This window comes from Schistocerca cancellata, chromosome 5 (assembly GCF_023864275.1).
Source record: "Schistocerca cancellata isolate TAMUIC-IGC-003103 chromosome 5, iqSchCanc2.1, whole genome shotgun sequence".
Taxonomy (NCBI): domain Eukaryota; kingdom Metazoa; phylum Arthropoda; class Insecta; order Orthoptera; family Acrididae; genus Schistocerca; species Schistocerca cancellata.
Window position 1 is genome coordinate 786654958 of NC_064630.1, and position 72089 is coordinate 786727046.

Sequence of the window (72089 nt, forward strand, 5' to 3'; positions counted from 1 at the left end):
TTGATAAACTTCCTGGGTGCCTGACTGAACGAGTCCGGCCCAAGAAGACGGCCCAGAGTGGTGGCTCGTGCCAGAGGTACACAGTTCAAACACGCTTCGAGCTGACCACGGGCCTCGAGCTCAGTTACGCCACACCATGGCTCACGTTGTCGGAGAAACAAGCTGTGTCCGTCCAAGTGAAATGCACACTTCTAGTGCGACAATTTTCTGCACTTCTTTGCTGTGTAATTTTTGTGGTCTTCCTTGTTTAAAACTGACCGTATTAAACAAAACCCACGAGTTGAAGCAGCAAAAACGAATACAAAATGAACTATACTGAAACGGTATCGGTGCCAAGCACGTGGATCCGTGATAGAAACAAAAGTACCGCGTAGCTCCGTGACGGAAGAACAAATACACAAAATACAGAACCAGTTACAAGCAATGTTGTTAATTAACCCCAGAACGAGCACTTCAGTACTGTCAAAGGCTGATCTATTGTACTAGGGACCCAGCAGCGACCACATGGACTGCCCATACAGCCTCATCACAGTCACAATAAAAGAAGATCATCATCATCATCATCATCATCATCATTTAAGACTGATTATGCCTTTCAGCGTTCAGTCTGGAGCATAGCCCCCTTATACAGTTCCTCCATGATCCCCTATTCAGTGCTAACATTGGTGCCTCTTCTGATGTTAAACCTATTACTTCAAAATCATTCTTAACCGAATCCAGGTACCTTCTCCTCGGTCTGCCCCGACTCCTCCTACCCTCCACTGCTGAATCCATGAGTCTCTTGGGTAACCTTGCTTCTCCCCTGCGTGTAACATGATCCCACCATCTAAGCCTGTTTGCCCTGACTGCTACATCTATAGAGTTCATTCCCAGTTTTTCTTTGATTTCCTCATTGTGGTCACCCTCCTGCCATTGTTCCCATCTACTAGTACCTGCAATCATCCATTCATCCATGTGGCCAAGTAAGTGGTCCCGACAGTCGGGATACCAGTTACTTTGGAATAAGACTGTGCATCTCGGACATATTTTGAGTCGTGGTCACCTTTGTGCTCATACGGCAAAGACTACCAAATCCACCGGCTAGTCCGTCAGCCGTTAGGGGTAAAACCCAATGGGACTCGGGGCAAGTAAGGCTAGCCGCCTGCTTCCCTGGTACTTTAAATATGATGCTGGCAACAAGCAGGGCAATAAAAGAAGATAAAACAATCAAAAAATACTAGTACAAAATTGTACACAACACAATTAGAAAGATTTCCCCACTAAACTAAAGCACAGAATGTGCATTTCATAGTGAACTTCTTAAGTTGCCGACCCAACAATGTTTTGACGCGAATTCTTCCTAAGTCCGTAACACAAAGAAAATTAAGTTAATTTTGACACGAATTTCGCCACTCATACCTCAAAATGAAGAACTCGAAAAATTATACCAAATGAAAGCTAACGCTTAAATGGTACACTCAAAGTGGCGGTGCCACCCTGATGTAGCATGCCCCCTTTGTTACCCACGCACCATTACCTGTAAGTCGAATTACTCAGAAATAATACAAAATCAAAACTCTTCCATCGTTTCCCCCGCAAAAATCACGTTCTGAACTGAATTTAAGAGCAAAAGGTATACCATTTTACCATTTTCTCACCATGCTGCAGCACCTTCGTTGGCGTGTGCTCTGTCTAGGCCCCTCCCTCTAAATTGCCCACAGCGTCCGTCTGTTCAAATGCGAGAGGGACGAGGCCTCCCATTGGCTAGCTCCGAACTCAGTCTCCATGACAATACACAATCGTGAAATCGACAACCAACCTCTCTGTACTCTACCTGACCAATGATCTGCGAACCTCTGCCGTCGTCTTAAACTAAATCCTTTGTTAGAAAAGAATAATAAAATTTTCCGAAACAGTATCATTATCCTCGTTCACCCACGATGAAAGGTGAACAGGAAAAGGAAGTGAGACATACACACACACACACACACACACACACACACACACACAAAAAAAAAAAGAACGCAATACTCATTTCCACGCTCAGAAGATCGAAGGTATTAATCGAGGCAGCTGCTCGTAATCGCTCTCAGTAAAGTATTATTAATTAAAATTTATCGAGAAATTAGCCCCAAAGGGCTTCAATGGAGCGAGTGGCAGTATTTCTCTCAGGATGGCTGAATGTTGGAATGACTTCACTGTAGTGTTCAACAACTCGGCAGGGAACTTTTTACCTTCAGCTGCACTAAGCGCGCAGAGTCTAAGTATGTTATAACCCTATGAAGCATGTTGACAAAATGAGCAATATAGGGCTTAAATGGAGCGAATGGCAGTACCGTTCCAACATTAACAAGCTAATATGCTGCTTATCCCCCTTAGAGCAGGAATTACAAGGAAAACAATGCTTGGCGATAACCTATTTGCTAGCAATGGTAGCTGCAAGTAACGGGCACAATAAAAGTTGTCCGATGGGTCCGTCGTTCAGTATCGTCACGTATTAGATTTGTCAGGAGCACTTCATGGCGACTTCCCTGTTTTTTTTCGCTTCCGCTAACACCAGCAACCTAGTACACTCCTGGAAATTGAAAGGGTAGTTGACTTACACCTTCTAGAGCACGTTGGGTGGCACGGGATACATGCGGACGTGCATTGTCCTGTTGGAACAGCAAGTTCCCTTGCCGGTCTAGGAATGATAGAACGATGGGTTCGATGACGGTTTGGATGTACCGTGCACTATTCAGTGTCCCCTCGACGATCACCAGTGCTGTACGGCCAGTGTAGGAGATCGCTCCCCACACCATGATGCCGGGTGTTGGCCCTGCGTGCCTCGGTCGTATGCAGTCCTGATTGTGGCGCTCACCTGCACGGCGCCAAACACGCATACGACCATCATTGGCACCAAGGCAGAAGCGACTCTCATCGCTGAAGACGACACGTCTCCATTCGTCCCTCCATTCACGCCTGTCGCGACACCACTGGAGGCGGGCTGCACGATGTTGGGGCGTGAGCGGAAGACGGCCTAACGGTGTGCGGGACCGTAGCCCAGCTTCATGGAGACGGTTGCGAATGGTCCTCGCCGATACCCCAGGAGCAACAGTGTCCCTAATTTTCTGGGAAGTGGCGGTGCGGTCCCCTACGGCACTGCGTAGGATCCTACGGTCTTGGCGTGCATCCGTGCGTCGCTGCGGCCCGGTCCCAGGTCGACGGGCACGTGCACCTTCCGCCGACCACTGGCGACAACATCGATGTACTGTGGAGACCTCACGCCCCACGTGTTGAGCAATTCGGCGGTACGTCCACCCGGCCTCCCGCATGCCCACTATACGCCCTCGCTCAAAGTCCGTCAACTGCACATACGGTTCACGTCCACGCTGTCGCGGCATGCTACCAGTGTTAAAGACTGCGATGGAGCTCCGTATGCCACGGCAAACTGGCTGACACTGACGGCGGCGGTGCACAAATGCTGCGCAGCTAGCGCCATTCGACGGCCAACACCGCGGTTCCTGGTGTGTCCGCTGTGCCGTGCGTGTGATCATTGCTTGTACAGCCCTCTCGCAGTGTCCGGAGCAAGTATGGTGGGTCTGACACACCGGTGTCAATTTGTTCTTTTTTCCATTTCCAGGAGTGTAATAGGTTTGTTTATAAATAAATAATCTGCTACCAGTCACGATTTTTTCTTTATTTTATTATTCGCACGACGCGTTTCGAGAAATAATTCTCATTTTCAAGTGCGTTTTTTTATGTGTGTTAAGCCATTTCTTTTGATGTTGTCAGTGTGTGTGAGTCTGCTTCATTTTGTTGACTTTTACTGTAATACATAAGAAACGCGTTTCTTATGTATTACAGTAAAAGTCAACAAAATGAAGCAGACTCACACACACTGACAACATCAAAAGAAATGGCTTAACACACATAAAAAAACGCACTTGAAAATGAGAATTATTTCTCGAAACGCGTCGTGCGAATAATAAAATAAAGAAAAAATCGTGACTGGTAGCAGATTATTTATTTATAAACAAACCTATTATATCTACAGTCGCAGGCTTTCAAAAACCATTTATAATGGATCTAATCCAGGAGTGTAGTTGTAGTGTCAAAATTGCGTGGTGACGTTTTAAACGATGCAGTTTCGTTGGTAGCGCCGAGCGCCGATTACGTCAGCATTTCCACTTACACGTCTCCGCCAACCGCAAGGACCAATCTCTGTTATTCCATTCACACTTACCCCCCTCCCCCCCCCCCTCCTTCCAATGCTATCGGACTTCTTCTTTGTTACACCTATACTTGCTTCACACAGGCAAGAAGAATGACTTGACGTGATGAAAGCTTAAAAAGTAGTAAGTAGTGAAATACAGTGTTGTTTTACTACAGTTTCAAATAATTTACAGTAATAACCGAAACTTGCGCAAGAGCATAATGTAAAATAAAAATTACGGCACTCGGTATTGCCACTTCGATATCGTTATATAGGGTGAAAAATATCCCCGATGTATACCAATATTATTTGGAAAAATATCAATAGATGTATATTTTAGCCCTAGCCTGGAACTGCCAACAGTTTTCACACTCTCACTATGTGTTGGCCGTTTTCGGCAGGGCACCCGCACAGGGACAAATTTGACACACTACGAGCGCCTAACTGCAGATAAACGGATGTTTCTTTTCCAATAGCGAAGCCTGTCTCGTAGTACAGAGTAACAATTGACGATGCCTGGCGCCGGCCGGAGTGGCCGAGCGGTTCTAGGCTCTACAGTCTGGAACCTCTCGACCGCTACGATCGCAGGTTCGAATCCTGCCTTGGGCATGGATGTCTGTGCTGTCCTTAGGTTAGTTAGGTTTAAGTAGTTTTAAGTTCTAGGGGACTGATGACCTCAGAAGTTAAGTCCCATAGTGCTCAGAGCCATTTGAACCATTTGAACGGTGCCTGGCCGGGCAGTGATAATGGCTTGCTCCCCTGGGACTTGTCCTGACGCACATGAAGGGCCTACTCCTGCCAAGCATCCCTAGCTTACCGGTAGCGGACCCACAGTACCCACGAAGCTCATGGCTCACTTCCAAATTGAGAAGGAAAAGTTACCAGCGCCAGATTATTTGGACTGATAACCGAAAACTGAAAATTGGTTCGATCAACCACTATAACGCTAATAAATCTTTAGTTAATCTCGTATGTATCCCCATGTAACCTACAACTTTATGATTTCATTATGCAACTGAATAATTACGAAGGCTTAATAATTACGAAAAGAGACATGCCAAATGGCTTGCCTCTTCTCAAGTCTAGGTTTGGTAAAATAATGCCACTAAGATGACGTCATTCTGGTAGGACCCAAATCTGCAGCCTCTGTACAGACATCACCAAAGTAGAATGCGAGGCATCTATAGTTTCTTGAAGACTGGACTTTTCAAGTTATCGATTGTGTGTGATTTGTTCAAGTGTACTCTAGATATCAGGTATCTCCAGAAAAAGAGGTCGCGAATCGAAAGAATGGGAGAATGTGTGGGCCAACAAACATTGCAGAATCGCGGAATAACGTTTCAGGAAACTATTGTCGAACTTATTCCCTGCATGATCTCACCATGTGTGGTGTGGCTCCATCATGTGGTTTACAGTTATGGACGTGGAAGCTGTTCAGTATTTCGATGTAACGAGCTGATTTCCCTCCTCAGAAAGTGATTACCAGCAATCCCTGTTTCGGAGACACCTCACCACACTGTTACCTTCAAGCCGTGGGGAGGCTTTTGGTGCTGTTAATGTAGGTTCTCCAATCTCCAGAATATCTACATAGATACTCCGCAGGCCACCGGACGGTGCGTGGCGGAGGTTACCCTGTAGCACTACTTGTCATTTTCTTTCCTGTTCCACTCGAAAACCGACCGAGGCTAAAACGACTGTCTAAATGCCTCCGTATGAGCCCTAGTTTCTCGAACCTTATCTTCCTTACGCGCAGTGTACGTTGGTGGCAGTAGAATCGTTCGGCAGTCAGTTTCAAATGCCGGTTCTTTAAATTTTCTGAACAGTGTTTTTCGAAAAGAACGTCGCCTTCCCTCTAGACATTCCCATTCAGTTCTCAAATCATCTACGCAACACATACATGTTGTTAGAACCTACTTGTAACAAATCTAGCAGCCCACCTCTGAAATGTTTCGATATCTTCCTTCAGTTCGCCCTGGTACGTATCCCAACACTCGAGCAGTACTCAAGAATAGGTCGCACCAACGTCCCATATGCGGTCTCCTTTACAGGTGAGCCATTATTTCCTAAAATTCTCCGAATAAACCGAAGTCATCCATTCGTTTTCCGTACCACAGTTCTCACGTGCTCGTTCCATTTCATATCTTTTTGCAACGTTACGCTACGATATTTAAGCGACTTGACTAACAAGGGGAGGCCGCCAATTGTGAAATTCAGATTCGATTCATACTGTGCATCATATAAGCTCATGGCCAGAGGTGTAATGTGGCAAAGCACCAAGATGCACTTCTCAGCCGTTGTCGAGAAAATCGACAGTTAAAGGAAACCGTTGCGGTGAAATACTCTCTACGCCTAATAATTTTCTACAGCGTCGTGGCGCAGCGGTAAGCGCTCGGGTTCGTAATCCGAAGGTCGCCGGATCGAATCTTGCGCTATGCAACTTTTTCTTATTATTTGTTTTTTTGTAATTCAAATGTATACACACACACACACACACACACACACACACACACACACACACACACACACACACAAACACAATCCATCGTCCACCACCAATTGTCTTCTCCGATTTTTGCCGATATGATACTACACGCGTGGTATACATGAAACCTGACTAACGATAGAACAATTTTTCAGAATGTCGATCAGGTGTGTTTCCCAACAGATAATTTAAAATACAATTGTTCTTGTAAAAACGCATCGTTTATCAGATGTGCTCGATGTCGTGCTGTTTCTGCTTTCCATGTTTCTATGATCACTATCACTCTGGTTCTTGCTATACTCTAGCTACTTCTGGTGACAATTGTTAATTATGTGCGAGTGTACACCTAACTCATCAATAAATTGTATCCACTTGAATATTATTTGTGATATTGTGTTTTATTTCAAATTTTATTTTTCCACGACAAACGACTTTCATCAACTTGTTATATGCATAATTATTGCAACTGTCGATTTTCTTGACAACGGCTGAGAAGTGCATCTTGGTGCTTTGCCACATTACACCTCTGGCCATTAACTTTTATTATGCGCAGTATGAATCGAATCAGAATTTCACAATTGGTGGCCTCCCCTTGTAAGTCAAGACGGGCACTATTAATACTCTAACCGAACATCACAAGTTGTTTCCGCGTTCTCATCAGCATTAAATTACATGTTTCCACATTTAGAGCTAGCCGCCATTCATCACACAAACTAGAAACACAGACTAAGTCGACTTCTATCTTCCTACAGTAACTCAACTTCGACACCTTACCGTACACCACAGCATCATCAGTAAGCAACCGTAGGTCGCTGCCCACCCTACTCGTCAAATCGTTTATGTTTATAGAGAACAACAGCGGTCCTATCACTCTTTGTTGTGTCACTCCTGACGATACCCTTGTGTCTGATGAACATTCACCGTTGAGGATAACTTACTGGGTTCTATTATTTAAGAAGTCTTCGAGCCACTCGCATCTCTGGCAACTTATTCCTAATGCTCGTACCTTCCTGCATGCAATGGAGCAATGTAAGGAGATCATTATCGCAAGCAATCGACACTATTGGGCAAAGCAGTGAAAGACAAACGGCCACAGTATAGCGACAAACTTGAGAAGGTGATTTTGCAGCATGACAGTGCTCTATCCCACGTCACAAAACGAGTTAAAACAGACTTGGAAACGTATTCTCGAGAGAGTGCTCCCTCTGACGACCACCTGTTTCTATGAATGGCACATGGCCTAGCTGATCAGTGCTTCCGGTCATATGAACAAGTTCAAAATTGGACCGATTAATGGATCTGCTCAAGAAACGCCCAGTTACTCCACCGCAAGAATCGTTTGCTGCCCGAAAGTAGTGGCCAACGACGTTCAGTACTCTGAATCGTAATTCTTTGAATGTTCTTTAAAATAAAGCTTCGACTTTCAAGATAAAATGGCGGAAGAATAGTTGTAGACCTAATAAGTTATTCCTACTCTTTTTACTGAATTTTGCCCAAACCATCTCACATGCAGTTTCAGTGGATTTGAGACTCTTACTGCGACAAACACACCACCTCCATTTCCCATTGACCCATCCTTCCATATATACTTAAATATTCCCCAAAAATATCCCTGCCATCAATTTCATGCTGGAGCAGCTCTCTGTACCAAGTATTATAGAGCTGCTTCTTAGGAGCTCTTCAAAATCTTGTGCGTTGTTACGGGAGTTTTTGTAGTTAGTCATTACGACTTTAATGCCTCCTCTCTGGATACTGCAGTGACATTTCCAGGCCTTATATAGCTGTTGGTAAGCAGAATGGACGGAAAGTCTCTCATACAAAAAGACTCCCATGCACAGCCAACACTCAGACAGCTACCTAGGTATCAATTACTGGTGTGCAGTACATACTGGCCTATTTATCGCGGTTCTAGTGTTACGAACTCCTGCCCTGTACCCACCTCTTCATCTGAGAGTACTAATTGCAACCTACGTCCTCAATTATGTCCTGGATATAATAATAATAATATTTCAGTCTCTACCTCCTTCTACAGTTTCTTCGCTCTACGGCTCTCTCTACGAGGACTTTGTTACCTGATACCTTACGATTCTGTGCCTTCTTCTTGTTAGTGTATTCCATAAATTTCTCTCCTTTCCATCTAATTTTCACTTTCTTCTGTAGCAGTCCATCTCAGATGCCTCTTCTCCTTTTGTAGTTTTCCCGCAGTCCACGTTTCACTCCCACAGAGTGCTGTGCAGCAAACGTACATTCTCAGAAACTTCTTCCTCGAATTAAGTCCTGTGTTTAATGCTAGTACACTTCTCTTGGCTAGGAATGCCCTTTTTGCTAGTGCTAGTATGCTTCTTACGTCGTCCTTGCTCCATGCGTCATGGGGTAATTTGCTGCTTACGTAGCAGAATTCCTTAACTTCATCTACTTGGCGGTTACCAGTCCTGATGTTAAGTTTGTTTCTGTTCTCATTTCTGCTGCTTCTTATTACTTTCGTCTTGCTTCGATTTACTCTCATTCCATGTACTGTATTCGCGAGATTGCTTATTCCTTTCAGCAGATACTGTTATTCTTCACATTCACTGAGAATGGCTATTGCATCAGCGAACTTTTTCACTGGTATCTTTTTCCGTTGAATTATAATCCCACTCTTGAATCATTCTTTTATTTCAGTTATTGCTTCCGATGTATAGCTTGAACAGTAGGAACGAAGCTTCATCCCTGCCTCACATCCTTTTCAATCCGACCACTTCCTTCTTGATCTTCCAGTATTACTGTTCCCTCTTCATTCTTACACACATGGTATATTAACCATCTTCACCTACGACTTACTCCTGTTTTTCTCAAAATTTCGAACATCTTGCATCATTTGACACTGCTGAATATTTTTTTCAGATCGACAAATCCAAATAATGTGTCTGGATTTTTTTAGCCTTGCTTTCATTATCAAACGCAATCTCAGAACTGCCTCTTACGTGCGTTTACCTTTCCTAAAGGCAAACTGATCGTCACCTAACAGATCCTCATTCTTTTACGTTGTTCAGTATATTATTCTTCTGAACAACATCGATGCATAAGCTTATTGTACGATAATTATCACATTTGTCGTATGTTTTAGTCATCGAAATTGTGTGTATGATGTTTCTCCGAAAGTCAGATAATATTTCGCCAGACTGACTCTTTCTACACACGAAAGTAAATAGTAGTTTTTTTGCCACTTCACCCAATGATTTTAGAAATTCTGATGGAATGCTATCTATATCTTCAGCCTCTTTCTACACACGAAAGTAAATAGTAGTTTTGTTGCCACTTCACCCAATGATTTTAGAAATTATGATGGAATGCTATCTATATCTTCAGCCGTATTCTATCTTTTATGTTCGGATTAATTTCATAATGTTTGTAAGTACTGACTTTTGCCTCAACTCAGAGCTTTCTTAATTTATACAGTGGTAACCTACCGTCCAAGTACTGAAATTCCGACATCATGACACTGCAATCTTCTATAATAGAGGGTAGACGAAGAATAATAAATAGTGGAAACAGGAAGACCAAACTTCTGTATCGGAAAGGTAAGTACCGTATGGGCCAAATGAAACTGGCGCAGAAAACATTTCGTGCTCCTGAAGATAGGCAACCCAGCATACGTCATCTGGCCTGGGTGTGCATGATGTGAGTTGCCTGTCTTTGTCCTATACGATATGGAACAGAATTTTATATAGCTACATGACTGTTTTATGACATCCTGAGAAGTGCACTAATCCAGTGCATGCTGGCAGTTGCTTTGTAACCTAAACAATACTTCAGATGCAAAACACTATGCTGTGATGTAAAGATGAACTGTGAAGGCACAGACAGAAGTTTCCAAAAATGTGAGAGAAACCAGCTGAATATCGGTGGACCTTTAGGTCCATTTGACACGAATGTGTTTAAGAGATTTTTTATTGTTGTTACAAAAGACTTCTATGCATATATGAGGTGCATTCAAGTTCTAAGGCATCCGATTTTTTTTCTCCGGACTGGAAAGAGATAGAAACATGCGCATTGTTTTAAAATGAGGCCTCGTTCATTGTCAATACGTCCCAGAGATGGCAGCACCGTACGGCAGATGGAATTTTACCGCCAGCGGCGAGAATGAGAACTGTTTTAAATACTTAAAATGGCGACGTTTTCCTTACTTGAACAGCGTGCAATCATTCGTTTTCTGAATTTTCGTGGTGTGAAACCAATTGAAATTCATCGACAGTTGAAGGAGACATGTGGTTATGGATGTGTCGAAAGTGCGTTCGTGGGTGCGACAGTTTAATGAAGGCAGAACATCGTGTGACAACAAACCGAAACAACCTTGGGCTCGCACAAGCCAGTCTGACGACATGATCGTGAAAGTGGAGAGAATTGTTTTGGGGGATCGGCGAATGACTGTTGAACAGATAGCCTCCAGAGTTGGCATTTCTGTGGGTTCTGTGCACACAATCCTGCATGACGACCTGAAAATGCGAAAAGTGTCATTCAGGTGGGTGCCACGAATGCTGACGGACGACCACATGGCTGCCCGTGTGGCATCTTGTCAAGCAATGTTGACGCGCAACGACAGCATGAATGGGACTTTCTTTTCGTCGGTTGTGACAATGGATGAGACGTGGATGCCATTTTTCAATCCAGAAACAAAGCGGCAGTCAGCTCAATGGAAGCACACAGATTCACCGCCACAAAAAAAAATTTCGGGTAACCGCCAGTGCCGAAAAAATGATGGTGTCCATGTTCTGGGACAGCGAGTGCGTAATCCTTTACCCATTGCGTTCCAAAGGGCACTACGGTAACAGGTGAATCCTACGAAAATGTTTTGAAGAACAAATTCCTTCCTGCACTGCAACAAAAACGTCCGGGAAGGGCTGCGCGTGTGCTGTTTCACCAAGACAACGCACCCGCACATCGAGCTAACGTTACGCAACAGTTTCTTCGTGATAACAACTTTGAAGTGATTCCTCATGCCCCCTACTCACCTGACCTTGCTCCTAGTGACTTTTGGCTTTTTTCAACAATGAAAGACACTCTCCGTGGCCGCACATTCACCAGCCGTGCTGCTATTGCCTCAGAGATTTTCCAGTGGTCAAAACAGACTCCTAAAGAAGCCTTCGCCGCTGCCATGGAATCATGGCGTCAGCGTTGTGAAAAATTTGCACGTCTGCAGGGCGATTACGTCGATAAGTAACGCCAGTTTCATCGATTTCGGGTGAGTAGTTAATTAGAAAAGAAATCGGATGCCTTAGAACTTGAATGTACCTCGTATTTTATTAAAATACATTATAAATTAATTTTTCCACTATGCAGAAGCTATAGCTGAACCCTAAAGTACTGAAGTGCTAAATACATTAACAAGCTCGCCTCTAACGAAGAAAATAACTACATAGAACTAAGTTTCTGCAACTGCTTGATCCATTGGGCTTAGAATAACCAACTTTCTCAAGTTGAGATCTACAACAATATCTGTTGCTCTAATGAGCAATGGCGGGACTGCTGCCAGGGCTACCTTTGGTTAGGCACTATCGATTCCCTCTGGTGGAAGTTTGTCTTTGGAGCCTGGGCCGGCTCAGGATATAGTGGGCAGTACGGAGTGGAAAAGGACAGCAACATTGGGCACGTCACGTGGAAGTGCGCGTATTAGCGAGACGTTGGGGAGACGACAGCGAGCGCGGATTGCCTGAGTACGGGCGGCAGTTAGCGGCTGATCTTACTGGGGTGAGTAACAGCGGGCCGGCGCTGTGGCTTCTTGGCAACCTCGTGAAGCTATGCATGTGCTCGCTTCCGTGAAGGAACACGGTGTTACTATCAGACTAAGCAACGTCTGGCGTATTCGCCACATCGATCCAGCAGCTCGCATCAAGTTAAGTAAATCAAGTCCTACCAACGATTAGTGAAATATAATAATGATTGCTCTTGCGGCAGCAAAGTGTTGCAAGGTCTGTGATGTGATATTTCATGCCTCTTGTTCAGTGTGTGCTTCGCTCCTTAATAGTATTGTTCGTACCTCAGCTGGCAAGTGTCTAAAACATTGATACATTTGCGCAGCCTTGCCGAACGATCTACACTCCTGGAAATTGAAATAAGAACACCGTGAATTCATTGTCCCAGGAAGGGGAAACTTTATTGACACATTCCTGGGGTCAGATACATCACATGATCACACTGACAGAACCACAGGCACATAGACACAGGCAACAGAGCATGCACAATGTCGGCACTAGTACAGTGTATATCCACCTTTCGCAGCAATTCAGGCTGCTATTCTCCCATGGAGACGATCGTAGAGATGCTGGATGTAGTCCTGTGGAACGGCTTGCCATGCCATTTCCACCTGGCGCCTCAGTTGGACCAGCGTTCGTGCTGGACGTGCAGACCGCGTGAGACGACGCTTCATCCAGTCCCAAACATGCTCAATGGGGGACAGATCCGGAGATCTTGCTGGCCAGGGTAGTTGACTTACACCTTCTAGAGCACGTTGGGTGGCACGGGATACATGCGGACGTGCATTGTCCTGTTGGAACAGCAAGTTCCCTTGCCGGTCTAGGAATGGTAGAACGATGGGTTCGATGACAGTTTGGATGTACCGTGCACTATTCAGTGTCCCCTCGACGATCACCAGTGGTGTACGGCCAGTGTAGGAGATCGCTCCCCACACCATGATGCCGGGTGTTGGCCCTGTGTGCCTCGGTCGTATGCAGTCCTGATTGTGGCGCTCACCTGCACGGCGCCAAACACGCATACGACCATCATTGGCACCAAGGCAGAAGCGACTCTCATCGCTGAAGACGACACGTCTCCATTCGTCCCTCCATTCACGCCTGTCGCGACACCACTGGAGGCGGGCTGCACGATGTTGGGGCGTGAGCGGAAGACTGCCTAACGGTGTGCGGGACCGTAGCCCAGCTTCATGGAGACGGTTGCGAATGGTCCTCGCCGATACCCCAGGAGCAACAGTGTCCCTAATTTGCTGGGAAGTGGCGGTGCGGTCCCCTACGGCACTGCGTAGGATCCTACGGTCTTGGCGTGCATCCGTGCGTCGCTGCGGTCCGGTCCCAGGTCGACGGGCAAGTGCACCTTCCGCCGACCACTGGCGACAACATCGATGTACTGTGGAGACCTCACGCCCCACGTGTTGAGCAATTGGGCGGTACGTCTACCCGGCCTCCCGCATGCCCACTATACGCCCTCGCTCAAAGTCCGTCAACTGCACATACGGTTTACGTCCACGCTGTCGCGGCATGCTACCAGTGTTAAAGACTGCGATGGAGCTCCGTATGGCACGGCAAACTGGCTGACACTGACGGCGGCGGTGCACAAATGCTGCGCAGCTAGCGCCATTCGACGGCCAACACCGCGGTTCCTGGTGTGTCCGCTGTGCCGTGCGTGTGATCATTGCTTGTACAGCCCTCTCGCAGTGTCCGGAGCAAGTATGGTGGGTCTGACACACCGGTGTCAATGTGTTCTTTTTTCCATTTCCAGGAGTGTATATTCCGTGTCTAAAGATTTTGTGTGATACCTTACAGACCCACATAACGTGCACAATGTGATGTTTGGGCTTTACTGAGCTAGTTCCGTTTGCATCATTCGTGTACGTCGTTCTTCTTAAAGGAATGAAATCAATTTTATTATTGTCAATTTTATCGAAGTAGTTTTCTGTATAAGTTTGAGTATTAAGGTGAAGGAAGGGTTGTTTGGTTCCCTGTTGTCGCTTCTGATTAATGTTTCAGAGATCGGAAGCAGTGGGCCACCGAAGTGCAGAGCCTCCCCTTTTAAATTACTAGCGGGCGTACGGGCGGTGGATTGCGCCTGAGCTCGCGTGTGCTGTTTAGTTCCGGTTTCGGTGTTCTTAACAGAGGGGAACTACAAACGGAGTCCGCATCTTAATTCGAAGATAAATACTCAGTCGCCTCCACCGTCCGTGGCCAAGTCGCGGCCTCACAATCTCGGGCCTCAGTTCTCGTACAAGCTGCAGTTTTCTAAAACTTGTGGTGGCTCAGGAAGGTTGCCCGGGTTTAATGTTTTAAATACTTGTCTTAAGAATTTTGAGGGATTTCTAGAAGCATGTGTCTTAATTGAAACCGTTTTCTAAAATTGCGGTGCAATTTAGGCTTAGTGGGGTATGTCAATTTTGATGGGGAAATAACTGGGTTACTAATGACCAAACTGTTGATAACCTTGTAAAATTGTTTGGTAATATCTCGCCCGGGAGGGGCGGTTTTCAATCTACGTGAAAATAATAATTGATTTCCTGGTTATTTGATGTAAACTTTATTTTAAATGATTTACTTGGCGCGAGTGGCGGTTTTTTAAATGTTTGCAAGGAGATTAATTCGCTTGTGGTTTCATATAACAAGTAGTTAGTAAAATTTGCCTGAGCGGCGGGTTTTTAAATGTTTTCAAAGAGATAAATTCATTTGTGGTTTTATATAACAAACAGTTTGTAAAGTTTGCCTGAATGGCGTTTCTTAAGGGAATTATTATATGATTTATGATTGTAATTCTCTTAATGATTTATCTATGATACAAATAAATATGTTAAAATGAAATGGTCACTGTTTGGGTCAAGTCCTTCCACTCCCTTTATAGTAAAGGTTAAGGTAATTTTAGAAAGAACGTACCACTAAACACTTTATGACCTCCAAAGAGCAGTGGCTTTGTAGCACATTTAGAATACAGGAGATAGTGCTGTACATTAAGCTTTCTATCTACACTGAGGTGACGAAAGTCATGGGCTGCCAATTAATATCGTGTCGGACTTCCTTTTGCCAGCGTAGTGCTGTAACTAGAAGTGACTCGGACTCAAGTCCCTGTAAGTCTTCTACAGAAATATTAAGCCATGCTGCCTGTATAGTCGTCCATAGTTGCGAAATTATTGCCGGTGCAGCATTTTGTGCACGAAATGACCTCTCGATAATGTCCCATGAGAGTTCGGTGGGATTAATGTTGGGTGATGTGGGCGGCCAGACCATTCAGTCGAATTACCAGAATGTTGTTCAAATCAATCGCGAACTGTTATACCCCTGAGTCATCCATAAACATTACGTCGTTGTCTAATTGCAGATGGTCCCCCAGTAGCCAGACATATCCACCTCCAGCTAATGATCGGTTCAGTTGGGGCCCACTCCATTCCCTGTAAACGCAGCCCACCACCATATTATACAGTGCCTTGTTGACGATATGGTTCCATGGCTTCGTAGGTTTGCGCCACACTCGAATCGTATCATCAGGTCTTAACAACAGAAATCGGAACTCATCTGACCAATTCACGGTTTTCCAGTCGTCTTGGGTCCAACTAATAAGGTCACGAACCCAGGAGAGGCGCTGGAGCCTATGTGGTGCTAACAGCACCGGCGCTCCAGCCGGTCGTCGTCTGCCATAGCCCACGGACGCCAAAGTTCACCGCACTGTCCCAGTAGATAGGGTCATCAAAAGCAGCACAATAATTTCTGCGGTTATTTCGCTCAGTGTTACCTGTCTGTTAGCACTGGCAACTCAACGCAAACGCCGCTGCTCTCAGTCCGGAAGGCGTTCGATACAGTTCCGCACTGTCGCCTGATAAACAAAGTAAGAGCCTACGGAATATCAGACCAGCTGTGTGACTGGATTGAAGAGTATTTAGCAAACAGAACACAGCATGTTGTTATCAATGGAGAGACGTCTACAGACGTTAAAGTAACCTCTGGCGTGCCACAGGGGAGTGTTATGGGACCATTGCTTTTCACAATATATATAAATGACCTAGTAGATAATGTCGGAAGTTCCATGAGGCTTTTCGCGGATGATGCTGTAGTATACAGAGAAGTTGCAGCATTAGAAAATTGTAGCGAAATGCAGGAAGATCTGCAGCGGATAGGCACTTGGTGCAGGGAGTGGCAACTGACCCTTAACATAGACAAATGTAATGTATTGCGAATGCATAGAAAGGAGGATCCTTTATTGTATGATTATATGATAGCGGAACAAACACTGGTAGCAGTTACTTCTGTAAAATATCTGGGAGTATGCGTGCGGAACGATTTGAAGTGGAATGATCATATAAAGTAAATTGTTGGTAAGGCGGATACCAGGTTGAGATTCATTGGGAGAATCCTTAGAAAATGTAGTCCATCAACAAAGGAGGTGGCTTACAAAACACTCGTTCGACCTATACTTGAGTATTGCTCATCAATGTGGGATCCGTACCAGAGCGGGTTGACGGAGGAGATAGAGAAGATCCAAAGAAGAGCGGCTCGTTTCGTCACAGGGTTATTTGGTAACCGTGATAGCGTTACGGAGATGTTTAACAAACTCAAGTGGCAGACTCTGCAAGAGAGGCGCTCTGCATCGCGGTGTAGCTTGCTCGCCAGTTTGCGAGAGGGTGCGTTTCTGGATGAGGTATCGAATATATTGCTTCCTCCTACTTATACCTCCCGAGGAGATCACGAATGTAAAATTAGAGAGATTAGAGCGCGCACGGAGGCTGTCAGACAGTCGTTCTTCCCGCGAACCATACGCGACTGGAACAGGAAAGGGAGGTAATGACAGTGGCACGTAAAGTGCCCTCCGCCACACACCGTTGGGTGGCTTGCGGAGTATAAATGTAGATGAAGATGTAGATGTCGATGTAGATGAGTCGGTAAGTGAAGTCCGCCGACCACTGCGTTGTCCATTGTGAGAGGTAATGCCCGAAGTCGGCCGGGGTGGCCGAGCGGTTCTAGGCGCTACAGTGTGGAACCGCGAGACCGCTACGGTCGCAGAATCTTGCCTCAGGAATGGATGTGTGTGATGTCCTTAGGTCAGTTAGGTTTAAGTAGTTCTAAGTCCTATGGGACTGATGACCTCAGAAATTAAGTCCCATAGTGCTCAGAGCCATTTGAACAATTTTTTTTAATGCCCGAAATTTGGTATTCTCCGTACACGCTTGACACTGTGCATTTCGGAATATTGAATTCCCTGACGATTTCCGAAATGGAATGTCCCATGCGTTTAGTTGCAACCGCAATTCCTCGTTCAAAGTCTGTCCGTAGTGCGGCAATGATTACGAGGACCATCTGAGTGCAAATGACAGCTCCACCAACACTACTGTTTGGTACCTTGTGTACGGGATGGTACCGCCATCTGTGTATGTGAATATCGCCATCCGATGACCTTTCACACATCACTGTAATAGGCCGAATAAAACACAATAAGACAAATGCTGACAAGCCCGACGTGCAGCTGACATAACGTGAAGCGATCATTCGGAATGGTGCTATGAGAATCTCTCTACATTATTCACTAGAATAAATCATGTAGGTCACCCACACTGATTTCCACAGCATGGCTTTCTATTCGTAAATATAGAGTAGTAGCAGTACCTAATAAAGCATATGTGTACAGACTACATTTCCAGATAATCCGCGAATGCCTAATATGGAACGACGCAACTATAATCAAATTTATGGTATGTTACAAAGCAAGGAGCAAAGTAGTAAAATCAGCGCAATCACTTTAACCAGGACCGGGGTGAATGTCCACCTGTTAAGCCAAATTTATCTTTTCCATGGTTTCCGTGAACTACTGAAGGACGTTTGGACGATTCTTTGTATAAAGCACGTTCGCTTTTCCTACCCCATCCTTCTCCAGATTGAGTGTATGCTCTTTCATTGACCTGATGTTTAAGTCCTCTTACCTTTCCTTCAGCTCTTTAATGTAGATGCTTCAAACATCGTTGGTTACTAAAAATATTCGCTCACAACATACGAGATTGTTTCATAGCTAGAAACAACGTATCAAAACGATCGTTATTGTAAAATATTTTTATACTTTTAGGCTGTCACAGAGAATTTTGTTGTATTGACAGTATTATAGCAGACAACTCCAATGTTTTCGTGTGATACGCCCGTGAATAGAATCTCATAATAAGAACCAGCATCAGAATAATGTGTACAGCTTCCGAAAAGTGTAGTGTTTATCTTGAACAGTGGGCACTGCTTCGTCAGCTTCATCCGTCCTTTTGATTAGATCCCACGTTTAGCTTATTTTACAACAATCAAGTGGCCAGTTTTGCACACAACAGTTAATGAACAGGACAAATTTGTGTGAATTCTCAATGGATCAAACTACTGAGGTCATCGGTCCCTAGACTTACACACTACTTAAACTAGCTTAAACTAACTTATGTTAGCAGCAAGACAAACACCCACGCCCGAGGGAGGAAAGCAGTACCAGCTGTGTCATAGATAAGCGAAAACCGAATCACATACGAACCCATTCCACAGTGACACTATTTGGTTGTGAGATGATGACTGAAGTCTTTTGAGACCTCCCGAAAAAATTTGGCTGAATCGACATGGCTGAGGAAAGACTAAAAATTGTGACTACCAATTGAAAAGACAATTTTTAGTCCCTCCTCCACTGACAAGACAACAACAGAAGTCGACGCCGCTTTACCGAAACTGCTAGACATTCTCTTTATTAGTAATAATCCAATTCAGTTCTGTTTAGTCCTTATTTGTAATCATTACAAGAATCATGGCCCTAAAAGTCACATCTTCAAGCGAACATGTGCATAACAGTAAAGAAGGAAGTAATATCAATCGTGAGACTTACAATGATAAGACAATATTTTATATTATTTTAAGATTTTTAAACTTTTTAAAATCTATTTACTTTTACATGAGAATAGTGAAATGTTTGCCGCGCGGGATTAGCCGAGCGGTCTGAGGCGCAGCAGTCATGGACTGTTCGGCTGGTCCCGGCGGAGGTTCGAGGCCTCCCTCGGGCGTGGGTGTATGTGTGTTTGTCCTTAGGTTAATTTAGGTTAAGTAGTGTGTAAGCTTAGGGACTGATGACCTTAGCAGTTAAGTCCCATAAGATTTCACACACATAAGAACATAAGCGAAATGTTTATAGTCACATAACTAAAGCATTAGAGCTAAAATGCTCGAGAAATTATATCCAATATACGTTGTGCGGTATTGCAAAACATAGCTAAAGGTGGTATGTCATTGAATAAAATAGACGGATTTCAATCCAGCACACGACTGTAGTGAGTTTTGATACTTCTTAAGTACAAATAATACCTGAGAGAAATTTAAAAAACAGACTTGAATATGTGCAAAACCTAAGATAATAAGGTGTGTAGGAGGTTGGGAGGTCAGGTGGGGAGGGCGTAGGACGAAAATGAAAGGGCTAGGAGGGACAAAGGGGAAATAGGTAAAGTAAGAACAGAGTATTACTTCAAATAACTTAGGCAGTCGATATTCGCCAAACTGCTGTGGTGCCTCGACTCCGCTTGTCCATTTAGGGTTAGGAGTGGGAAACGGCCAGTGGATCTCACAAATTCGACTTCGTCCAAAATGCTTCAAGTGTGGTACTTGATTTCTCGAGGTAAAATTCTTAAGTTACTAGGGAGATGGGTGACAGAATGCTTTTGCTCACGAAAGTAGGTACTGAAGGCAGATTTTGAGCTAGAAACCCTAAGATGTCCTTTAAACCTGGTACTAAAGCTCCTGCCCGTTTGTCCTACCAGATGGAGCTACCATTAAAAGTTGAAAAATTGACTATAGTTTTGGATACTTTTAACGGTAAAAACAACAATTTTTAAAACATTTTTATAAAAGATTAATTTTATGAAATTTGAAGTTCATAAAGTTGTTTACAGTTTTAAGATTTGTTAAGTGGACACTGTCGTTAGATCAGTTTCCTTGCCGTAATATATGCATGTAATGTCACTCTTTTAATTAATTATACGTGTCAGAGTCCCTTTAGGTTAGCATAAAATAAATGTCAACTTTCATCATTGTATTCTGCGGATTGTTTTTTAAAAAAGGTTTTGTGCTTGTTATCCCAATATTTACTGATCTCATTCACCATCTATGTGTCCCCCAGAAGACTATCGATCGTTCGCTAGACCCAGCGCATCATCAGCGTATGCCCGAGTCGTCCATAGGCAAGCTGTTTACTTTATTGTCGTCAGTAAGACACAGAACGCCAACGCGACTCCTGTTCGCGATAGCGTACAGACCGGAGAAACGGCAGGTGCGGTATTCAGGTTCTAATTTTCCGTCAATAGCTACTTACTTTTGGTCCAGGTAGAACATCCCTCCATTGTGTTGCCACCACTTCTCGCTTTCTCATGCTAGCCGCAAGTTAGATCTTCATAATTTTTTATTCACTCCCGCCCTTATGAATGGAGCATTATGGTATAATTTGTTTAGGACCCATCCGCCTGTTGGACTGGAAACCAGCTGTTTTATTCAATGACATACTGCCTTCAAGCGGTGTTTTGTTCTGACGGGCAACGAATATTGGCGAAAATGTACCGAGCTTTTTAGCTCTAAAGTTTTAGCGTGTGCGAGTAAAAACATCTGAATGTTTTCATGTAAAATTTTTAAAATTCCATATAAAATTTTAAAAATATTAAAATAATCTTGGAAAATTTTCATTTTAGTATATGTCTCAGGGCTTTTATACGTTCTTGATTTATTGTTATGCAGGTGTTCATCTGAAGATGTAGTTTTTAGTGCCATGAGACTGGTAGTGACATAAAATAGAGGACTAAATACAGTTGGAGTTACTGATACTCAAGATGATAAATCAGAGCTGTGTTTGCCCCACTTGCAAGGTTGTCTGTTACTCATTATTTCCAAAATATATTCATTATTCCACATACAAGGCGGTTACTTACTGGTGCACAGCAAAATTCCACAGTATGTTTCCACAGCTGATTTGGAGCACTTTTATATAAGATAACATTTCATAAGATAACGCTATGTTGAATAAATCCATTATTATATTCTGAAGTTAAGAGTTATTCAGTTTTTATTCTGAAGAGTTAATAACAAAATGCAATAAGTTAATTTGAAAATTATCATTAAAGAACAAGAAATAAGAGAGTATAAGCTTTATTAAACCCCAAAAGTACCATCTTTCTCCTAGCATATTTTTATATAGTCGACTAGCTGGCTAACCATCCTTTTTACGTTGTAAAAGGGAAAATGTGAAGTACGCGGTGTTTAACGTCTCACCCTAGCCATCGCAAATATTGTTCTTTATACTGTTTGCTGCATCGAGACGTCGCAGTCCTCATTTCCATATAAATCAAGTAACATCTCCAAGTTAGCTATTTTTTCTAACTACTCGTAAACTTTTAAAGAGACTTCTGAGTCGAAATGGTCCTCATTGTAACAAACTATGCTTACAACACGAAAAAAGCTCCGAAATTTCAAATGTGTGGCTGTTAAAACAATTTTCTCCAAAAATTCAGAAACCACTGCCTTTTTCACTTCGATGGTAAATCACAGAATATACAGAAAACGTGTATATGACCTTTTTCTAACAGCGCACCTTAAGAATCGACAATAAGTTAACAACAATGGGCAATTATTCAGGTAATAAGTTGAATCTTCTTTGTACGAGGGCCTATCAACCAAAAATTCCCTAATTTTTACGGTCGCAAATACACATGGGAAAACTTCATTTTAGGTGCTTCAAATGAAATGATTCTTCTGCACGTGTGCGAAATTTCAAAAAATTCCGACCGATAGCAGAGTCGGCATCTACGGAAGACTCTCGCCACAAGCAACGCGCTTTAATTAAAATATACTCTAATTAAATTCTTCGTTGCCGAAAAAGAAAACGTGATGAACATCCACACACGTGTGTGTGCAACGTATGGTAATACTCCCGACACGGTGAATCGCGCGAATGTCCTTATTCGTACAGACCGGCGTATTACAGCTCGACAATTTGCTCTACAGTTATCGGTGATCATCGGATGTGTGTGTCCAATGACTCGGACTAAACATTGGCTAAATATTGGTTCCGCAAATGCTCGCAACAGAACACAAATTTCAAAGAACAGACACTTCATCCGAATAGTTGGCTTCCTTTGAGGCCAATGGACAGGCCTCGGTGTCAGAGATCGTCTCAAGTGACGAAATCTGTGTGCGTCACACTGAGCCTGAAACGAAAAGACAATCACTAGAGTAGTTCCGTCCGAAATCACAAAAAAAAAGAAATTCAAGCCACTATCCCTGTTGGCAAAAATCATGATGATAGTCCTTTCGCGTGGTGTTATTCTTGTAGATGTGTTGCCAAGTGGATAAACCTTTAATTCAGAGTCATATGCATAGTTCTATACGCAACAAATTCAAGAACCGTTTCTGACATGCTCGGTCTGACACAAATGCGAAACAAAAGTTGCTCTAACATGGTAACGAGCGCCTATATACAAGATTTAGAACCCCGGAACACATAGCGAACTTGTGTTGGACATCATTAACTGACCCAGCCCACAACCCAGACCCGATGCCCTGAGATTCCGTCCATTAGGGCAACTTAAAGATACTCTACGAGGGACATGCTGTCACGGTAATAAGAGCGCAATTCGTGCAGTGAAAACATGGCTACAAGCACGGAACAAGTTTTTTTTGCTAAAAGGCAGTACATGGTCCAACACAACCCTGGCGTAGGGGAACAGAACGCGATCGAGTTTGTGTGGAAAAGGAGTTCATATAAAAGAAAAACTGACTGACTTAACTCTTAAGAATAAATATGTTCTGAGAGACGATTGTACCGTATCGTTTATTGAACGACCCTCGCAGTTCAGTGCAGCGTTGAAAATGGGCCAACCTTCCTACATCACATGGGATCCGTATCCAAGAATCTCAACACGAGAATTAAAATAAGAAGAAGGGCAGCACAAGTATCCACTGGTTCGGTTGACTCACGAGAGATCGTCACGGAACTACTGAAAAACCTGGACACGCAGGCACTGAAGGTGTCAGCTAACCTGCAAAGTCAGATTTCAAGGAAGTACTAGATGACTAATTGTAGCAATATATTACAGTACGGCTCAAACTCCTAAAATTCCTCATATGATCAGTACTCTTTCGACGCGTTTCGAGAGCAGGCTCTTATCTTCAAGTCGAATACACAATAATCTGAATAAAAAGAGGTTAAATCTCATAAAAAAAGCGGTAAAACCATCGGACTTAACAGGCTGTCTTACTTTAGATGCATTTCTCTTCATATTCTGATTACACTATTTAGTCCACATGCTTGTTTCTTCACAAAGTTTTCGTCGACCAACTGGCCCTACTACAAATTACCGTGTGTTCTATCGGGTGTTTACTAGGAAACGTTGATACGCGTTCTGGTGTAGCTGTTAAGTGAGTCACTAGTGCACTGAGCTATTTGTACTTTTTTGATGCTCATTTTGCACGATGTTCCCTTATCGATTTTGTCAGCAGGTGGCGAGTCAACTTTCAGTTCGAATTATAGTCAACACCTCTGTGATCGTAGAAGCCGCTACTGCATATTCAGTCCCTCTGAGAAGAGGACGGTGGGGGGGGGGGGGGGGGAGGAAGAATATTTGGAAGCTTCTAGGAAGAATGACTGAGCCATTTAAAATAGTTCCGCGCTTACTATCATGTTGCAACTTTTCATCTCTTGAAATAAGTCCAATTTCTTCCCTTTCTCAAGTAGTATGTGTAACACTTCAAGATTCTCTTCTAGTTCCGTTAGTGGGCGACCAGTTAAACGTATACGACACTGACCCATCGAAGTTGTTCAATCTGAAAGCATCTTTGCGCTTATAATATCTTATTTTAAAATTTCTCATCTTCCCTCCTATTTAATAGTGTCACATGTTCCTGATGTTACTTTATACCAGTCGTACTCGTTAGAAACATGTTTCCGATCGTGATGCTCATTGCTTCTCAAGAGCATCTTCGTTTTAAAGACAACTCTGATATTAGTAACTTTAAAAATGTCAGGCACTCCGTGTCATTAAAAGTAGCCGGACACCTGGTTGTAAATGACTCACAAGTTCGTGGCGCCCTCCATCGGTAATGCTGGAATTCAATGTGGTGTTGGCCCACACCATAGCCTTGATGACAGCTTCCACTCTCACAGGAATACGTTCAATCAGATGCTGGAAGGTTTCTAGGTTAATAGCAGCTCATTCCTCACGGAGGTACCGATGTCGGCCGCTGAGGCCTCACACGAAGTCGGCGTTCCAAAACATCCGAAAGGTGTTCTATAGCATTCAGGTCAGGATTCTGTGCAGGCTAGTCCATTACAGGGACGTTACTGTCATGTAACCACTCCTCCACAGCCCATGCACTATGAACGGATGCTCGATCGTGTTGAAAGATGCAGTCGCCATCCCCGAATTGAACAGTGGGAGGCAAGAACGGTTCAAATGGCTCTAAACACTATGGGACTAAACGTCTGAGGTCATCAGTCCTCTATACTTAGAACTACTTATACCTAACTAACCTAAGGACATCCATGCCCGAGGTAGGATTCAAGCCTGCGACGGTAACAGCAGCGCGGTTCCAGACTGAAGCGCCTAGAACCGCTCCGCTACAGCGGCCGGTGAAGCGGGAACGTGCTTAAAACATCAATATAGGACTGTGCTTTGATAGTGCCACGCAAAATAAAAACGGGTGCAAGCGCCTCCATGAAAAACAAGACCACACCATAACAGCACCGCCTCCGAATTTTTCTGTTGACACTACACACGCTGGCAGATGACGTTCACCGGGCATTCGCCATACCCACACCCTGCCATCGGATCGCCACATTGCGTACCGTAATTCGTCACTCCACACAACGTTTTTCCACTGTTCAATGGTCCAATGTTTACGCTCGTTACGCCAAGCGAGGCATCGTTTGCCATTCATCAGCTTAATGTGTGGCTTATGAGCAGCAGTTCGACCGTGAAATCCAAGTTTTCTCACCTCCAGTCTGAGTCATAGTACTTGCAGTGGACCCTGATGCAGTTTGGAATTCCTGTGTGATGGTCTGCCTATTACACGTCATGACCCTCTTCAACTGCCGGCGGTCCCTCTCAATCGACAACGTCGGCCTACACGCTTTTGTGCTGTACGTGTCCCTTCACGTTTACACTTCACTATCGCATCCGAAAATGTGGACCTAGGTATGTTTAGGAGAGTAGAAATCTCACGTACAGACGTGTGATGCAAGTGAGACCCAGTCACCTGTCCCACGTTGGAAGTTCATGAGTTCCGCGTAGCGCCCCATTCTGCTCTCTCAAGAATACAGAGGTCGCTGATATGCATTCATGGTGCATTCATAGTACCTGGCAGTACGTGGACGCACAATGCACCTATATGAAAAAGGTATGTTTTTTTGGAGTGTCCGTATACTTTTGATCATATACCTTATAATGTACAAGAATCTTAAATAATGAAAACCGGTAGGCAGAACAAACGTTTACTAGATTAACGCGATAGATAGGCTGATGCGAAAAGACAGCAACGGCCCTTGCATTCGGAGTGAGACATAAATCCCGTTAAGTTATCGTAGTAAGACAGCTTTTCTTGAAAAGTAACTAGCGCACTGATGCCGTTTAACATTAGTAGTTGCCATAAGTTTCACAGTGGTTTGCGTAGTATTGATGTAACTGAAGATGTAGGTGTACCGTTACACTAAACATATAAGTGTTTGCTATCTCGAAATTGTACAGATTATCTAAATGGCGGAAGGCATATTCAGAGATGTACTAAAACGTTATTAACATCTGCCTGGTAACATATTAGAGCAGCGATTCTGAGTGGCGTCGATTCTACCAGTCCTAAGTAGATTTCTGTACATATGTGGGCCCAGATGTCTTTTTACAGGGCCCGTAATTCCTGTTGGTGGCGAGTCGAAGGAGATATGAGTTTCATTGGGTCTAGATCCGGTGAATTTGGTGGCAAAGAGTTTATCATGAGGTCAGATTTTTGCTCAACAGGCTAATGTAGCACGGTTGTAGTTTTGTGGTGCAGGCAGTTATCTATCTGAAATATTACATAATCACCAAAGAAGACGTCTCGCATCAAGAGATCAGATCATCCACAATAGTGTTTGATACGCCCGCTTATCCCGCTGGGCAGAACAGGTATTAGGATTGTGGAAAGGAGCCAAAGGTTGAGGTCAGTTTCTTCTTCTAATTGTAATTTATTGTAATTAAATAACCTTTACAACCAAAGCGGCACATAGCCAGACCTTTACCGAATGCAACTGTTTCATGTCTGAAGGCCTCCAAACAAGAAATCTTAACAAATCAACAAGATAAAAATCCAGTGAATATAGCAATACAAATGGCTGAGGGCCACAATTAAATCTCAGAATTTCATAATATATTAAAATAGATTTAGAAAAACGGTCGGTGAATTCCCTGCACATAAATGGACCAATCAAAATGGAAAGAGGCTGGTAGAATTTTGCAGAAATTTCAATCTCAAAATTATGTCAAGTCATTTTAAGAAAAAACCTTCAAAACAAAAGACATGGCGATCACCTAACAAGGACATAGGTGAATTCCAAATTGACCATATTGCAATCTCGTATCCATGTCACAAAGAAATTTTAAATGTTCAAGTTCGTAAAGGCGCCAATATTGACTCAGACCATTACTTAACCCGTGTGAAACTAAAGCTAAAACCCCAAAATTTCAACAAAAGGACACCATTAATCCCCAAATTTGACACCAGTAAAATCCAACCATCATTATTAGCAGACGAATTTGACAAAACAAGTGCACAAAATTGGGAACAACTCAAACAAGATTATCAAAACAGCTCAAGATCAAATTCCTTTACGAAAACACAAGAAACATGCTTGGTGGAATGAAAACTGTGATCATGCAATCAAAGCCAGACAAGAGACATTTAAAGCATGGAATAGCAACAAGACAGAAGACACATACGATACATTCCTGACAACTAGAAAAGACACTTCAAAACTAATTAGACAAACAAAAAGACAATATGAGAATAGTCAACTCTTAGAAATTGAAGAAGATTTTCAGAAATACAATACCAGAAATTTTTATAAAACTTTTAAAACCAAAATAAAGGGGTACCAACCCCAGAATCTTTGCTTCAAGAAGGAAAATGGACAGTTGGCTCTTGACAACCAAGAAAATTACAAAGAACTTTCTAAATATTTTAAGGATCTTCTAAATTGCCCCGAGCCCACAGAAAGATTTCCACCAAAAATTCCCCAACAATGCAATCCAGTTTCACTTGCACCAAATGAAGAGGAAATCATTAAAGAAATTCATAGGTTGAAAAACAACAAAGCATCTGGTGAAGATGGAATTGTTGCAGAACTTTTAAAGGCAGCTGGTCCAAAAACCGTTAAAGAAATTACTTCAATCATGCAAAACATTTGGCAAACTGAAAAAATTCCTGATGAATGGAAAACCGCCTTGATTCACCCACTTCATAAGAAGGGAGACAAAACTGATGTTAATAATTACATAGGAATTTCTCTTCTTCCAGTCACATACAAAATCCTCTCTCAATGTCTTCTGAACCGAGCACAACAACAACTTGAATGGAAAATTGGCGAATATCAAGCAGGTTTCAGGCCAAATAGATCTTGCCCAGAACAGATTTTAGTCCTCAAACTAATTCTCAGACATCAAAAAATTTACAATAAAGAACTAGTTTGTACCTTTGTAGATTTTAGAAAGGCTTACGACTCAGTGGATCGTGAATCTCTTTTCCAAATTGTGAAAGAACAAGGCCTGGATCCTAAAACCACGGCAATTATCAGAGACACGCTAACTGGTACAAAATCAAAAGTAAAGTTCAGAGGAGAAATTTCAGAACCCTTTGAAATAAAAACAGGCGTGAGGCAAGGTGATGGACTCTCTCCGTTGCTATTTAACTGCGTTCTAGAAAAAGTGATACAAGAGTGGCGCGAACGAAAATTGGAGTTCAAAATTGACCAACCAGTGAAATTAGGACGAACAAACATTCGAATAGACTGTTTGGCCTTTGCAGACGACTTGGTTATTCTAACGCAGGACATCCAAATTGCCCAGAAACAAATAGAAATTCTTAAAGAAACAGCAGAAAGAGTAGGTCTCCAAATCTCATTTGAAAAAACACAGTATATGACTAGCAACAAACTGGCACCCAAACTTTTGGAAACTAAGTATGGAAAAATCAAAAGAGTTTCGCAATTCAAATATTTAGGTGAAACAATCTCAGAGACTGGTCTAGAAAAAACTGGAAATGAAATTCGTTGTCAAAAGATGGAGACAGCTTTTAGACTTACAAAAGACATCTACAACAAAAAATGTCTCTCGAGGTACTCTAAATTGAGACATTACAACACGGTCATAAAACCAGAGTGCCTTTATGGGGCTGAAACGCTAATTTTAAACAGAAAAAAGGACATTCAAGAAATCCAAAAAAGAGAAAGAAAAGTAATCAGAAAAATTCTAGGTCCAAAATATACTGAAGAAGGAACATACAGGCTAAGAGCAAATAGTGAAATTCAACAATACACCAGCATATATTCGGATATGAAAAAACGCAGATTAAAATTTTATGGGCATATTAAAAGAATGGATGCTACCAGACTAACTAAACAAGTAGTGGAATTCTACGAAAATCGAAGTAAAGCTAAATTTGAGACAATAAAATGGATTGCTGCTATAAAAGAGGACATGAAAGAGGCAGATATAAAACAAGATGAAATTCAAGACAAAATTATTTAGGCAAAAAATTCATGACTGGGTAGTTGGCCAAGCTGAAAAACCAAAGAAAACTGGAACCACATGGTTTGATTAAAGGAAAAGAGCTCATTCCGAGAGAATGAAAACAATTTGGGCAGAGAGAAAGTCTAAAAGAAAATAACTGAATGCCCCGTGATTGTACTTCGCGTGGTCCAGTAGGGCCCAAACGTGAATAATAATAAATAAAAATAGATTTTTAAAGGCAGAATGCCAGAATGTTTAACAACAATAAATCTTAAAAATCAACGATATAAAAATCCAATTAAGATAGCAATACAAATGGCTGAGGGGCAGAATTAAATTTCAAAATTTTAAAATATATTACCATAACCTTTTGAAGGAGAAAGGCCGCATTATTTAAGCTTCAAAAGACAAATTTAAAAATTGATTTTTCAAAATTTGTAAGAAAATAAAAAATAGCCATCAGCCTTAAATTTGAAGTAGCTGACAACAGATAATTAAACACCGGTGGCACTCAAAAGCCTCCAGGGAGGTCTGTCTGCCCTTGTTCATTTAGGCGAGACACGTGGTGAGCCCACCTATACTTGATCCATCGGAACCCAACCAGGGGACAGCCACAGGCCGACCGACACAACGACTTGCTTCCCGTCAATCAGTACATGAGAACTCAAACCGGAAAGGTTACGAACGTCATAATCCACAATGAAATATATATTAGCTGTCAAAATTACACACCATATTGGACAGCGACAACAGGCGAGGAAAGGACGCTGCCTGAAATTACGTTAGTGGCCAGGGCAGGTAGCCGGAACATTAACGACCACTAGGCAGTAAATTCCACCGGTACACTTGAATTTGAAACATGGTAATATAGTTAACTTCACTCAGAAGAACACTGCCTGAATTTACGTCAGTGCCCAGGGCAGGTCACGAGAACACTAACGGTCACAAGACAGAAAATTCCACTGGTGCACTCAAATTGTAGTCGACCAAAATAGTGAATTTCTCTACATGGCGGCCAAATTTCAGCAGTAGAAACACTCGGTGTTACTCACAGGAACACTTCCCCAACAGGAAACCACCAAAACGAACCACCACAACATGAATAGACGTGGCTTGGGTACTTGTAACAACTACTCAACTTTGACATCCTTTGTCGGTGAAGCACGAAGCTCGTAGCGATCGGACAGCTCCACATCAGCTCCGACACTGCGCTTGGCTGCCAGCGGCCCCAGCCGAATGCAACGCGCGGAGATAACTTCCCTGGTCCGCAACAACCGACCGACTTCCTGCTGGTCCGTCCGCGACCGCTGCTCCGTCGTGACTGCACTGCTGGTGCGTCTCCCACTCACACACGACGGCGGAAATACTGGCATGGACCCAACCATGCAGAGGAAACACGTCCACTGGCTAAACGACATACCTGCACCAGGAAAGGAACGACCGAAGTTCCACAAGATGGTAATTGAAGGTGCCCATACGCGCTCACAGAACCAATTACACGCCACCCGATGAGACGACCGACTTCTGAGAGCCAATACACCGACAACATTTAAAATAACTTGTCCATCCAAATCACACAAACTACACACACAACCTGACAAACACTTGCACGAAGACTTGACCGATACGCAACAGTAACTAAGCACGCAAGAAAACAATCGGGAGTCGATGCACACACACACACACACACACACACACACACACACACACAGACAGACAGACAGCCGACACATGAACGATCGGCGAGCCAAAACGCGTCGTCCGGCAGGACGACCGACCGACGATCCACCAAGACCGTGGCCTGGCTCAAGTGATGCGTGGCGGCAGTCGTCGGGCGAGCCATGTCGACGCAGACCTCACTGCTCCAACCCGACTGCACTAGTGCCGCATTGCAACTCCCCGACTGGCAGGTCCGGACTGCGCTCCAGACGCGTTCCAACTGACTGGCCGACCCGAATTCGCAACCCGAAATCCCAGCCGGAACTGAATTACGACAACCACCGGGAAGTAATAGCATTCGAGCAAAGATACTAAGAGAGGGGATATATCGATATGCGGTGCTAGCGCCGCTCACGACCAAACAAAGCAGCAACTCAGTGACAGTAGTAATTTAAATTAACGTAGTGAGGTGGAAGTACGTTAAAAACAGGGTGTAAAATACATGATGGCGGGAACACAAGCCACGCACGGCTCAGTGTTAAAGAAATCCAAGACTGTCATGGTTTCTTCGATAACTACCACACGTCCCGTGGAAGCCAAGGTGAACATTCACCTTACCGCAATACTGCACGCTGCGTATGCGGTGCGTATTTCGAGCAGCCGTCCGACCGGACGACGGCCTATTTGGAATAAAAAGAAAAGCGATTCATCCCACAAGCTGACACGTTTCTATTGATCGGCGGAACAATCTCTATGGTCCCGTGCACACTGTAAACGTGACTGATGATGTTGTTGCGTCACCATGGGAACGTATAGAGTCACCTTCTGCAGACGTCCACATTCAGCAATTAGCGTTGCAGGAAGCACTGTGAAACCCTTGTACTCGTTCGGCATATCTACTAACCTGCAGTGAGACAGCAATACTTGCGAGTTGTCGTCTAGTATCGATACTTCTTAGCGTTAGCTCGTGGCGGAACCAGTTTATAGTATTTCGTGACTTTAATTACTTATAAATGATATTTCAGGTACATCAAAAAATATAAAACCAGTTACGTATTGTCAGCGTAACAATACGTTTGACCTCAAAAATTATCTCGTCTAATATTTGTCACTCTGCTAAAGAAATCTTCACTTGACGTTGTCTAGAAATATTGTCTGTAAACTCGTGTGAGTGGCACTAATTTGCATATCATTTATCAGATTTTACACAACTGTTATTTAAGATGGAAGCACTTTTCTCTAGCAAAAGGAACATTCAGTCACAACATACTACCTGCGCACAACACTGACGTATGTCTCCTATTAAAATATTTCATGTAAATCGTCCGAAATAATTAGGCTTCAAATAAGAAATTGTTATTATGTAACGTGCTGTGAGCACTATTTTTAAAGAGTCAATCTGAGTTGTATTCTGTATTTTAAAGTAGATTCGGGACCACCGGTGCACATTTATTTCTATTCGTTTATATGTAACAACATTTATGTTTCTTAAAATTCTCGATTAAAAACTGCCGCGGAAATATTTTTGCTAAGATGGCGGCAGACAGACCATAGTCATTTTGTCTATTGTTATTCTCGATTCCTTTAATATCGAGTTATTCAGATATAAGTCTTTAAGCCTTTTGCTTTCTATTCTTTAGCATTCAAAACTATTCTCAATGAAAAATACTTCATATTTTTTATACCAACTGCTATTAAACTCCACTGTAAGTTACTAGCGCTAATGGTTGCGCTCCTAATTGTGGATCTGAACATTAACACTTCAAAACATTAATTAGATTGGATTGCAATTGAAATAATTACAAATCCACGTCTAGATAATAGCGACTCCATTTATCAAATAATAATTAACAGTATAGTTACAGGCTTTCTCTTTACAGACCTCAGACGTCTCACGTCCGAACCGTTCGTCGGTTAGCACAGGAAGAACAACTGAACCACAATCATCACAGGTAACAAAAGCTATTATAATTGTCGTTGTCTATGAATGTAGTTCTCTGATAATAGTTTTAATTCACACAGAAATTAAATTCTTACAGAAATAATGAAATAATTATCGTCATTTTTACACGGTACAGTATTTTTTATAAATAGCATCGAAAATATTTGTTAAGGTTTGTACACTTCGTTCATTTTAACATCTTGTAGCTAGAACATAGCGTCGTAGATGTTACAAGCTGTTTGGCCGCTTCTGTGGGAACGAACTTCCGGGGATTGCATTAAGGAATAGCGCAGACAGTACAGTGTAGTGTCGCCTGTAGGAAGAGGTTGGTTCAAATGGCTTTCAGCACTGTGGGGCTTAAAGTATGAGGTCCTCAGTCCCCTAGAACATAGAACTACTTAAAGCTAACTAAGGACATCACACACATGCATGCCCGAGGCAGGATTCGAACCTGCGACCGTAGCGGTCGCGCGGTTCCAGACTGAAGCGCATAGAACCACTCGGCCACACCGACCGGCTTACGAAGAGGAGCGAGTGTGTTGTGGGTATCTTGGCTGTTCGCTGATTGTTGACATCGGCAGTGGGCATGTGCCTGTGACGAAAGTGGTCGTGTGTGTTGTTAGCAGCGCGACCTGATTTGTGGCTTCTGTTCCGTAGTATGGTGTTGGACAGAGCTTCAAAAGACAGCCAATATTGAAACTAGTTCATTGCAGAACAACTGATTACAAGAAGTCAGCTGAGTCTGAAGTTGTGCTGTATCATGTTTAGTGGAAACATCTGGCTCATTGCTGGGGCTGGGAAATTAGCCTAACGTATTCAGCTCAAAAAATACGGCTCGTATTAGTACGTAACTGGTCGGTGCCCTGGAGACATGGTAAGATTGTTGAATCACAGTTCGTGCGTCTTGTTACTGCTGTCGTATGTAAAACATAAGCAAACTAAATAAGATTAATTTTTAATAATAATATTTATGACACATTAATTAAACTGTCAAGACACTTGAACTATTTGTATTAAAATTCCTGGAAAGATCATAACTTTCAAGTTCCATTTACTAAACATTCTCATACCACATTTTTTGCCTTAGAATATAAAAGTGAATCCTTAACATTTTTGGGTATGCTGTATTTCAAGTCATACTAATTTTCCGGTGGGCCCCGATTATAAATTATTCTGTCCAAAAGACTATCAATTTTTAAACAGTTGCTAGGATAATAAAATGGGGGGTTGCTGTTATCGGTTCGACCAAAGCTGTAGCTTTCGTTCAGTGAAAAAGTGAAAAATAGTAATGGTAATTGCTATGATAGTGTTTTAAATCTATTTTACTTAGTTTTCTTGATCTGCTCTCTTGCCTTAAGGTCGTTCTGGTAGGTGCTTTCTGCTTCCACAGTCGTGGTCAAAGTCTTCATTAATGTCTGGTATATCCAAAGGGACTTTATCCAAAATATAACAGGTCTTGCTTATTAAGAAATTTCGGGGCTGACTACTGTTGGTAACCATTTCTAGCATTTAATTCACAGACTCTTTCGAATAATGCAAATAACACAAATTTTAAGATGTTCTGGCAGCTGCGTCATGCCTGCAGATATTAGTGTCATTCAGTGTAAATTTAAGGTTATGTTGTTGTGTTCTTCAGTCTAGAGACTGGTTTGATGCAGCTTCTATACTATGAAAGCTTTCTCATCGCCGAGTAACAACTGCAACTTACATCCTCCTGAATATGCTAGTGTATTTATCTCTTGGTCTCCTTGTACGATTTTTACCATCCACGCTTCCCTCCAATACTAAATTGGTGATCATTTGATGTCCCAGATCGTGTCCTGCCAAATGATCCCTTCTTCTAGTCAGGTTGAGCCACAAATTCCTCTTCTCCCCAATTAGTTATGTGATGTCCACATCTAGTCTTCACCATTCTTCTGTAGTACCACATTTCGAAAGCTTCTATTCATTTCTCGTCTAAACTATTTGTCGTCCATGCTTCACTTTCATACTTGGCTACGCTCCATACAAATACTTTCAGAAAAGACTTCCTGCCACTTAAATCTATTGTCTACGTTAACAAATTTGTTTTTTCTCCAGAAACGCTTTCTTTGTCATAGCCAGTGTGGTGTCACCACCAGACACCACACTTGCTAGGTGGTAGCCTTTAAATCGGCCGCGGTCCGTTAGTATACGTCGGACCCACGTGTCGCCACTATCAGTGATTGCAGAACGAGCGCCGCCACACGGCAGGTCTAGAGAGACGTCCTAGCACTCGCCCCAGCTGTACAGCCGACTTTGCTAGCGATGGTTCACTGACTACTTACGTTCTCATTTGCCGAGACGATAGTTTAGCATAGCCTTCAGCTACGTCATTTCCTACGACCTAGCAAGGCGCCCTATTCATTTACTATTGCTATAGTGAATCATGTACCGTCAAGAGCGACGTTCATCATTAATGGATTAAAGTTAAGTATTCCACCAGCTACGACCGCTTTCTAAATTCTAATTTCCTTGTCATGTTCCAGACCTCACTCCAGCCAACGTGAGCTAAAACGCGAGCATTTCGACCTCCTCTAGTAAAACGGTGTTGGCTCTTCTGCCAACCACAACAGCCAGTCTACATTTCATATCCTTTCTACTTTTACCATCATTAGTTATTTTGCTCCCAAAACAGCAAAACTTATCTACTACTTTAAATGTCTCATTTCTTAACCTAATTACCTCAGCATCACCAGATTAATTTCATCTACATTCCATTATCCTCGTTTTGCTTTTATTGATGTTCACCTTATATCCTCCTTACAAGACACGGTCCGTTTCGTTCTACTACTCTTCTAGGTCCTTTGCTGTCTGTGACTAAATTACAATGTCATCGGTAAACCTCAAGGTTTTTATTTCTTCTTGATTATTAATTCCTACTTTAAATTTTTCTTTTGTTTCCTTTACTGATTGCTCAATATACAGATTGAAAAACCTTGTCTCACTCCCTTCTCAACCACTGCTTTCCTTTCATTCCCCTCAACTGTTATAACTGCCATTTGGTTTCTGTATAAATTATAAACAGCCTCTCGCTCCCTGTATTTTACCCCTGTCACACTCAGAATAAGAAAGAGCTCTCACTAAATGTACAAATACTAGAAACCTACGTACGTCTTTTCTTAATCTCTCTACTAAAATACGACGTCGGGTAAGTATTGCCTTGTGTGTTGCAACATTTCTACGGAATCCAATTTGATCTTCCCCGAAGTCGACTCCTGCCAGTTTTTCCATTCATCTGTAAGGAATTCGTGACATTTTAGACTGATAGCTGGGTAATTTTCACACTTGTCAGCAGCTGTTTCCTTTGCAGTTGGGATTATTATATTCTTCCTGAAGTCTGAGAGTATTTCGAATGTCTCATACATCTTGCTCACAAGAGGGTAGAGGTTTGTCATGGCTGGCTCTCCCAGGGCTATCAGTAGTTCCAATGGAATGTTGTCTACTGCCGGGGCCTTGTTTCAGCTTAGGTCTTTCACTGCTCTGTCAAATTCGTCAGGCAGTATCATATCTCCCTCTTCTATTTCCATAATATTGCCCTCAAGAACATTGCTCTTGTATAGACCCTCTATATAGTCCTTTTACCTTTCTGCTTTCCCTTGTTTCCTTAGAACGATTCTCCATCCGAGCTCTTGATATTTATACAGGTGATTCTCTTTTCTCCAAAGGTGTCTTTAATTTTCCTGCAGGCAGTACCTATCTTACCGTCAGTGATATATGCTTCTACTTCTTTACATTTGTCGTCTAACCCTCCCTGCTTAGGCATTTTGCACTTCCTGTCGATCTCAGTTATGAGACGTTTGTATTCCTTTTAGCCTGCTTCATTTATTGCATTTTTTAATTTTCTCTTTTCATCAATTAAATTCAGTACCAATGATTTCTACTACCCCTCTTCCTTTTACCTACTGAGCTTCTGCTGCCTTCACTATTTCATCTCGCAAAACTACCCATTCTTCTTCTACTGTATTTATTTCCCATCTTCTTGTCAGTGATTCCTTAATGCTTTCTCTGTAACTCCCTACAAACTCTGGTTCTTCCAGTTTATCCAGGTCCCATATCCTTAAATTCCTACGTTTTGCGGTTTTTTCAGTTTTAATAAACAGTTCATAGCCAATAAATAGTGGCCAGAATCCACATCTCCCCCTGGAAGTGTCTTACAATTTAAAACCTGGTTCCTAAATCTCAGTCTTACCATTACATAATCTATCTGAAATCTTAAAGTGTCTTCAAGTCTCTTACACATATACAGCCATCTTTCATGATTCTAAAAGCAAGTGTTAGCTATGATTAAGTTATGCTCTGTGCCAAATTCTACGAGGCGGTTTCCTCTTTCAGTCCTTACCCCCAGTCCATATTCACCTACTACTTTTCCTTCCCTTCCTTTTCTTACAGTCAATTCCAGTCCCCCACGACTATTAAATTTTCGTCTCCCTTAACTATCTGAATAATTTCTTTTTACGCATCATACATTTCTTCAACCTCTTCATCATCTGCGGAGCCAGTCAGCATGTAAATTTGAATTACTGTGGTAGGTGTGTGCTTTGTGTCTGTCTTGGCTACAATAATACGTTTACAATGTTGTTCGTAGTAGCTTATCCGCGTTCCTATTTTTTATTCATTTTTAAACCTACTCCAGCATTACTGTTATTTGATTTTTGTATTTACAACCTGGTATTCACCTGACGAGAAGTCTTGTACCTCCTGCCAACGAAATGCACTAATTCACACTATATCTAACTTTAACTTATCCCTTTTTCTTGTTAAACTTTCTAACCTACTTGCCCGCTTAAGGGATCTGACATTCCACGCTCCATAGAACACGTCTTCTTTCTCCTGTTAACAACGTCCTCCTCAGTAGTCCCAGCCTGGAGATCCGAATGGGGAACTATTTTACCTCCGGAATATTTTACCCAAGAGAGCGGCATCATCATTTAACTATACAGTAAAGCTGAATGACCTCGGGAAAATTTACGGCTGTAGTTTCCCCTTGCTTTCAGCTGTTCGCAGTACCAGCTCAGCAAGGCCGTTTTCGTTGGTGTTTTAAGGCCAGATCAGTCAATCATCCAGACTGTTGCCCCGGCAACTACTGAGAAGGCTGCTGCTCCTCTTCAGAAACCACACGTTTATCTGGCCTCTGAACAGATACCCCTCCGTTGTGGTTGCACCTACGGTACGGCTATCTGTATCGCTGAGGCACGCAAGCCTCCCCACCAACGACAAGAGGCATTGTTCATTGAGGGCAGGGGGGATAATTTAAGGTAAATCTGTCAGGACGGAATCTACTAAAATGGTATGGTTTTGCTGTATTTTTAATTGCATATTTTCTAATAGTGTTAGTACTGCGTACGGGATACGAAAAATTGTTCAATAAATGTTATTTGAAGGCTATTTTTTGTTTGTAATTGTTTGGTTTCACCTGAAAACCACTTCCCAACCCTCTGACTGCTGTTTCAGCTACATATCACCACATATCCTGCTTGTCACTGTCCCGTACTTTTACTGTTCTTCAACCGCTTTCCAAAGACGCTCACGGCGGCAGAACGTGAGCAGGCGACCAGCTAGGCCGATTACGAGTAGCTCGTTCCCAAGCACTAGGCCGTAACCCCATTCGTCGCTGCAATGTATACGTACTTCCCTACCGTGACTAGAGCCCACAGCGCGAAGAGGCTGGAATCAGTCTCGAGGGGCTGCGAGCGTAGTGCTTTGAATCGTCAGTTCATTTGACCAAGAGCTATGCGGAAAATTTCAGCTGATTCGATTCGGTACCTTACAAGTTCCAATCGAATTAATGTGAGCAGCGCCTATGTTCGACATCAGTGTTGAATAACCACTCACAGATGCAGGTGGCAGCACTACCAATGGAGGGCATATAAAGTTTGTCTCGGGGACGTGAAGAAAAATGAAGTCATTGTAATGCGGAAACAGAATGATTTATCTGGCTTTCAGAAGAGTATGAATTTCGGCTCTCAGGCCAAAGGTGGAAGCATTTCCGAAACTGCTAAGTTTGTAAACGGTCCGTGTGACGCCGTGGGAAACCTTTACCGTGCGTGGCAAGATGGCGGTATCCAAAAACCTCACCGAGGTAGCGGTGGTGAATCAAGGACCACAGATGACAGGTGTGAAGGACGAGTGTGGAGAGGTGTAGTGGCGAACAGATGTGCAACTGCTGAGCAGCTAACCGTCCAAATGAACCAAAAGGCTACCAAAATGTCTCCTCAGCGACCCTTAAGCGAACATTGCAGCATATGGGCGGCCACAGCAGGCGCCTGGTTCATGCACCTATGATGACTGCTGTTCAGCCGCGCGGGATTAGCCGAGCGGTCTTAAGGCGCTGCAGTCATGCACTGTGCGGTTGGTCCTGGCGGAGGTTCGAGTCCTCCCTCGGGCCTGGGTGTGTGTGTTTGTCCTTAGGATAATTTAGGTTAAGTAGTGTGTAAGCTTAGGGACTGATGACCTTAGCAGTTAAGTCCCATAAGATTTCACACACATCTGAACATTTTGAACTGCTGAATGAGATTTTCACTCTGCAGCGGAGAAACTTCCTGGCAGTGTGCCCGACCGAGACTCGAACTCGGGAACTTTGCCTTTCGCGGGCAAGTGCTCTACCATCTGAGCAACCAAAGCACGACTCACGCCCGGTACTCACAGCCTTACTTCTGCCAGTATCTCATCTCCTACATTCCAAACTTTACAGAAGCTCTCCTGCGAACCTTGCAGAACTAGCACTCCTAAAAGATAGGATATTGCGGAGACATGGCTTAGGCACAGCCTGGGGGATGTTTCCAGAATGAGATTTTCACTCTGCAGCGGAGTGTGCGCTGATATGAAACTTCCTGGATGATTAACACTGTGTGCCCGACCGAGACTCGAACTCGGGACCTTTGCCTTTCGCGGGCAAGTGCTCTACCATCTGACCTACCGAAGCACGACTCAAAAGTTTGGAATGTAGGAGATGAGATACTGGCAGAAGTAAGGCTGTGAGTACCGGTCGTGAGTCGTCCTTCGGAAGCTCAGATGGTAGAGCATTTGCCCGCGAAAGGCAAAGGTCCCGAGTTCGAGTCTCGGTCGGGCACACAGTTTTAATCTGCCAGGAAGTTTCATGTCAGCGCACTCTCCGCTGCAGAGTGAAAATCTCATTCTGGAAACATCCCCCAGGCTGTGGCTAAGCCATGTCTCCGCAATATCCTTTCTTTCAGGAGTGCTAGTTCTGCAAGGTTCGCAGGAGAGCTTCTGTAAAGTTTGGAATGTAGGAGACGAGATACTGGCAGAAGTAAGGCTGTGAGTACCGGGCGTGAGTCGTGCTTCGGTAGCTCAGATGGTAGAGCACTTGCCCGCGAAAGGCAAAGGTCCCGATTTCGAGTCACGGTCGGGCACACAGTTTTAATTTGCCAAGAAGTTTCATATTTTGTACTGCTGTTCATCAGCAGTCCAGTGGCGCAACTGGACCGCTGAAGGGCGACAGGTGGCCTTGTGTGATGAATCACGTTTTATGCCTAATCCGACAGATGGTCATGGCGTCAAACGTTTGAAAGCAAACATCCAGCAACAGACGTCGGAAAGGTTAACGCCAGAGGGCATTCCCTGAGTGATCTGGTAATTTTTGAAGGCGCAAAGGATCAACACAAGTGTATATCTATCTTTTGGGACCAAGTCCACCTCTACATGCAATTTGTTTTTCCTCGGGACCATGACATCTACGGACAACCCAATACAATGTGTAACAACGCTCACAGTTCACGAGCGCGGTTCTAAGATCACCAGGATGTGATTGCCATACTCCCTTGACCACCAAACTACCGAGATTTGAAGCCAATGGAGAGTCTCAAACTAAATTTAAAGCCGATCGAGAGTCTGTGAGACCACCTCGATTGGGTTGTTCGTGGCCTGGATGCTCTACCAAAAACCTCGCGCAACTGGCCCGGCACTGGAATCGGCATGGCCCTACGGTCCTGTCGGTACCTTCCAGAACCACGCTGACTCTCTTCCTGTGACCCTGTGCTGCTGAAGATAATTATTCTGGCTTTTGACAGGTGGTCACACTGACGTGAGTGGTCTAGGTAGACGTAAATGTCGTGTGACTAGGGCCTCCCATCGGGTAGACCGTTTGCCAGGTGCAAGTCTTTCGATTTGACGCCACTTCGGCGACTTGCATGTCGATGGAACTGAAATATGATGATTAGGACAACACAACACCCCGTCCCTGAGCGGAGAAAAATCTCCGACTGAGCCGGGAATCGAACCCGGGCCCTTACGATTAACATTCGGTCGCGCTGACCAATCAGCTACCGGAGGCGGACAACAGTCTAGGTGTGAATGAATAATAGTGTATAGATACAAGCCGGGAAGTAACAATTAACCACGTCGCAAGGTCATGACGATCAAATGTTTCTCATCTGTGTCCAATCTTTGTTCATTTTGTAGGCACGAGATATCGCAATCCAAAATGACGAAGGGGATGCGTATTTGGCCGCTCGATTGCTGCGTCGGAATTCACAGACTGCCACACTAAAGCCCTACGGGACGGAGGCTCTTCCAATGCACGTGAAATCCGCCAAAAGAACGCGTTTTCGTTGTCAATGTCTTTCCAGCGCGTTACCCGTTTCGTGCCAGCAGCCGCTGTCGGCTTCCCCGCAGTGCGTCCCTATCTGCAGCGACCGATCTCCGACGCCCGCGCCGCGACGCACAGCGCCGTCTCGCAACGGGATTGGACGCGCAGGCGACGCGCTGTTCAGCTCAGGCACAACCTCCTCCCTCCCTCCTCCCACCACCACGCAATCGATTGCAGCCGCTTCGCTAGAATGCGTAGCCTCGTTCACATTCGTGGCGGCCGTCCGTGTTCTCCCTGTCTTAACTGCTCTCCACTCTGCCGGAGGTTTGCTTAAGCCGTCGTCATAGGGGATGGGGTAGCAAACGTTGACCAGCACGCAGATGCGATATACAACATCACGAAGCGCAGCACCGTAGGCACAAGGGGATAATGGTTAACTGGATTTTAAGCCATCGACGCTGCTCAGCGGCAGTTGTCGGTTTTATTTGGCTCACAATCCATACAGTTTGTTCACGAAGATGAACGCGCCTAAAATTCCTGTTACCTCTGTTGAAACGCAAATTTCTTCCCTTGTCCAAATGCCACCTGTGTTCTTCTGTCAGTGACACACATAGCGTAAGTAAAGACTTCAATATTCGTGAACATATTAGATTACAAAAATGAAAGATACATATCCAGGCAGCAAGAACATCAAAAATCGACTCACAGCTGACCCACAACGCCATTGCACACTACTGGCCATTAAAATTTCTACACCACGAAGATGACGTGCTACATATGCAAAATTTAACCGACAGGAAGAAGATGCTGTGATATGGAAATGATTAGCTTTTCAGAGCATTCACACAACGTTCGCGCCGGTGGCGACACCTAAAACGTGCTGACATGAGGATAGTTTCCAACCGATTTCTCATACACAAAGAGCAGTTTACCGGCGTTGCCTGGTGAAACGTTGTTGTGATGCCTCGTGTAAGGAGGCGAAAAGCGTACCGTCACGTTTCCGACTTTGATAAAAGTCGGACTGTAGCCGATCGCGATTGCGGTTTATCGTATCACGACATTGCTGCTCGCGTTGGCCGATATCCAATGACTGTTAGCAGAATATGGAATTGGTGGGTTCAAGAGGGTAATACGCAACGCCGTGCTGGATCCCAACGGCCTCGTATCACTAGCAGTCTAGATGACAGGCATCTTATCCGCATGGCTGTAACGGATCGTGCAGCCACGTCTCGATCCCTGAGTCAACAGATGGGGACGTCTGCAAGACAACAACCATCTGCACGAACAGTTCGACGACGTTTGCAGGAGTACGGACAATCAGCTCGGCCACCATGGCTGCGGTTACCCTTGACGTTGCATCACAGACAGGAGCGCCTGCGATGGTGTACTCAACGAGGAACCTGGGTGCGCGAATGGCAAAACGTCATTTTTTCGGATGAATCCAGGTTCTGTTAACAGTATCGTGATGATCGTATCCGTGTTTGGCGACATCGCGGTGAACGCACATGTGAAGCGTGTATTCGTCATCGCCATACTGGCGTATCAGCCGGCGTGGTGGTATGGGATGCCATTGGTAGCTGCACCTGTACACGCCATCCAAGCTCTGTTTGACCCAATGGCCAGGCGTTTCAAGGCCGTTATTAGGGCCTGAGGTGGTTGTTCTGGATACTGATTTCTCAGGATCTAGCCACCCAGATTTCGTGAAAATGTAATCACGTGTCAGTTCTATTATTATATATTTGTCCAATGAATACCCGTTTATCATCTGCATTTCTTCTTGGTGTAGCATTTTTAATGGCCAGTAGTGTATTTACATAACATGAAATGTTACAGAAATCATTTCTATTAATTTCATAAGAAAGTCCTACAACCGTTTAGAATACTCGATGGCGGATAAAACATTTGGAAACAGCGAGATGTGAACGATGTACCGTTCAAACCTCCGTTCAGTAACGTGGCACATTTATCTACTACGCTTGTAAGGTGTCAGGCAAATCCAACACCTTCCATGAAAACCCTGATGTGATAAGCAAATCCTGTAGTATGTCACATAGCTCTGAATAAATCGTGATATTAAATTTACCAAAGTAATACGAGTAACGAGTGAGCAAATGGAATACCACAGACTAACACAAGAATGCCTAAATGCATGTCATACCTTCCCACCATGAGACAGACGCTGTTACGAGGGGAGAAAGGGGAACAGAAGCCGAGAGCAGAACCGTGTTAGGTTAGAAGGCCCTACGATAAGGGACGGACACCCACGTCGTCAGCTAACCGTTAGGACCACCCTCCAGCCCATGTTAAAATCTAGAGCCTTGGCGTGAGACTTTGTCGCGTCTCTGTTACGTTGCAAACTTTAAACGAAAAGTATAACGTTTCTCATTGGATGGACAGAATTTTTGTAGGTGGAGCTTAAGGTTAACATTGAGACCCTGATTGGTCAGATGAAAACACAGCCAGATAGTGTTTTTTAAACCAACTTCGTAAATTGTAGTAAGGAGAAGTTGGGAGAGTTGCTTCCGAGACAGCGAGGTGAGCGGAGCTGTACTGGCCGCCGCCCCTTGACGAACACTGACGAGGTAATGAACGCACGAGATGCCGCATAACAGCGCGTAAAGCTTCACTCAGAACTGCAGAAGTCTCATCTGTTACACCCCCTTTTTGCGTAATACTAGTGTCGATCGTCAATTAAAGCTCATGGTGTTCACAATTACCACTTGAAATAAAAATCTGAAACGCGATGATTTTTCTGTTATATAGTTATTGAGAAGGCACATCAGACACTGTAATTTACGACAAGTTAGATAAGTAATTAAAGATAATTGAGGGTCACTGTAGACCATTTTGATAGTTTTCTCTCTTGTGAAACTTAATTTAAACCTAGATTACAGATGTGATATGGCATAGGTCATCCTTCGATCCATTGTAGAACTTGGAAACCCACTCAGGGAATATTCGTTCACATTTTTGTTGAACGCAGTTGGATTTTACCATCCTGTATTAAAACATTTCCTTTTATCAATATTGCAATTTATAAACAATGTTTTGGGAGTAGAATAAAATTTCCAATGGTAAACGTAACTGCTTTTTCGACGTTATTTTTACCAGCTAACTAAAAATAGGAAATCCTTGAACCCCTTCCACTAAATTTAGTTGGTGTTAAGATTCTTTTACAGGGAGTGCAGTGGAGCTGACGCTGAAATCATTAAGTATTTGGTTATATCATCGCTAGCCTCACTGAACTCTTCTGAATTCTACATGTCATGTGTGGTCTGGCGTCTCCTTACCAGCAGCAGGTCCCAGGTTCAAACTAGTCAATTCCCTAAGAAAACACGCTCAGACCGTCGTTGCGCGAAAGTGGTAGGGAGACACGATATAGAACAAACAGACACCACGCAGAATGTAAGACGCTCTGTTTAAGTTCTGCCATGAGCGACCTTGTATTTTTACTCGTAGTTACAGACTTCTAACGGTTTTAGTTACGGAAATGTTATTAACTGACATTTAACTATAACTAATTCTAGCAATAATGACACTTTTTAATCTATTTTCAATGTATCATTGCCTTCAAATTGCTTAGTTTCGTATCACACAAGTTTTAACGAAAATTCTTATCCCCCATTATACACTCCTGGATATTGAAATAAGAACACCGTGAATTCATTGTCCCAGGAAGGGGAAACTTTATTGACACATTCCTGGAGTCAGATACATCACATGATCACACTGACAGAACCACAGGCACATAGACACAGGCAACAGAGCATGCACAATGTCGGCACTAGTACAGTGTATATCCACCTTTCGCAGCAATGCAGGCTGCTATTCTCCCATGGAGACGATCGTAGAGATGCTGGATGTAGTCCTGTGGAACGGCTTGCCATGCCATTTTCATCTGGCGCCTCAGTTGGACCAGCGTTCGTGCTGGACGTGCAGACCGCGTGAGACGACGCTTCATCCAGTCCCAAACACGCTCAATGGGGGACAGATCCGGAGATCTTGCTGGCCAGGGTAGTTGACTTACACCTTCTAGAGCACGTTGGGTGGCACGGGATACATGCGGACGTACATTGTCCTGTTGGAACAGCAAGTTCCCTTGCCGGTCTAGGAATGGTAGAACGATGGGTTCGATGACGGTTTGGATGTACCGTGCACTATTCAGTGTCCCCTCGACGATCAGCAGTGGTGTACGGCCAGTGTAGGAGATCGCTCCCCACACCATGATGCCGGGTGTTGGCCCTGTGTGCCTCGGTCGTATGCAGTCCTAATTGTGGCGCTCACCTGCACGGCGCCAAACACGCATACGACCATCATTGGCACCAAGGCAGAAGCGACTCTCATCGCTGAAGACGACACGTCTCCATTCGTCCCTCCATTCACGCCTGTCGCGACACCACTGGAGGCGGGCTGCACGATGTTGGGGCGTGAGCGGAAGACGGCCTAACGGTGTGCGGGACCGTAGCCCAGCTTCATGGAAACGGTTGCGAATGGTCCTCGCCGATACCCCAGGAGCAACAGTGTCCCTAATTTGCTGGGAAGTGGCGGTGCGGTCCCCTACGGCACTGCGTAGGATCCTACGGTCTTGGCGTGCATCCGTGCGTCGCTGCGGTCCGGTCCCAGGTCGACGGGCACGTGCACCTTCCGCCGACCACTGGTGACAACATCGATGTACTGTGGAGACCTCACGCCACACGTGTTGAGCAATTCGGCGGTACGTCCACCCGGCCTCCCGCATGCCTACTATACGCCCTCGCTCAAAGTCCGTCAACTGCACATACGGTTCACGTCCACGCTGTCGCGGCATGCTACCAGTGTTAAAGACTGCGATGGAGCTCCGTATGCCACGGCAAACTGGCTGACACTGACGGCGGCGGTGCACAAATTCTGCGCAGCTAGCGCCATTCGACGGCCAACACCGCGGTTCCTGGTGTGTCCGCTGTGCCGTGCGTGTGATCATTGCTTTTACAGCCCTCTCGCAGCGTCCGGAGGAAGTATGGTGGGTCTGACACACCGGTGTCAATGTGTTCTTTTTTCCATTTCCAGGAGTGTATTTGCCGTAATTTTACTGCAGCAAATCGAGCTAATAACGACTCACTCTCGAGACATTCAGTGTTATGGTGCTTAGAAACAGCATATATTCGTCGAGTGTAACGTATAACATAAAAGCCATTGAATAAGGGCTTCTACTGAACACGACATATACAATATTGCATCTCGCTGTCTGCTTGTCACGAATGTAGCAGTCTCGCTTCTTAGTAATTCTACTTCACGTGGCACGTTGCCGAAATATCGCAGGACTTATTTTGTGTTTCACGTGACGGAAAGGCCTCTCGACGAAAATAGCACGAACGGACGTCACAAAACTCATGGAATGCCACGTCAATCTTACCTAACTACGTCCGTGTCCGGTGGTATTACTGAGTGGTAGGGTCAAACGTCCGGTGAGTCAACTCATTCACGTAGACCTACCACACGATGGTTTGAACCAGTTACAAAGTTTCTTCATGCCCTTATAACATCTACACAAGCGGACACCTGTAAAACATCTATCTAAAGAATTAATCTCCAGTAGATTTGACGGAAGCAATTTGACCTACATTTATTAAAAGTATTATTGTGACCATTTATTCGTTTGACGAACTTTAGAGTTTAGAAAGACGAATATACAGCTACATTTATAATCCGTAAGCTGCCTTCGGATGCGTGGCGTAAGGTATCTTTATAACCAACACCCGTTCGCCCCTTGCCGGGAAGTAATATGTTACCTAACTTTTTTTGGAACATCTGATTTCGAAATTTCAGTTGCGAAATTTGTAGAGTCTCGACATCATGACAAGCGACAGTTTTAATTGTAATATTTGCCACATAGAGCGTCTTCGGATGTCTAAACGCCCAGAGCTACGACGCGGTGAGTTCTGATGACGTCACTGGCTTGAAGCCGAAGTCCCTCATGTTAGCAGCCCCAAACATTAATTTCTGGTAGGAGTGTTTTGATAAAAAAATGCCAATTAGCGTGATTTACGGCTGTAATAGTCCTTCTAATTATAGTTTGAAATGTAAAGAATTCAGATTTCATTCGTAAGTGGACTCGTTCAAGCGATATTTGTTTTATATACACGAATTTTAATTACGCTGGTTACTTTTATTCTAGCAGTTTTATTTTTATAATTTGACTTTATATTTCCTACCAACACAACGCTGGTTGAATGCTGTGTGAAGGAAATACTGGAAACTGTACAGACGTAGCAAAATGTGTTCTCAGAATTTTCGCGAAGGGGGCGCAGATGAAACATCACCTCCGCGTTTCATATTAAGGAAAATGCTGGATTCCCAAAGGAGCCTTTTCACGTCACGTACTTCGCTTCTTTGTTAGTCGACACGTGTAACAAAAATGTAATTTACATCAAAGAGGTCAAATACATCATATTAGCGGAACAAATATCCCTTTAAGACGAGAAAAACGTCTGCAAATGCCTCCTTGACACTGTTTTATTGACAACGTCAATGTAATATTTACTATTTAAACCAACGGTTGCATGGACACGACAGAAATTAAGAACAAGAAGCAACTGTAAACAGTAAGTAGTAATGTTTAGGGCCTACTAACATGGCGGCGCTGGTTCCCAAACAATGTACAGTTTACGATATTACAGTGCCTTCGTTATTCTGAATTACGAAGCAAAGTGCCTTTGGACATGCATGCATGCCTGCATTCAGAATAATACTGGTACTACAATATCGTATGTCTCCTCCGGCACCAGGCAAGCGACTTTCAAGTAAAATGTCTCACCCGTACGTGCATGTACATAATGGATGTACGACAACAGGTTATAGAAGCAGGGTTGCTGACACGTGGAAGATTGGGTCTGGCCGTTTGTCGTGCACGGATAGGCCATTTGATAGGCGACCGTTCGAGATAAGCGGGAAACAGCGGGTTCGAATCGCGCTCTAACACAAATTTTCATTATTGGCATTCCATTCTACAGCTGATGGTTGTCCATATTCACCATTGCGAATATATTTAATGTATGTACTGCGTACGGGTGTAGCACCACCTCCGCTCAATATCCCTCCATGCGTGAACATATGGATGATATGTAACTCTTTGGAGATCAGACATTGTCTTTGGAGCGGATGACGCCACTGACGTTCTACAACAATACGAGTAGACCAAAAGATTCAGAGACCAACACGTAAGTCTAGCTACAGACCATAATTTCTTCTAAATGCAGTGAAAGCTGTCAAATCAGGAAAATTAAGCAGCCAGAAAGCTTCAGAGCAATACGCAGTTCCATATACCACACTGAATGACAAACTGTAGGAAAGATACAAATACGAAAAAGGCGGCCAACCAGCGTAAACCAATAGTGAGGAAAAAAGCCTGGTTAAAGGATTGTTGTGTTGTGCGAAATGGGGGTTTCCTTTTAGGAATAATGATGTTAGGGACATTGTACAGGCATATGTTAATCGAGCAGGGAGGATTGAAAAAAACTTCCTGACAGTCGACCTGGGCACGAGTGGGTTAAATCTTTTCTCAAAAGAAATGAAGCAGCAGTTACCCGAGTGATTTATTATTTGTGTGGTGTCCCTCCCTCCAGCATTATAAACTATGACGAGACGAGCTTTTGTGACGATCCAGGACATAAGGAAGTAACAGTGAAGCGAGACATAAGACATCCTGAAAGGATAGTCGATAGTTCGAAGTCAGTTATCACTGTGATGGTAGCAGCAGCTGCCGACAGCTCATTCCTCCCGCCATACACATGTTATAGGGAAAAACACCTACGATACTTGGACTGAAGGGGACATAACTGGTGCAAGTAATAATAGGAATCAAAGTGGTTGATTGACCTAACAATGTTTTAATCATGGTTTGTTGAAATAGTCTTGCTTTATGACCGACAATTAGAGGGACCTTAAATTATTATAGGTGACGATCTCTCGAGTCTTGTATCCTGCCCCTTCTTCTTGGCACTATTTACCATATATTCCTTTCTTGATCGCCTCTGTGGAGAAGTTCCTCATTCCTAGTATCTGTCCACTCAATTTTGAGCAATCTTCTGTAACGCAACATCTCAAATGCATCGATTTTCTTCTGTCCCAGTTTTCCCAATGTTCATGATTCACTGCCTTAAAATGTTGTGCTCCGAAACGACATTGTCAGAAATGTCTTCCTCAAATTAAGGCCTGTATTTGATAGCAGCACATTTCTATTGAGCAGGAATGCCCCCTTTGCCTATGCTAGTTTGGTATTTATGTCCTCCTCGTCTCGTTCGTCATAGATTACTTTGCTTCAAAGGTAACAGAACTTCTTAATTCGCCTACTTCGTGACTACCAGTTTTGATGTTAAATTTGTCACTATTCACATTTCTCTTATTTCCAGTTTCTTTTGTCTTTTCTTATTGTACTCTCAGTCCATATTGTGTACTAGTTATAATGTTCAATCTATTTGCCAGATCTTGTAACTCTTCTTTTCTTTCACTAGTGTAATGTCAATCAACGAATCGTATCACTGACATTATTTCAACGATATTTTAATCGCACTCTTGAACCTTTCTTACCGGCCGGTGTGGCCGTGCGGTTCTAGGCGCTTCAGTCTGGAACCGCGTGACCGCTACGGTCGCAGGTTCTAATCCTGCCTCGGGCATGAATGTGTGTGATGTCCTTAGGTTGGTTAGGTTTAATTAGTTCTAAGTTCTAGGCAACTGATGAGCTCAGCAGTTAAGTCGCATAGTGCTCAGAGCCATTTGCACCATTGAATCTTTCTTTTATTTCCGTCATTGCTTGTTCGCTGCATGGATTGAACAGTAGAGGACAAAAACTGCATCCCTGTTTTATACCCTCCCACAACGGGTTGGAGACTAGTACAGGGTTATTACAAATGATTGAAGCGATTTCACAGCTCTACAATAACTTTATTATTTGAGATATTTTCACAATGCTTTGCACACACATACAAAAACTCAAAAAGTTTTTTTAGGCATTCACAAATGTTCGATATGTGCCCCTTTAGTGATTCGGCAGACATCAAGCCGATAATCAAGTTCCTCCCACACTCGGCGCAGCATGTCCCCATCAATGAGTTCGAAAGCATCGTTGATGCGAGCTCGCAGTTCTGGCACGTTTCTTGGTAGAGGAGGTTTAAACACTGAATCTTTCACATAACCCCACAGAAAGATATCGCATGGGGTTAAGTCGGGAGAGCGTGGAGGCCATGACATGAATTCCTGATCGTGATGTCCACCACGACCGATCCATCGGTTTTCCAATCTCCTGTTTAATAAATGCCGAACATCGTGATGGAAGTGCGGTGGAGCACCATCCTGTTGAAAGATGAAGTCGGCGCTGTCGGTCTCCAGTTGTGGCATGAGCCAATTTTCCGCGGGCTACGCGTGAAACTTGCCCGCACGCGTTCAACCGTTTCTTCGCTCACTGCAGGCCGACCCGTTGATTTCCCCTTACAGATGCATCCAGAAGCTTTAAACTGCGCATACCATCGCCGAATGGAGTTAGCTGTTGGTGGATCTTTGTTGAACTTCGTGCTGAAGTGTCGTTGCACTGTTATGACTGACTGATGTGAGTGCATTTCAAGCACGACATACGATTTCTCGGCTCCTGTCGCCAATTTGTCTCACTGCGCTCTCGGGCGCTCTGACGGCAGAAACCTGAAGTGCGGCTTCAGCCGAACAAAACTTTATGAGTTTTTCTACGTATCTGTAGTGTGTCGTGACCATATGTCAATGAATGGAGCTACAGTGAATTTATGAAATCGCTTCAATCATTTGTAATAGCCCTGTATTAGCTGAACCAAGATATTACTGTCCCATGAGTAGGCTGCTGTTAACGCCACAAGACACACGGCAGCGTCCGGACTGTTGCCGTCACCTGGATGCATGTTCTGCTGATCAATGGCTTCGCATTGTCTTGAGCGATGAATCGCGATTCTGCGTTACCGGATGACTATCATCGGCGTGTCTTGTACCTACCTGGAGTGCGGTCCTGTTCTTCTAATATTTTGGAAAGGCGACCATATTGCAGCAACACAATGCTTGTCCACGCGTGGCACGTAGCTCTATGGCCTGTCTGCGTGTTGCTGATGTGCTCCACTGGCTAGCAGGACCCCAGATGTGTACACGTGTGGAGTCGTCTCAGATGTCAAACCCGTCCCTGTGCGTTATCAAGGATATCAAGGACCAGTTGCTACAGTTGTTGGCCAGCTTGCCTCAGGAAGGGATACAATGACCTTATGACACTCTTCCCAACCGAAAGAACGCAGACATCAGGAAGGGAGGATACAATAGCATTCGGATCAATGGGCTTAGACTGCCCAATTCTTCGTAAATTTGACTCTATTTTCTAATCACATACTCTCCCACCCCGTCAAGTTTTATTCCGTTTGCTCCTCTCCTGGGCACTTAATGTTTCGTCAGGCAGTGTAAGCTGTAATTGTATCGAGTAAGTATTGTGGCCATAGAATGCAATGTGGCAAGCATTATCTACATGTTTAATATGAGATGTTGAGCCACTGTAAAATATTAACTGCTCACTTCTCACATGTCTGTGCTTCAGTTAAAAGGCAGGAATAATATTATTTCTTTCATCATTAGGACTGCAACCCAAGAATCAGTCACGTTAGGGAAAATTATCATGATTTATTTATGAACAATACAGTGGTATAATTTATAATAACGTGTGTAAATATTACGCGAAAGTTTATCGTTTCCGTCCACTCGTTTTATAAATCATATTGTGAACCAGTGAGTAGTTACAGGCAGTATAATTATTTGTACAGTCATGCTAATGTGATACAATTAGGTCACTTGAAATATGGTTTATTAATATCTTGAACAAAAATGTTGTCTACTGTTCCAAAGGCCACTTTGTCATAGTTCATGAATAATTTGACTTTTAGGATCTTGCAGAATTTACGAGGAACAACAAGGTTAACCAATGATATTATTTCTCTTCGCCCACGCTCTTTAAAGTTAGTGGAAAAGTATCAAAATAAAATTGTGCATGTCTCCTTCATTTATTCACTGAAGTTGACTTTTAAAGTAATAGAAAATATACTGTTAATGATTTTGAGTGGAAATATAATAGTAATTTCCAAATTTTTCCCCTTGAAGACTAGTGACGGATTCCTTTATCTAATAGTACATTTTATCACAAGGAAAAGGCACAAAATAAAATTATACTGGTTCCAGTCACAGTTGTGTAGTTTCACTGTGGTTTCCTGGAAAATATAAAGTTATATAAAAGACTAAATAGGCAGGAGGTGAAGTGTTTGTGAAAAATCTGTAGCTAACAAAGTCAGTAATATCCACTAAACACTTCGGATAATCACGATAGCTTCTGCAGTAGTTTGGGACATTGCGTTAAAGATTAATATTATTAAATTTATTCTAAAATCAATCACAGTTTCATTACAAGTAATCATTAATAGTGTTAAAGCGTAACTTTATTAGGGTTTTGAGGTGCATAGCTTAGGCGTCTGTAGTAGCTGAAGGTCCTAACAAGGTCATGAAGATTAACAGACGCGAATTGACGCTCGGCAGCTAACAGTTAAAAGCTGTTAAGCGAATGATTAAGTAAATGGACGTACGTCACACCTCCAACACGTTGCAGGTTTCATTTTGACTCGGAGGACTTGGACTCTTGCCGTCCATTGTCGTGCTCCTCAAAGTACGATACTATACTACAGCTAGTCTACTCGGCGCCGCGGTGTTGTTATGCGTCTCGGAACTACTCTAGTCTTCGTATGTTCGTGCAGTTTGCAAGTATTCCAACTCTAATGCTTTATTTAACACTCTGATTATTAGATAAGTGTATTAAGCCATTACATACGTGTTGATAAGATTTAACTATAACGCATATAACCCAATTTTTATTTTTTTCAGCTGAATGCTCGTCTAATATTGAATGTACCACTGTCTTCCACATGCCTAACGATGCCTCCACACCAGATCAAGTGACATGTAGATCCTCGCCAATGTTCTCACACACAGATTCAATTTTTTTGAACCAACAAACAATATCTGTTGCCTTACATGAGATTCATCACTGACGGAAGAACGGCTAGGAAGAGGTTCTGCAAACGTATTATTAACACGTTTTTCGTGAAGATGACCTAGTACAAAGAACACAAGTGCCGTCCGTTGGACACATGTCTGGAATCACTTCTGTTGCTATGTATGAGCTGTTCACCCAAAGTAGTTGGAAGGAGCCGAACAAAGTCCTTCAAACCCCCTCCTTCCCTCCTCCCCCACCGGCCGGTGTGGCCGAGCGATTCTAGGCGCTTCAGTCTGAAACCGCGTCACCACTGCCGTCACAGGATCGAATCCTGCCTCGGCATGGATGTGTGTGATGTCCTTAGGTTAGGTTAGGTTTAGGTAGTTCTAAGTTCTAGGGGACAGATGGCCACAGATGTTAAGTCCCATAGTGCTCAGAGCCATTTGAATCATTTGAACCTCCTCCCCCCTCCCCAGCCCCTACACAGAATAACAATTACCTATCGTGAGATCGGTCGGGTGTGTAGCAGTAGGGGATGAACTCGTACATGTTATGGGCTATACTACTAATAGTGACCCGTAGGTTCATCATTCCAATTCCAGTCAAGACAAGATTCAATGAAACTGTAAATTATTTTAACAGGATCACATAATCCAGTGGAAGACGAAACAAGTACATGAAAAGTTTAGGAATAGCGCTAGATGGATCCCTTTTACCGTTGAATCCGTCTGCTTGGGCATAGGTACTTTGAGTTCCAAGAACGATGTAAATATTGTGGTTGTGATTGCAAATTCCATGACATATCACTCACAATCGTTTTGAAACACTGTGACTACGAATATCATACAATGCCATTTCCTAACTGTCGTCTAGCCGGCCGCCGTGGCCATGGGGTTATAGGCGCTGTAGTCCTGAACCGCGCGACTGCTACGGTCGCAGGTTCGAATCCTGCCTCGGGCATGGATGTGTGTGATGTCCTTAGGTTAGTTAGCTTTAAGTAGTTCTAATTTCTAGGGGACTGATGACCTCAGATGTTAAGTCCCATAGTGCTCAGAGCCATTTGAACCATTTACTGTCGTCTCTGACAGGAAAATAGCTCACAAATAAATATGTTTCTCCCTTATATTGTAGTTTAAAGATGGAGTGGGGAGAATGTAAGGCAAAGGGAACGAATTATTGACGTCAGCTGCATCGGGATTTTATGCGGAATCAGCGGCGACGAATGAAAATGCGTGCCAGACCGGGGCTCTAGCGCGAGATCTTCTGCTTATTAGGTGCTTACGTTAGCCACTTGGCCATCTGCACAGTGTATGTATCGTAGCTGTACGGGATATCTCGGCATAGCTCCCGGCCTACCCACAATCCCAGCGAGCGCCACCTACATGCAGTTCCGTCCATGTCCTCCATGCTCGCTACTTTGAGATTACCGCAAGAGGTCGAACGTGATTGTGCATCCGCATTGAAGGTGGTGCATTCGTTGCCCATCGCGGCGAATTAGTATACGAATGTACGAAAGAACAGGCAACACGTATTCATATAATTCTGATAACAAGTGTTTCTCTGTCACACATTGCTGACAACTGCATTCCTTTTACTGAAGAAACGAGTATGTTCTGCTATCGTTCATCTATCCTGCTCCACCTGTTAGTGAGTTGACGCTGCAGCGTGGAGCATTTGTGATGGGACTTTCCGAAAGAACGAGTGTGTGAATAACATGCAGACAGCACAGAGAAATATGTATGAGACAAAACGCGAATGGCTTTGTTAAAAAAGTGAATGCAATAAAAACTCAATACTTTTCTACTGTATATGTAAAAATGGCGTGAATGACGAACTTGGTTTCATGTTACTGAATTCTGCCCTAGTAAAATTGTAACAGGGGCTAGCATGCAAGGTACTGTTTCGTTTATATGACGCAATAACACCGTTGTTTTAATAGTTACATATACGTGCCAACGTAGTGTTGCTACCTCAAGTTGAACACTTTTGTTTTCGGCGTATTCTTGTAATTATGGAGGAGTCCGGGCACATGGTCCATGTAACCGAGAAGTGAGCGAGGGAGACTGGCAAACATAGAGGGTCACTCCAAAAAAAATGCACACTTTCTTTTTAATCCATCTTTTATTCTACATATTTGAAAGTTTTACAGTGTGCAGATACAATATTTTCATTTCTCCAAATAATTTCCATCCCTCTCAACTGCCTTACGCCATCTTGGAATCAGCGCCTGTATACACACACGGTAAAATTCTGGACCAACCTGTTGGCGCCACTGTTTGGCAGCGTGCACAAGGGAGTCATCACCTTCAAACCTTGTTCCACGAAGAGAGTCTTTCAGTTTCTCGAAGAGATGCTAGTCACATAGAGCCAGGTCAGGACTGTAAGGCGGGTGTTTCAGTGTTGTTCATTAGAGTTTTGTGATCGCTTCCATGGTTTTTTGACAGACATGTGGCCGTGCATTGTCGTGCAACAGCGAAACATCCTACTTATGCCGATGTGGTCGAACACGACTCAGTCGAGCTTGAAGTTCCTGCAGTGTCGTCACATATGCATCAGAATTTATGGTGGTTCCACTTGGCATAACGTCAACAAGCAAGAGTCCTTCGGAATCGAAAAACACCGTAGCCATAACTTTTCCAGCAGAAGGTGTTGTTTTGAATTTTTTTTTCTTGGGTGATTTTGCACGATGCCACTCCATTGATTGCCTTTTCGTCTCTGGTGAAAAATGATGGAGCCATGTTTCATCACCAGTCACAATTCATCCAAGAAATTCATCTCCACTATTCTCGTACTGTTCCAAAAGTTCGCTGCGTACCGTTTTTCTTGTTTCTTTGTGAGCCACTGTCAGCATCCTGGGACACCGCCTGGCACAAATCTTTTTCAACGCCGACACTTTCAGTATTCTGCAAACACTTCCTTCCCCTATCCCAATGTAACGTGACAATTCTTTCACTGTGATGCGTGTGTCAGCAGTCACCAATTCGGTAACTCTATGCACATTGTCTGGAGTGTGTGCAGTACGAGGCCTGCTGCTGCGAGGACAATCCTCAATATTGCCGTGCCCGCTCTCATCACGTAACATGCTTGCCCACCGAATAACTGTACTGCGATCGACATACACCTTTTTCAACATCTTGTGGGTGTTTCCCACTGTCTCGTTCTCACAGCATAGGAATTCTATGACAGCACGTTGCTTCTGATGAACATCAAGTGTAGCAGCCATCTTGAAGACATGCCGTGATGGCACCACTCACGGTAACATGTTGAACTAAGTTTGAAAACAAGCGGGAAGGATGTATCTACACACTGTAAAACTTTCACACATGCAGAATGAAAATAGTATTTTTACAAAAGTAGAGTGCATTTGTTTTGGAGTGGCCCTCGTATGAACTGTCAACCTACAATTCGTGCTAAAGTAAGCTTTATGAACAGATATGTTGGTTAAAATTCATCCAGATTTTCTGTCTTTATTCAAGTAACAGGCCGGATGAGTGTCTTTCAGACACTATGTACACTCCTGGAAATTGAAATAAGAACACCGTGAATTCATTGTCTCAGGAAGGGGAAACTTTATTGACACATTCCTGGGGTCAGATACATCACATGATCACACTGACAGAACCACAGGCACATAGACACAGGCAACAGAGCATGCACAATGTCGGCACTAGTACAGTATATATCCACCTTTCGCAGCAATGCAGGCTGCTATTCTCCCATGGAGACGATCGTAGAGATGCTGGATGTAGTCCTGTGGAACGGCTTGCCATGCCATTTCCACCTGGCGCCTCAGTTGGACCAGCGTTCGTGCTGGACGTGCAGACCGCGTAAGACGACGCTTCATCCAGTCCCAAACATGCTCAATGGGGGACAGATCCGGAGATCTTGCTGGCCAGGGTAGTTGACTTACACCTTCTAGAGCACGTTGGGTGGCACGGGATACATGCGGACGTGCATTGTCCTGTTGGAACAGCAAGTTCCCTTGCCGGTCTAGGAATGGTAGAACGATGGGTTCGATGACGGTTTGGATGTACCGTGCACTATTCAGTGTCCCCTCGACGATCAGCAGTGGTGTACGGCCAGTGTAGGAGATCGCTCCCCACACCATGATGCCGAGTGTTGGCCCTGTGTGCCTCGGTCGTATGCAGTCCTGATTGTGGCGCTCACCTGCACGGCGCCAAACACGCATACGACCATCATTGGCACCAAGGCAGAAGCGACTCTCATCGCTGAAGACGACACGTCTCCATTCGTCCCTCCATTCACGCCTGTCGCGACACCACTGGAGGCGGGCTGCACGATGTTGGGGCGTGAGCGGAAGACGGCCTAACGGTGTGCGGGACCGTAGCCCAGCTTCATGGAGACGGTTGCGAATGGTCCTCGCCGATACCCCAGGAGCAACAGTGTCCCTAATTTGCTGGGAAGTGGCGGTGCGGTCCCCTACGGCACTGCGTAGGATCCTACGGTCTTGGCGTGCATCCGTGCGTCGCTGCGGTCCGGTCCCAGGTCGACGGGCACGTGCACCTTCCGCCGACCACTGGCGACAACATCGATGTACTGTGGAGACCTCACGCCCCACGTGTTGAGCAATTCGGCGGTACGTCCACCCGGCCTCCCGCATGCCCACTATACGCCCTCGCTCAAAGTCCGTCAACTGCACATACGGTTCACGTCCACGCTGTCGCGGCATGCTACCAGTGTTAAAGACTGCGATGCAGCTCCGTATGCCACGGCAAACTGGCTGACACTGACGGCGGCGGTGCACAAATGCTGCGCAGCTAGCGCCATTCGACGGCCAACACCGCGGTTCCTGGTGTGTCCGCTGTGCCGTGCGTGTGATCATTGCTTGTACAGCCCTCTCGCAGTGTCCGGAGCAAGTATGGTGGGTCTGACACACCGGTGTCAATGTGTTCTTTTTTCCATTTCCAGGAGTGTATTACAATACGAGGAGGATAATACCCACTCCACTGAACTAGACGTTGCTGTCAGATATGCGCCTGGAATGTAAAGCACTGCTGAATATGTTGTGATCTTTCTCATTTGATGGAAAGAGGCGAAACTGTGGGCATATAAGTTAATTTGGATTGTGAAATTCTGAAACGGTATTAATATTTGATGGTAACAAGGAAAAATTATCTGAAATTCTACTCTGTACCACTGTTCATAATAACTAATACTCTCTACTCTTTTTAGTCCTAATAAGAAATTAGTAATATCACGATCAGTACGAAATACTCTTTGCTTTTAACTTTGTAATGACCTTCATGGGCAACGGGGATTATTTACAGACAAATCTCTAACATATAGGTTTTATGTCACGTTCTGCATACAAACCCGAAATGCTAGCATTTCGATTTGCTCGCAGGAAACCGAGAATGAGGTATAAGCGCGGTAGGTACGACGGCTATAGGTTGGCGGGCACGTAGTTTACATACAGTATTCGGCGTAGCTGTTGCACACGAATTTGCTATATTTGTCATGAAATACAACGCGAAGGACAGCAGACTCGCGCAGTAATTCGATTTCTGATGGTCTCGACTCTAACGCAATAAACTGCGTGGTTCGCCCGTAATACGTAATGTAAACGGAAACTCGTTTGTTATCACATATGTCGAAAGTTCCTGGATAGCCTCCGTTTTAATCTGGTCATTACTAAATAACAACATTGGGCTCTGAGTACACATTAGGCCAAATGTAGATCTCTCCTCATTAGCGCACCATGCAGTGCATCGTATTAATTAGGTTTAGTGCATTACTCGCTCTATTTTAAGGCTTCAGAATAGCTACGTGTTCGTTACTTATTATAGTGTATAGAATAGCTGAACAGCGTTTCCAAATATGAAGCATTAACGGCAGAGGCAGCTATTAGCGGGTGGCGTGTAAAATTTTGTAGTGTGTAAGGGCGATGGACAATAAATGTCTCATTTTGCGAAGCCGTAAGTTAGTTTTATCCACGTGCTGATGAATCTACATCTACTTATTTGCTGCGCAAACCAACGGACATTATGCATGGAAGGCGATTCTTCGTACCGATGTTAACGACAGTCTGATGTAATCCATTTCCGTAGTGAGTGAGGAGAAAATTACTTCCTCTGCTCCTCGCTACTCGCTCCAGTCTCTCTAATCTTATCCTCATTATTTCTACCCGAGATACACTATGGTGACAAAAAAACGATCTCACGTTCTTCTTCGGTTGGGAAGTCTCCAAATTTATTCTACATGTTTTCTCCAGAACTACGTCGTTTTTATTCCAGATTCCTCTATAAATTCCTCGAGCGTTTCATTTACACTGTCGTATACGCTGTATGGACGTTATCGATCACAGCACTGAGTGTCTGAATTCGTTCGACGTTTAGTCCAACTTGACAGTCAACTGTAATTGGTCGCGCTTACGTAATGCATGCGATTTCCTTTACAGATATACCGTACATCCAGGATCTCTCCCAACAAATCTAGGACTTTAGTTCACCTTTCCTAACACTGATTTTACATATTGCCCCATTTGATACCTCTTCGTAGTACACTAGCGAGCAAAACGTAAGAAGGAGAGTATGAACAAAGTTCGATGGGACTCGGACCATGCTTAAAGAGAGCTAGCTGCTACACAGCAGTAAAGAATGTAACTGAATGAAACACTCATTGAGGCGAATAGAAATGACTCTTTTATTCAAAGACAATAATTACACTCATGTTATAGCTATTTATGATGGTGCCCTGGACATTACGAATGCAGGACATGGTTCTTAATAGCGCGTGTGATCACCAAAGCCAGCACTGCATGCTCTTACGCTGGTCATAGGCTGGGTAAGGAGTGACTGTGGTACGACACTGCATTTCTCTACCATTGCTGTTGACCACTGTGAGATGTTAGTTGGCACATGTGGACTAGCTGCAATACTATCAAACCACGGTATTGTTGCACTTGGCCTCCCATGGCTGCTACCAGGAACACAGGGTGACTTTACACTAAACAAGTGCACTAAACACTCGCTCTGTGAACGACTTCAAGACAGTTGTGCGAATACTATCACGTGGTTCAGCGTATCCTAGAGAAATATCACGATAAGTCGACCGCGGAGCCTCACTCCCAGGTACTCGACTGATACGTTTCTCTGAAGCACCTCACACGCGCTCTAATGGTTGTAAGTCGGAGCAACGTTCAGGGCAGTCATTTCGCCGAAATCCTGTCGTTCCAATAGACAATACTGGACGTGTCCTCACATAGCAACCGGATGGTAATGCACCCAGAAACATCGTCGAATATGATCGGTTTGTTGATCCGGGTTTTAAGATGTGGGGAGGCGTAATTTTTCCGGAGCGTACTCACCTCCTGAAACGCCCAGCATAATAGGACATGTAGTTCAAATTGTGGAAAGGGGCAGAAATAAGGGCTGTCAGTTACTCTCGAACATACAACTTTATTATTTGATTAAATATTACAAGAGCCCAAAAACAATTTTTTTAAACACACAGCTTGAATGTTTGGGACATAAATCCCGACTGAAACCCATTTTAATTTTAAAACGGCTGAAGGCCTATAAAATACAAGCATAATCATAAATTTAAAAGGCAAGCCTTATCATACCATAGTTTCTTATTTACGCTGAAGGCACAAAGAATCTGAGATATTTCAGAACAAACAATCTGAATTCGAAATCGGTTGAAAGCCGAACACTTAAGGCTAAACAATATTAATTTTTTAAATAACAGGGCCTTACGTAAAACAGTTATTAATTAGGCAAACCTCAACCAAAACAGAAATTAAAAAGTCAAAGCCTTATCATAAAACAGTTCTTTAGTTAGGCTGAAGACCCAACGAATCAGACACTTCAAGAGCAAACAAGTTAAATTCAAATCGGCTGAAGGCCTAACATTTTGAACTCCATAACATTCATTTTTTTAAATACAAAAGGCCTTACGTGAAGCAGTTATTTAATTTAGGCTGAAGGCCTTAACAGCAAAACAGCTCAAACTCAAAATCGGCTGAAGACCCAACACTTAAAATTCAACAAAATTAAATATGGCCTAGAACCCATACAGGTAGAAACAACAAGAGCAACAAAAGGAAGTACACCCAAGGGCGCTCAGAAGCGCCGAGGGTCGGCCTGGAATTCAAACACTAAAGCCTGCTTAGGTGAGACAGGCAGTGGGGCCAACCTCTGTCGATCCGACGATAACCCAACCGACGGACAGTCAACGGACGATGCGACAGGATGTCCCAACAGCCCACCGCGATATTCAAACGGCACGATGTGAACAGTTGGGGCTGGCTGGTAGATTGAGTAAAGACTTAACTTTCGTGTCCGGGATCGGTGAGCCACGGGCCTTGTAGCAATGGGAACAGCCCCTCACACTCCGACCGCACGTGGACACCGCCAGCGGCGCTGGCCAGACACGCGCCACGGAGACTTCCTCGCTGCTCCACGCCGACGAACTGCCGAGGCCCGGAAACGGTGAAAGGACCAAGTACACGTCGGCCGATGAGACGACCAACCGAACGACCAACGAACTTCCGTCCCGCTCCAATCTCCCTCCGACAGATAGTTCATGTGTGTCGCCAGCGGTCGGCGAACGCTGGCTGTCCGCGCCTCACCGGCGCTCCGTCCCCGACTTCACTGCTGCTGCGTCCCGACTGCACCGTTGGACCGTCCCGAACTGACTGCCAGACACACGACGACCTGGAAATACTATCGGTCGCTCCAGAGATGGTACGAGAGTGCACTTATCGATACGCGCTACTGCTGCCGCTCACGGGCACGTAAGGCAGCAAGTGAGTGTCGCCAGTAAATTGAATAATAAAACTAGGCGGCAGTACCGTAATACAAGACGACAAACAATAAACGGGATAAACGCGAGCCATGCACGGCTCGCCTCCAATTGTTTGAATACGGTACGCTCACCATTAATGTGACACGGTATTTGTGGTGTCACCGCCAGACACCACACTTGCTAGGTGGTAGCCTTTAAATCGGCCGCGGTCCGCTAGTATGCGTCTGACCCACGTGTCGCCACTGTCAGTGATTGCAGACCGAGCGCCGCCACACGGCAGGTCTAGAGACACTTCCTAGCACTCGCCCCAGTTGTACAGCTGACTTTGCTAGCGATGGTTCACTGACAAATTACGCTCTCATTTGCCGAGACGATAGTTAGCATAGCCTTCAGCTACGTCATTTGCTACGACCTAGCAAGGCGCCATTACGAGTTTATATTGAGATTGTTATTAATGTACCGTCAAGAGCTATGTACACCAATTATGGATTAAAGTTAAGTATTCCAGCAGCAACGTACCTTATTGGCTATATTAATTACATTGTCATTTTCCAGACCTCACGCCAGCCTGCGAGAGCTTAAACGCGTGCCTTTCGGCTTCCTCCAAACCCCGTGAATTGGCTCCTGCCAATCCACAACAGTATTTCTTCCCCACATGCTTCTTTTGACGGGGGAATTCGGCCTTGACTTCATTTTTACGGATTACAATGCGCGACCGCAACGAACAGGACTGGTGGAGAAGCTGCTTTTGCAATGAGAGGATATTCGGTGAATGAACTGACATGAACGTCACTCCAACTTAAAAACCATCGAACACACGTGGTATGAGGTAGGGAGACGTACTGCAGTAGGCCCACATGCACCAGCAACCACACAGCAGTTGTCAACCGCACTGGTGGAAGAGTGGAACGCGTTGTTACAAGAACTCGTTGTCAACGCTCTAGCCAGCACGAGGCATGTTGCAGAGTATGTATTGTTCTCCGTAGTGCTCACACACCGTATTAAGAACCATGCCCCACCTTTTGTAATGTCCAGAGGCCTTCATGAATGGCGGCGACTTCAGCATCATTATAATCTTTGAATAACCGTGTCATTTCCGTTCGTCGCATTGCATACTTTATTTAGCTACCTTGTAACCTCCCCACAATGATTTCGTAAGACAATTATTTAATATAAATGGAGCCAAGAAGCAATATTGTCCCCACAGAAATATTTAAATAAAAAAAATATAATAAATGGGAGCCAAGTGTAACCTCCCCACAAAATTTTACAAGACAATATTATATAGAAATGGGAGCCAAATGAAACCTTCCCACAAAATGTTCATACTTTGTAACTGAAAAAGAATGCGATTATTTAATAATGCTTTGTAACTAGGAAAAGAAGGATACTGATTCTATGTAAAACAATTAATGAACATTTTTCTGTAATACTACATACTTGGTACAGAAATGTTCAATCACTGGGCTATGAATGCCCCAAACTACTAATGAAGACTGTAATTGTCAGTATTATGTGACTTAATGTCCTTCACCTCATGAGCTAACTACCCTGAATTACTGCAATGTCCATTTGTCCTGTCTATCCTAGTGATCATGGAGCACTATCTTTGGTTTTGCACTAATTCTACGTTGGTGTGCCTTGTAAGAGCGTGGTGTTGACACGACATGCTGTCCACCACCGTGGGCGATGAAGACGTTATTATGGTCCCACTGTTTGGTGTACGTAGTGTACTGCCAAAATGAGAACATGGAACATTAGTACGACAGTTCAGTGTCTTGGCTACACTGATAAATTCTGATGGGAAAAGAACTTCAAATTGTGTCACTTGGTGTTGTACTTCTGTGGAAAGATATGGACTTTCAGAACAGCTGTGTGCAATCTAAAGTGCTACAACCATGATGCAATCCTTCCCTTTCCTATCCTAATTCTTGTCACATAGTGAAAATCATTTTTTTTTGCTAACATTATTTATGTTCATGGGTTATATATTTTTTTTTTGATTCGCTCAACTCCATTGCGAGTACACTTATGTCACTTGTCGATATGATTTTTTGCCATTATGTTTATTTATTGCAAAAATGTCTAAGACATTTTTTCGATTTGTTCTGAAAGTGAGAAAGTTTAAAGTTTTTAAAAACGATAGAACGCAGATTCACCCACTGGACTGGATTCAACAATTTAGCTTTGCTCTTCCACCGACTTGGCCTGTAACGCATAAACTTGAATTTATTTGCAGCTTTTTGGAAGGCGAACCGGCAACTCGTATGAGACCAATCGCGAGGCAATGCTATTCAGTAGAAGAATTTCAGAATGCTTTTCTGTCAGCGTACTGGTCGAAGACGACACAGCGCGGAATTAAAGACCAACTAATTAGTTTGCCAAACTATGAAAACTCAAATTTTCCCAGTGTAACGCAATTTTTTGAGCACATGGTACAACAAAACCAGTACCTGAGTGAACCGTACAGTGAATCTGCACTTATACAATTATGCATTTCCAAATTACCACGGTCATTACGAGTGTCACTTCTAACGGGCCAGCAAAAAGAAAACATTTCAGCATTCAGGGATCTTTTGCAGCTTTTAGAAGTACAGCAATCTGATTATTCTTTTGTAAACAAAAATTTTTCTTATAATAACCAAGGTCAACAAAATACAGCAATTATGATCAGACACGTAATTTCAATAGGAAAGATAACAGACGCTTTAGGAACAACAACTACCAAAACTCTAATCACAGACAAAATTCAGATTATCAATATCGTCAAAATTTTCAGCAACAGGAAGCACATTTTGGTAACAATAGAAGTTTTCCACCGCAACAGCATGAAAGTCAACCGGTTAGCATACGTAACCAACAATGTAATGCACAAGGTCAACCAGGCTTTAATGTTCCGCCGCGAGCACGTATAGTCCCTGATACAACAAATAGTAACGCACGACAGCAAGGAAACAACTACGTACAAAGAAGACAATATTTCAATTCCTATCGCAATGTACCGTATAGGAATGACTATCACGACAGACGTAAAAACGATGAACACAATTATCAGCGTACATATAATAACAGTCGGTCTTACCAGCAACAAAGTAATCAGCAAGAACATATTCTCATGAATGAACCCGACAGTAGGTATCATCCAGAGCGTAACACGTCTGGAAGAAGTAATAGGACAGTTCAAATCGTCGAAATGCCACAGAATCCTCCTAATAATAATAACACGTCAGACAGAATCTGACTAGATAATGTACAGATCGCATCTCCCAATAATACAAGCACTACGTTTGACACGCAAAATGTTGTTCACGAAAATGTAATTACTTTTGACGATATCAGAGACACACTCTTGCAGGAAAGACCATTTGTTCAGAAAACTATTTCACATCCTGTCATCGAAATTAAAATTGGTTCATCGAAATTCTCAGCAGTAATTGATTCTGGATCACCTATATCAGTAATAAATGAGGAGACTTTTAACGAGTGCAACAAAGAGAATACTTATCCGACATTACCTTTAGGCAAAACAAAAGTGAAAGGAGCAGTATCGAGTAAAGGAGTAGACGTTAAATTGCAGACACATTTATCATTTTGTATTGGAGGTCATACTTTCCACTCTAATTTTTGGATTGTTCCTTTATTGACAACAGACGTAATTTTAGGTACGAATTTTCTGGTACAACACGACGCAGTTATCGATTTTCAAAATTCTTACTTAATGTTAAAAGATGAAAATGTACAATTGGCTTTAGAATTTCAGCACTCTTTATCTGCGGAAGAACAAACAATTAACCGCACAGAGGTCATTTCCGCAACACGTAACATAGACTGTAATCCCACATTGTTCACGAATACGTACGTACACAACGATAATACTCCAGACGAAGCTGACTACGACGTAATGCAAATAATTTCCGATAAAGTTAGACAAAGCAGTGCAACTACAGACGACGAACGAATGCAACTACACAAAATTCTTTTACAGCAAGCTCCAGTTTTTGACAACATTCCTGGTACTATGTCCGGTTTTATGTATGAATTTCAAGTCAAACCGCATGATACATTTAAAGCAAAGCATTATCCCATTCCATATATCCACAGAGAACAAGTTAAGAAAGAATTGCAGGATATGCTTGACCAAGGAATTATTGAACCGGCAGTTAGTCCGTACATAAACCCGCTACATATTGTTAAGAAAAAAGACGGCACACTTCGCCTTGTACTTGATTCACGTCACATTAATGACATTATTATTAATGAAACAGATCGACCACAGACTTTAGAGGAACTTTTACAGAAATTTCATGGTACGGCTATTTATTCTACACTAGATTTGAAATCGGGATTTTGGCAAATTCAACTTCATCCAAATTGCAGAAAATATACAGCTTTTCTCTGTTTCGGCGACTGTTATCAATTTTGCAAATTACCGTTCGGCTTAACTATTTCTTCTGCAGCTTTTATTCGCGGTTTGAACACAATACTTCCGACAGAACTTAAAGACAGAATTACGACGTACGTAGATGACATTCTTATCGCAGAAGCTAACTGGACTGAACACAATCTGATTCTAGAACGACTATTGCAAACTTTTCATGCACAAGGACTTACGGTTAATCTTAGTAAATCGCACTTTGGCAAAACTTCTATAAAATTTCTTGGGCACGTAATTTCAGCAGAGGGCATTGCACCTGATCCAGAAAAACTTCAAGCTCTACGTGACATTACTGTTCCTACGACAAAAAAGCAATTACGCAGTTTTTTGGGCTTAATTAATTTTTTTCGTAAATTTATTCATCACTCTGCTTTGGACACACCCAGATTATGCCAATTAACAGGTAAAAACAGTATTTGGTCTTGGGATAAGCAAGCACATTCTGAATTTGTGAACCTGAGAGAAGCCTTGTTGAATGCTCCACTTTTATCGCACCCAGATCTTACCAAAATTTTTTCCATTGCCACTGACAGTTCCAATACAGCTTTAGGCGTACATATTTTTCAGGAAATTGAAGAAGATGGTTCTACAGTAATCAAAAACATCGCATTTGCAAGCTGCATTTTGTCACCTGCTGAACGAAATTATTCCGTTACAGAACTGGAAACATTATGTGTTGTATGGGCTTTTACGAGATTTAGGCATTTTCTTTATGGAAGACACACTACCGTTTACACAGACCACAGAGCGATACAGTTTTTACTTTCAGCTAAATTCACTCACGACAGATTAAGCAGATGGAAACTTTATTTACAGGAATTTAATTTTACAATAGTTCACATTCCCGGTACGCAAAATGTTATAGCAGACGCACTATCGCGTTCTCTCGGCAACAATCAGCAAGACGTAGCAACCAACTTCTGCAAAACAAATTTCAGTGTCATGTACATTCAGCAAGTAGCATTTGAAAATTTTATTTCATCGTCATTACAGGACATAGCACAAGAACAAAATAAAGACAATGTGTGGAAAGAAATTAAACACCTTTGGCAAGATAGGAAAAATGTTACGATTAGGAACCACTACACTGTACGCAATGACATTCTGTTTCGCCGTTCTCATCCTAACAGCAACAATTGGTTATTATGCACCCCTGACGAACTTGTTAACAAATTAATCTGGTACACTCATTTAAGTTACGCACATTACGGAGCACGAAAATGTTTTCTTATATTGAGACAGAACTGTTATTTTAACAACATGGAGAAACGTATACGACGAGTTTTAGCGTAATGTAAAATTTGCCAGAAAGCTAAGTCAGACACAACGTCACATATTCCTCCATTATATCCGATTGTACCTGTTAAATTAAGACATATGGCCGCAGTAGACATTTTTGGTCCGATTCCTAGAACTAATAGAGGTTTTTGCTACATCTTTGTCGCTGTTGAGCTCACTTCAAAATTTGTTACTTTCACTCCGTTACGCAAAGCTACTGCTAAAACTGTTTCGAAAGCATTTGTAAAACATTTTCTATTTCATGTAGGGCATGTGATGAAAGTAATCTCTGACAATGGATCACAATTTCGTAGTAGCATATGGACACGCATGTTACGAGCCAGAAACATTTCTCCGATCTATATATCCAAGTACCACGCTTCTTCGAACCCCTGTGAACGGTTAATGAAAGAAATTGGTAAGCTGTGCCGAATATACTGCCACAAAAGACATATTGATTGGGATACACACATACTCTCATTCCAAGATGTAATTAATTCCATTCCAAATGAATCCACTATGCTATCTCCGTCTGTTATACTGAAAAACGTTGAACCACCAAACAAAATTAAAGAATTAATAAATTTCCCTACATCTCGTCGCTTACGACACCACGAAATAATTGACATTGCGCTGAACAACATCAAACGTGCCGCAGAGCGCCGGAGAAGACAGCAAAAACAGGTTTGTACACGCCGCGACTTTCACGTTGGACAGAAAATATTAGTACGTACACACTATTTATCCAGCAAATTAAAAGGTAAGTGCAGTAAATTTGAACTTCTATACGCAGGTCCATATCGGATTCGCAGCATCCCTCACCCCAATGTTGTACACGTCGAAACTTTGAGAACCAGAAAATCGAAAGGCAATCACCATATCTCAAACATTAAACCGTTGATTGAATGAAATCACTTTATGATGTAACATGCTATGATGCCATTTACTAATGCAATTATATTCACCTGACTAATTACTAATGATTATCGTATTTTTTCTTGGCAAGTGCCCGGCAAGGTAAGGTTAGCAGGTCGCTTTTCTTGTCGTTACACATCAGACCATGCACATTTTCCATTTTTTTTTATGTACGATTGTATTCCAGTTTTGTCTATATGCACTGTGAAATAGTTAAGATATAACACACACCAGTCGACTTTGACACTTTTTTTTGGCCTTATGACATCTCAACATCGTGACTTTTACATTTTTTTTTTTTTTTTTTTTTTTTTTTTTTTTTTTTTTTTTGCTGCTGCATTGTGATATTCTCTGTACATGTTGGCTTTGAACACTGTCAATGTCTTTGACATATTACGTTGTCTGTAATGTTATGCTGTATGGTTAATTGTGTCACCATAAACCAGTCATTATTTAGTGGGTATATGATTTAAATGTAAGACGTTGATCTCCGTTCATCATTTTCAGAAAGAAATAACGTGTAAAAGAAATAAATTAAACAGAAATGGGAATTTCAACTACGGAATAGACGAAAGAGGATACAAAAACCTTATGAGGAAGAGTAAATGGATCAGGATTAACAAGCGTTAACAAGAATATACTATACACATCGTAGAATAGCAGTCTTAACTAATTTTTTCTTTCAGAATACAAGGTGATTGATGCAGGCTGTCAGACAGAACTACACATCTTAGTTTTAGTGATGGAATATGCTATAGATAAGGAATAGTTGTGTAATGAGCAATGAAGTGATTTTTTGCAGATGATAATGAGTGATGATGAATAATGAGGAAGAATATGCTATTATGAATAATGAAGTTTTTCCTTACAGGTGATGATAATAATGAAGTTATGATAATATGGATAATGAAGTGATTGATAATGAAGTTTTTTCTTTACAGATGAGGATAATCTTGAAGTTATGTATTTATGCTACGTAGTTATTTAAGTATTTGTTGCAGTTTGTTTTGACAGCAGGTGTTATATTGCATAGTAGGATGTTGGAAAGTTTTGGAAAGGACGGCTATGGAACACATGTTTATACACATTTCGCTACTTGTTAATTCGAAGTTCACTACTTTTCAGCATAGTGTGCGTTTCTTCTTTCAGGTCAATAATCCATTTTATATTTTTTTTTCCAGCAGAAGCTTTTCAAGATACTTACTAAACCTGTTACTTATTATACCTGTACTAGCACTTACATTTTTTACCCATTTGTGTCTATCATTTATACATGTGATCACATTACTGCCTTGTTTCACAACCTTGCTACAGCTGACTCATGACGAATGACGTTACACATTTTTCATTTACAGGAACAACCCAGAACCAATATTTTTTCTTTTTCTCTTCTTGCTTTCCCTTATAACAACTCCACTGTTTATTGTAATGAGACTACTTATAACGTGTATAACGTGTTTTATACTATTCGATACTTGATGGCCACTGAGTGCCAATAATTAATGTCACTCAATGAATTAGGTTATTAATTATGCCATTAATTAGCTCTTGTTTTCAATGTTGGTACTTTGTAACTGGAAAAGAATATGATTCTTACTATATTGAAATGACAAATGATTAATTATGCTTTATAATTGGGAAAGAATGTGATTGTTTAATAATGCTTTGTAATTAGGAAAAGGCTAATAATTAATACTATTGAAATGACAAATAATTAATTAACGATGCCATACTTTGTAACTGGAAATGAATGCGATTGCTTCATAATGCTTTGTAATTAAGAGAAGGCTAGTGATTAATGCTATTGGAATGACCAATGATTAATTAACTATGGTATACTTTGTAACTGGAAAAGAATGCGATTATTTAATAATGCTTTGTAACTAGGAAAAGAAGGATACTGATTCTATGTAAAAAAATTAATGAACATTTTTCTGTAATACTACATACTTGGTACAGAAATGTTCAATCACTGGGCTATGAATGCCCCAAACTACTAATGAAGACTGTAATTGTCAATATTATGTGACTTAATGTCCTTCACCTCATGAGCTAACTACCCTAAATTAATGCAATGTCCATTTGTCCTGTCTATCCTAGTGATCATGGAGCACTATCTTTGGTTTTGCACTAATTCTACGTTGGTGTGCCTTGTAAGAGCGTGGTGTTGACACGACATGCTGTCCACCACCGTGGGCGATGAAGACGTTATTATGGTCCCACTGTTTGGTGTACCTAGTGTACTGCCAAAATGAGAACATGGACCATTAGTACGACAGTTCAGTGTCTTGGCTACACTGGTAAATTCTGATGAGAAAAGAACTTCAAATTGTGTCACTTGGTGTTGTACTTCTGTGGAAAGATATGGACTTTCAGATCAGCTGTGTGCAATCTAAAGTGCTACAACCATGATGCAATCCTTCCCTTTCCTATCCTAATTCTTGTCACATAGTGAAAATCATTTTTTTGCTAACATTATTTATGTTCATGGGTTATACATTTTTTTTGATTCGCTGAACTCCAGTGCGAGTACACTTATGTCACTTGTCGATATGATTTTTGCCATTATGTTTATTTATTGCAAAAATGCCTAAGACATTTTTTTCGATTTGTTCTCAAGTACAGTATGTGCACTCTTGTCTTTAATATTGTATATACATTTTTTTTATTATTTTATTTCAATGATATGTTCTGAACTACAGTGCATGTGCACTTATGTTGTGTGTTAAAATGTTTTCTACTGAACTTCAGTGCCTGCGCATTCACTATGTGACAAGAATTAGGATAGGAAAGAGAAGGATGCATCATGGTTGTAGCACTTTAGATTGCACACAGCTGTTCTGAAAGTCCATATCTTTCCACAGAAGTACAACACCAAGTGACACAATTTGAAGTTTCTTTCCCATCAGAATTTACCAGTGTAGCCAAGACACTGAACTGTCGTAGTAACATTTCATGTTCTCATTTTGGCAGTACATTAGGTACACCAAACAGTGGGACCATAATAACGTCTTCATCGCTCACGGTGGTGGACAGCATGTCGTGTCAACACCACGCTCTTACAAGGCACACCAACGTAGAATTAGTGCAAAACCAAAGATAGTGCTCCATGATCACTAGGATAGACAGGACAAATGGACATTGCAGTAATTCAGGGTAGTTAGCTCATGAGGTGAAGGACATTAAGTCACATAATATTGACAATTACAGTCTTCATTAGTAGTTTGGGGCATTCATAGCCCAGTGATTGAACATTTCTGTACCAAGTATGTAGTATTACAGAAAAATGTTCATTAATTGTTTTACATAGAATCGGTAACCTTCTTTTCCTAGTTACAAAGCATTATTAAATAATCGCATTCTTTTCCAGTTA